Source organism: Pongo pygmaeus, chromosome 12, assembly GCF_028885625.2.
Source record: "Pongo pygmaeus isolate AG05252 chromosome 12, NHGRI_mPonPyg2-v2.0_pri, whole genome shotgun sequence".
NCBI lineage: Eukaryota > Metazoa > Chordata > Mammalia > Primates > Hominidae > Pongo > Pongo pygmaeus.
This window is the reverse complement of record NC_072385.2, coordinates 35,923,061-35,981,980: the sequence shown is the minus strand read 5'-3', so window position 1 is coordinate 35,981,980 and position 58,920 is coordinate 35,923,061. Positions and strand designations below refer to the sequence as shown.

At 43.6% G+C, this 58,920-nt stretch overlaps 1 long non-coding RNA gene across 2 annotated transcripts; it reads left to right on the top strand.

Annotated features, from left to right (window-relative positions):
- Window positions 1-3,559: 3,559 nt before the first annotated feature.
- Window positions 3,560-49,465, top strand: LOC134737774 (uncharacterized). Of its 2 annotated transcripts, none has more exons than XR_010123024.1 (4): window positions 3,560-3,784; window positions 44,230-44,333; window positions 44,424-44,609; window positions 49,194-49,465. It is a non-coding gene; the product is annotated as an uncharacterized LOC134737774 (long non-coding RNA). The 2 variants fall into 2 exon arrangements; XR_010123023.1 differs by having other exon boundaries at window positions 44,187-44,333.
- The last annotated feature ends 9,455 nt before the right edge of the window (window positions 49,466-58,920 follow it).

Below are 58,920 nucleotides of genomic sequence, written 5' to 3'. Positions count from 1 at the left end.
CGGGGCTCGCCGGGCGGGGCGGGGACCTGCACTCGGGGCGCTCTCCCGGGACGCGCGGGCTCCCGCTCCTCCTCCTGTCCTCGGGCGAGCCCGGACTCTGCCCGGCCGCGGGGCTCCGTCCACCTGCTAAGTGAAGGTTTCACGGGAGGTAACAAAGAAAGAAGCTGCTCCTTTCTTCCTTAGCCAAATTACGGATGACCTGTAACCGGCCCGCTCCTTCTCTTGTCCGCTCTCTCCTCTCCTCCTCAGGAACACATTTCACTCGTTTTCCCTTAGAGTAGTAAAACTTTTTCGTCCTTGAAGGCGTGGTGCTGCTGGCTGTTCGCGAGTGCGGAGAGGGGAGGCTGGCTCCTGCTCTCCCCCTCTGGTCCTCTCGTTTCAAGTTTTGTTCTGTCCTAGGAAAACTTCTTGCGATGGTGCATTTCTCTGAAGTTGCTATTGCCGGAGCTCTTGGTTGCCTCTGAAACAAGAGTCCTTTTTCATTCTCCTCGCAACAGTCACAGTCTGATGCGACATCTTTCCTTTTGGGCAGAAATTAGGAAACAAATATAACAAGGAAAAAATTGAACAGGAAAAAAATGATGTCGAATCGCTCTGTTACCTTGTTGCTGACGGTTGGGGTTGGTGTTTTATTTTTTTCCCAGCAGTTGTCTGGAGAAGGAGGAGGAAGAAGAGTGCATTGGTGGAGGTGGAGGTGTGTGTGTGCATATAGGGGATCGATCCTTGATACACAACAACTCCAGTGGGCACGTTGCACGGCTCGTAGAGTGCACCGACGGCGGGCGCTGGCGCTGGCCGTGCTGGAGCAGAGTTGCAGCAGGAGCTCGCTCTGCGCCCTCGTTCGCGCTCTCTTTCCCTCTCTCACTTTCCCTCTCCCTCCCTCTCTCTCTCTCCCTCTCTCGGGCGCCCGCTCTCGCTCCGATCTGACAGTTCGCTCTCTGTCCCTCCCTCTCAGAGCGGGGACTGTCGAATGTTTACCCTCCGCTGCGAGCGCGCACCCACCACCACACTTTCCCAAATACAAGGAAGTCGAGCACCAGGGCCCCCGCTGATTGGCTACCCGCTGGGTGATTGGCAGGCTCGGAATGACTGGCTCAGGACGCGAGGCCCCCCTTCCGGCCGTTCCGATTGGTTGCTTTTTAATTTAGGCAGAGCGTCGTAGAAGCTGGAAATCTGTCGTCCCCCAGCCGCCCTCCCCCTCACCACTTTCCCCTCCCCGCCCCTCCCCCGCCGCCCCCTCCGCCACATCTTAACTCTTAGTGTCCGGCCCAGACGTTGGCGTTCCCTCGGCGGCTCTGGGCGTTCGCAATAGGTCTGGGCGGGGGGAAGAAAGGGGAGATAAAAGGGAGGCAGGGACGAGAGGGGGGAAGAGAATCAGAAGGAAAACGAAGAGGGAAACATGAAAAATAGCAACCTGCCCACCCCACCTAGTACGCGTGGGGTTGCTCACCCCCTTACCCCGCCCCGCCAGAGATTTGTAAAGCGCGCGGCACGGATGTACCATTCAAGCTAATACCTATAGACAGATGTGTCCCCAGTGGTTTCAAAGTTTCCTCTTCCCTTCACCAGCCGGCCCCCATCTCTGATCGGCTGGGGTGGGAAGCGGGGGCTCGCATCGCCAAGAGCTCTGGTCGTGGCCGCGCTCCTTGGAAATCCGCCACCGCAACTTTCCGCAGCCGCTGCGCGCCGGCGGTAGCCCCCTTTGTTTAAGTTCTCGGATGCCATCATCTGGGAAACCTGCAGCCCAGGACCAGCGCGGTGCCCGCGCGTGCGAGACGGACCGCTCGCTGCCACCGCTCTCTCGCTCCTCCACCCCCTCTCTCCCTCCTTCGCTCTCCCTCCTTTCCTCCCTCCTCCCTCCTCTGGGATTCGTGCAAGTAGCGTGCGTGCCCTTGTGAGTTTGGAGGGTGCCGGTCAGCGGAGCCTTGCGATGTATTTGAAAAGCAATCAGTCCGACCTTCCCCCATAGATTCATCGTAAGTGTATTCGACCCCAATGGCTTTAGGAATTCCCGTGGCAGCAGGAGCCGAGCGAAAGAACCGGGATCGGCTAGCCGCGCCCTTCTCTGCTCCACCGCTTCCTCGTGTGTGTGTGTGTGTGTGTGTGTGTGTGTGTGTGTGTGTGTGTGTTATTAGCGGTGGTGGGGGGGATAGCTCGCTGTCTATTCTTAGGCATGGTGGTGCTTTTTTTTCTTTCTTTTCTGTCTCAGATGGATTTGCGTGGTGGATGGGGCTGGCGGCGACAAATGCTTTCTCAGCTCTAACCCAGCTGAAAGAGTTAAGGGGGACGGGAGGGGGAGTGCACCCGGTAGGCGAGAGAAGGGGGGTGGGGTGGGGTGGGGTGGGGGGACGCGGCCAAGCGGAAACGCTGCACAGAGGAACCTCAGCGAACCAAGAAAAAAGAGAAAGTGGCAACGAAAACAAGGGCAAATTGAGCCCTCCTCGGGGATTTCCAGTGAACGAACCCAACTCGGACATTCAATAAATACATGGCTCTTAATGAGCGTGCGTGTGCGTGCACCCCGCACCCCTAGCTGCGGGTGCGCCCGCCTTGCGCCCGCCGCCCCCAGCCAGCGACTGCATCTGGCAGTCCCGAGCCCGAGCGGCAGCCCAGGACGCAGACGAGGAGCGGCCGCCGGTGCGCTCCGATTAAAATGTGAACGGGCCTGCCCTTCTCTCCCGCTGTATCGTGCCTCTGCCGAGAGCAGTTAAGTGAACTCAGTGAAAGCAGGAGTTCTCCTGCCCAGCCGCAGCCAGGCAGCCCCTGCGTGATCTCAAGATTAACACTAGACGCGTAGAATTTATGTAGGCTCTCGTCCAGCTCCTGCTTGCCGGGTGAGATACCATCGTAGGTAGGTTTTAGCAAAGCCATTATTGCCAAGGTATAGATACCAAAGGCGGTGGTAACCAAACCCCAAACAGAACGGATTTTTTTCCTCTGCGGCCCCCAAAGGTTGCTTTTTATATTTACGTATGCGTATATGTATATATAAAAGATGGAACACAGATTTCATTGAATAAATCTGAGATCTCCAGGTGCAGACGTTTGAATAGTCGGTGCCAGCACCCCGTGTTTTCCTTTCCTGCCGATTTTGCTTGGATCCGGCTCAAAAACCGAGAGAGTCTCGTGGTTTTGTTTACACTGAATGGGGAGGATAGGAACAGAGCCATGGGGCCGCCTTTCATTAATATACAGTGAGGATTTTGTCTAAATTACTGCTATGAATTTCACAGTACACGCTTTCAAAAGCAGTCTCAGGTGGCCTGATGAAACGCGATAGCGCCTCTGCAAACAGATCCACTTTCTTTCTTTTCAAGAGGGTGTGTGTGCGCGTTTGGGAAGCCCCCCAAAACGTTGTGCTCCTCGATAACAGAAATACACTTCTGTTCCGAGGTCTGTCCCCTTCTTCCTCCCCCCTTTCGTCGTACTTAATTCTCGAATCGCTCCCCGGCCTCTCTCCCCCCTCCACGCTGCCCCACCCCATCCGCCCCCTCCCTTTGCGAGTGTGATTGTTTTGTCTGGAAAAAAAAATCCAAAGTATATAACAAGGGGAGAACAGTTAGTGCTGATTTTCATTTGCATACATTTTCATATATTTTGGTGAAAATAATAGACTAGTGGAGAGCTGGGCTTCGAGGCGTCAGTGTGAAGGGAAGGCTAAGGACGCATCGGTGCTGGAGAGTTGAGAATATGCCTTCCCCTCCACCCCCAACCCAGTCACCTTATTTGAAAAAAAATTAAAAAACACCTTTTATTTAAAAACCTAACCCTGGAAGTTTGCTCGGTAAGTGTTTTTTCATTTTCTTTCCGTGCTTTCCTCTTCTTTTTCCCCTCCTTTTTGGCTTATTTATTTATGTTCTTGTAGGTTTGGGAGCTTATTTTCATTGCTTGGGACAAGAGAGGGTTCACAGAGCAACTGTTTGAAGGAAGGAAGGAAGGGAAGATGTGTTGGGGGGGGAGTTAAAAAAATCCAACCCTGCTAAAATATTACATAAAAAGATGGACTCAGTCCAAAGCCCCACACAGCAAAAGCCACTTTACTTTGGAGGGGTGGGGGGAAAATGCTATTCATTGTAATTGTTGATCGTGAAGGTGGGGTGGGAGGAGGGGGAAGAAGAAACCCTGGAAAAGAAGTGATTATTAAGCATGCAATATATAAATATTTCTTGATTGGGATTTTTTATTTTTCCCAGCGAATCAGGACTAGAGGGGAAGAAACCCTATTTCTGTAGCCAGTGGTGATGTCCTGAATTGTGTGTGCCTGCCTGGATTGGGGTGGGGGGACGCATGCTGGGAGCAGGAGGATGGAGTGAGGAGGGGGACTTGGCAAAGGGAAGGCGGAGAGCTGGAGGAGGAGGAAGCGAGGCAGGAAGTCAGGGCACCCCTGGTTAATGCTGTGTCTGGGGAGCAGGCGGGGAGCTGCAGCCTCCCAGCTCGGTAGCGAAAGCCCATCAGAAAGAGGGTGATCAATCAAAACTAACCAGGACATCCCTACACTTCATTCCCAAAGGAGGCTGGAGCTTTAGCATCGCAGACTCAATTTCACTTTGTTTTCTATTTTTGACAGCCTCACTTGTCCCCTCCTTGCCACTGTTCCTGGGTTTTGTAAAAATTAAGGGTGCAGTTACTTGCTAGGTGCAGTTAATTAGATAAACATGGCCGGAGGACATAGCTAGGCCAAGTCCAGGCCCATTTGAGCGCCTTGCCTTAGTGAAATAGGCCGGAGAAAATTTTAAAAGCTTCTTGGTTTTGTTCTTTTAAGAGAAGCTGCGTCTGTGATGATGAGGGGGGAGAATCCAATGGCTGGAATTTTATTGCACTTTTTTACACAGAACACCTTGCAATTTAGAATTGGTAATTTATTTGGAAACAGTTGATGCCAAATCAATGAAACGGTTTGTGGCGAGGGAGGAAGAGGTTTCAGTTGGGGAGGGGGCTCAGAATCGCCAGTTTTCCACTCCTTGTTTACGTGCTTGGCAGCGTTGCTTTTGACTGGGGTTAACTCTGTGTGCTCCATTGGACCAGATGCCATATAGAGCTGCTCCCTGAAGATCATTTGTTTCCTTGATGGGGAACATTTCTGAGCAGAGCATATTGGTTGCCATAGAGAAAGAAATAAAAGGAAGAACACTAGTCACATTAAGCTATATGTTTGTGCACTGGGCTTTAGATAAAAGGACCTTGGTTCAGCCAAAGAGAAGAAGCCAAACTAGAGATTTCTAGTGCCACTAAAACTAGCTTTATTTTGTTTTGGACTTTTACAGTTGAAACATATAAGCTAATTTTATTGGCTGTTGTTAATTTTATATGACACGGTTTACTGAACAAAATAAACTTTGCTCAGGAGTAGCACTATTGACTTGTCAGCAGGGGGCGCACTGACTCGTCTTAGCGAGTGCTGAGTAAAATGTAGCTGTTTCAAAAGCAAATCTGCTCTTCCAAACTTGCCAAAGGAACAAATACCGCTACCTTTCTATGCATATTCACAATAAGGAGTGAATTCATTGCATAACGCAGGGTTTTAAAATATAAAGACAATGACTGCCCCATCCCCCACCCGCCCATGTCTGTGAAATGGCCCAGAAAGAAATACAGTTCAAAAACTATTCCTCCATTTCAGTGAAGTGTATTCTGGGCTGGAAAACAGAAATGAGATGTGAAAGCAAGAATAGTTTTTGAAGATTATTATTAAGGGGATTTTTAATAGGCTACTTAAGAAGCTACTTTCAGGGTTTGTTGTTGTTGTTGTTGTTGTTTTAACAGTCAAGAAAATGAAATGCATCCTAGGGTATGATCTGTTTAAATAATGAAAGTTCTTCAACCTGATACATGCTTTGACTTCTAAATGCATCTCTGGGTCCTAGAGATTTAGTCCGTTGGCCCAGGATCGCTTTTACTCCATTTGATATTTAGTGGCTACTTTCATTCTTGTTACCACTTATGGTTTTAGAAAGATTTTGGATTTATCCTTGAAAGGCTTGGCAGAGAAAAGAAAATACAAAATAGCCACGGGTTAGAGATAACTGTGGGCTTGAAACTTTTTAGTGCATTACTTAACCCAGTTGAAGAAAAGTTTGAATAGAGCCACAAGGTTTCTGCCTCAAAGATATTTACATACTGCCAATGAAGACTAAACTTTATTGTGGTAAAGGACGAAAAAGATATGTGGAAAACTTCCTAAAGCAGTGAAGGGCAGATCCTGACTGGTTCAGAATTAGTCAGTTTGTCACTAACAATTTTCCCAAGGAGATTCAGAGAGTGTGACTAGGAAAGGGAAGCGCGGAGTGACTGGAAGTGAGAAGCTGGCTTCCACGGTTCAGTAGCCGAACACACCTGTGGATGTGTCACAGAGACTGTTAGTAAGGGCCACATTACGTGATGGCTCTCATGTTCCTGTGCAAGAGAGGAAAAGACACCTTATTCTTTCTAACCCAGCTCCAAGTCAACCAGGTTCCAACCAGGAGAAGTTTTTCTTTGACACTAACTTTAGTAAGTCAGAGTTTGGATTTAAGTGGTGTGTTTTCTAGGAGGGTCAAGAGATTCTGGGAACAGTATAAGCAAAAGGGGCACACTCAAACACATTTTAATCTGTGATTTTCACCCCGAGCTCTCACATTTAGAGTCAGGAAAGGTACTCTCAGGTTCGCACTAATAAAACAGGGAGAATTGAGAAAATTGTAACTTGAGCCCAAACATTGCTTTCTCTTTGGCTTTTGGGACATGTCAGACAAAAGACTTCTGGGGCAGATCCACATGAAGTGGACGAATGTCTTAAAGCTCTAGCTTACTTTGCATGCCCAGGGCTGCTGAATGCATTTAAAAATTATTAAGGAGAAAGGAAACTTTTCAAATCAGCCTGACGTTCTGCAAAAAACATTGGTGAGGCAATCATTATATATATTTAGAGCATAATTTTTGTGTGCCACTTTTCATAAGATCTGTGATTGTTACTGTCTTGCTGCTACTTACTTTCCTTTTTTTGAAAATGTAATTAAACAATAAACAGAAAAGATAAAATGCTTGCCCCTCATGATATCTATAGTCCTAGGTTCATTAATGTAAAAGAAACAGAAAATAAGAAATCTGGGTAGAGCAACAAGTTAATTTGACAAGAACTGACATATTATAGAGATGGCTCTAGCATTTTATAATGATTTGGGGGTGGAAGCGATCAAGCTGGGTATGAATTAAGATTCAAAGTGCTGGGCAAAGCTACAGACTTTTAATTGTTGGGGATGGCGAAATTGCTTTTGCCAAACGAGAGAATGAAGAACATTACCTGGGTCAAATGTACAAAACACAAAGTGGGTATTTACTCATTTGTTTTCCGTTTGAGAATGATAAGGTGCTCCGGTATTGCTGCAGTTCAGGAGCACATTTGCCATTAGCATTTACAAATTAAAATGTTAAGCATACTCTCAACCCATACTCTGTGTTGTATACAAAGGGGACGGCTCTTCCATGGTAGCTTTTGGGTGGAAAAAACTATTTGTCGTCTTGGCAGTGGATGAGTTGTTTCTTGGTCTTGCTAAGTTTTTTGAAGTGTTTCTTTCCCTAATTGTTTGTATCATTTTGATAACTGATTTGTCTGATCTGCAGGAAAGGAGCAAGTACATAGGTTTTTAGATGGTTTCAAAGAGTAATACATTCAAAGACATTATGATTTCTCACCCGAAAGCAAGAAGCTTTCTTTCTGATACTTATAGGACAGCTTTAAACTACAGGGCATTTCAGATTGTGGGAAATAAACTAAGAAAGCACAGTAAGTTGGTAATCGAGTGAATGCTTTTAAAACAACCCATTTCCAACAGTTTGCCCATTCAAGCTGCACCTGACAAGTCTGGTAATGAAAGCTACCAATTGCCAGGGAAGCTGGAGCTGACACAGTGTGATGGACTGTTGCTGCCTGCCCCCTCACCACCCTCCCTGCCTCCCCACTGAGTGCAATGCTCTTCTTCAAATTTAAATTCATAGGGCTAGGTAACATAGAGCCGGGCTGATTGACCAGAGATGATGATGATGATGATGATGATGATGATGATGATGATGATGATGATGATTCATTAACAAAATTTGGTCATTTCTTAGATAGAAAAATATTCCAAGGTCAGCTTGGTGGGTTTTGTGTGTATTTGTACATGTGTAAAAACAATGCCCAGAAATATTAATTCAGCTTTACCAGAAAAATGGTTTGATTCTTTGAGGTTGTAGTGGTCCTAACAGAATTGAACAGCTCTCTCTGACTCCTTACGCCAAACATTCCTCATACATTATTATACAGCATCGCCTTTCTGGGTCAGAACAGGGTAGTCTGGAGGTGGATAAGAGATTCATGTGGCATACATCCTAGAAAACAATTCTTGCAGTTTGGCGCCTCTGTTTTTATTATTATTATTATTAGATTTTTTTGACATTTGAACTTAGCTATTGTCTGAGAAGCTGGGTGCAGATGCAGCACCTCAGGCTGACGGCTGCTCTTTTCGGCATTCCCCTCAAACTGTGCTTCTGTGGTCTCTTCTCTCTAGTGAATGCTGAAACACCCAGTTCACTATATCGCTCCTTCCCCCCGGCCCTAAGACACCCCAGTGCCTGCCGTGGATGGCCAGCCTCAGGGGTGTTTTCAAGAAAGTGTGTTTATTGTTGTTCACTTTAAAAATACGGTGCCGAATGTATTCGCTGATATTTGATACTACAAATACCATGGTTTACAGTGATACACTTTCAGCACAAACGTATCTGGTAGACGCTTTGGTGGTGGAGCTAAGTGACCTTGCTCACTGTAGCTTCAGGCAGCTTGGAGTTTGTTAGTCTCAAGTTAAAAGTTACTTATCTGATGTTGCTTTGAACGCTCACCTCTCTCCCCAAATTTTCGGTAGGGTGCCTGGCTACTCAATGAAGCCCAAGGGAAGGAGCTCAGGCTTACAGTGCCATTTAATACACGTCAAATGTTAATTTAGTATTAAATCAGGGTGCAAAGAGCCTCTAGAAGTCAAGGCATATATTGTTCAAATGGCTGCATTCCCTTCATTTTTAATTCACATCACAAAAACAAACAAGTAAAACTTCACTTGGAAAAACACTAACTATTAAAGTATCCTAAATTCGAAAATACTATGATTATATTGGAGGGGTCTGGCAAGCAATTCCTTTTCAGGGTTAGAAAGTAAGATGAGAACTTTTCCCAGAAAGGTTTGCTTTGGAGTCTCCAGCGCTGAGGTCCCCATTCCATAGCGGCGGGGTCCTCCTCTCACCCCCTACCCCATTCCTGTGATTTGTGGGCACGAGAAGCGACTTCTCCAGAATCCCCGGCGATTTTGGGGGCCCCAGAGCTAAGCTCGGCTTCCTTAGATCGCATTCTAACGGCGTTTTATTTTATTTAGAGCACAGTTTGCATAATAAAATGAAAAGGATCCCATTACTCCCCTTTTCTCCCTGAGCACTGCCCAGCAAGGTCTTTCAGACTGTTATTTGAACATCTAGAGCGGCCTTCAGAAGTCGAATTAGCATTGCTTTTCTCTGGGAAAGAAAAAGGGAAAGAGGTAAATAGGGCAAAGTGAGAAGCGGGTAAGGTACAAGGAGTGAGGTGGATTAAAAAATGCAGGGAGCGGTGAAGGAGACTGGGGACAGAAAAGGACAAGAGAGGAGATGGGGCAGCAGGGAGGCGAAGAGATAAACGCTGAGTCACCCTAACAGGTCATTGGGTACACAGGAGCGAGATGCCGCAGCCCAGGAAAATCCGGGTGCAAATCGCACCCCATCTTCTGGGCCTCCTTCCCGCCAAGCCGTAGGAGCGCCGGCTTGGAGCTCGGCGCCGCCCGCTTGCCTTTGTCACTGATTCGGTGCGCGGCCGCGGGCTCCTGCGGCGGGCTTTGTTCCGGCGGAGCAGGGCAGGACCCCTCGCACCGCCGCGTCCCCGCCCTCTTCGAGCTGGGGACGGTGGGGGTGGGGACTGCACTACAGGGACCGGGAACAGAGGAGCAACGGTGGGCGCCTCTGAGCCTGGGATTTCGTTCCTTGGCTCCTGTTCGTAATTGAGCTGTTCTCCCTTCGGGGAGGGGGCCGGGGCTGCGCGGGAGGAGGAAGAGCTGGAAGGGGGGTACCCGCTCTCAGCCCGCAGCAAGGGCGAGGCGCAGCTCTCTGTGCCGGCGTCCCGGGATTTGTATTGCATGCATGTACGCATGCAGGGATGGATGGATCCATGTATGGACGAGGAAAACTGATGAATTGGGTCCCATGTTCTAGGTTTCCGGTCGAGCTTTTGGCAGCAGCAGGGCGCCTCAGGTCGGTGCCTGGTTAACCCCTAAGATCTGCTCTCGAGGTGTTTGGGGGCCGCGGGTGGGCGCTGTGGACGCGCCCCGGGTCGAGGGCTGCCCACCGGCCGCGCGCAGATCCCACCGTGGAGGCCAGCGGCGGGGGACAAAGGCGGACACCCCGAGCAAGCAAAGGGCGGGCGCACACAGGCACCCACGCACCCACGCGCGCTCTCGCCCGGGCCCCTCCCGGTGAGCCCCCGCGCCTGGGAGTCAGGGCTCTGCGCTTGAAAAGTTCGCTTCATGTAGACCCTGCTCCCTCCTCTCGCCACTGCATTTAGCAAGCGGTGTGTGAACGTGTATCACCCTCTCCCCAGCCACCCACAAAGGTGTGGGCAGATTGCAAGAGTTACTGCTCTGTTATTGTTTGTCAAATAGGGTCCTTCTCTTGGGAGAGGGTCGAAGGGCATGTGGCGGATCCCGGGCCAGGATTACATTAATCAAAGCATTATTTCCCCAGAGAAGCGGAGCACAAATGAGAGTAAATCCTAATAAAATTGGATCGCGGAGAAATGGAACGCTTTGAGTAATCTGTGCTGCCTGATAAAAATCTCACATTTACAAGATGTGGGTCTTAAAAAAATCCGCACACCTCTGGCCTCGGCTTGGCTGGGGGGTCCAGGTCAGGGTGAGGGACAGACACTACACGAAGCTCAGTTGAACTTCTGAAGTGAGAAAGGAAGGTGGACACCCATTCGGAGTTTCACAAGCTCAGGTCTGCTCAGGAGGCATCTTCGGCCCTGGGAACCCCTCTGGAGTATTTGCGGAACCCGTGGGTCCGACGGAGTCCCCATTAGTGCCCTGAGAGGTCTGGAACTCTGTTCCTCTGGGAACGTGGCCCCCACTTTCCCCTTCGAACTCTGCTGCGGAACTGGCAACTCCCATGGGTGAGGGCGCAAAGCCCCACTGAGTGGGAAGGCGGACGCGGCCTACCGGCTGGGCAGGGACCAGACACCCCAACGCTACGCCCGCAGCAGATTCGCGAGTACCCCACAACCCCGCCCGGGTCTCCACCCTAGGGCCCGCCAGGTCCGCGGGGCCGTTTCCTAGGCAACCTGGGGTTCCTTCGGCCAGGGGAAGGGTGTGCGTTTGGGATGATTGCCGGGGAAGCCGAGGGCGCTGCTCGCCAGCGAGACTTCTGGTACATTCCACCATCCCAGCAGGGAAGCAAGGCTCTCGATCCATCCACCTTCGTCCCTCGAGTGGTAGGAAACTTTCCGACGCCTCCCGCGGCTCTGCCAGGAGAGAAGAGACAAACTCCCCCTCCCAACCCCTTAGTAATGACTGAGTCTAGCGAAGCCAGCCCGCCGGGAGGCAAACTCCCCCTGCCGCCCCGAGGCCTCCTCCAGCCGCGGAGACTGGAAAGCGGACTTGCGACGCCACGCCGGCCGTCGTTGGTGACAAGTGTGACAACACCGTCCCGGTCCTACGGGTGAGCACCAGCCTGAGGGCCCCGCCGACCCTCCAGAGGGGCGCGAAGGGAACCTGCTCCCGTCCGGGTCCTCCCTCCGACCCTTCCGCGGTGGGCGAAGGCGGGGCGGCGGAGACCCCGCGGGGCGCGAGCGCGCCGGCGCCCCCTGCAGGCCGGCACTTGGAGGGCCCGCCGGGGCGCTACCGCCGCGCCGAGGTCCTCGCGCTGGCTGCGTCCGAGGCCACCGGCGCGCACACGCACAGCTGCCCGCCTGCTCCGTGGCGCCCGCGGGCTCTCGGTGCCTTTTCCAAACGCGAGTTCCACACCGGCGGGGAGCGGCACGGTGGGAGGGGAAGAAGGGAGAGAGGGCCACAGAGGGAGGCGCGGGTCGGGGTGGGCAGCCGGCGTCACCCCCTCCCCACCCCTTCGCTCCCCTTCTCCAGTCCGCGCTGGGCAGTCCCCGCATGTGCCAGCGGCCGCGCGCCTCGTTCCGGGCCCGCGCGCTCCGGAGCCCCGAAGGCCGCGCTGCCTCCCCACAGGGGCAGCGACCAGCGCTGGGTACCAGGCTGGGCTGGGCCGTGCTGGGTCGCCTCACCTCCGGTGAGCGCGCCCCAGAGGAGCAGTTTCCCTTGCAGTCTAGAGGGTAGAGCGGCGGGGAACAGTGTGCGTGTGTGCGCGTGCGAGGACCGGGTGTACGTGTGAGTGAGGTGCGCGCGCAGGGCAGGGCAGGGCAGGACAGGAGGCGCTACAGGATGCTCTGGTGGAAGCATATCCTTTTCAGCCTTGAGATCTAAATCTGCAACCTTAGAGCTGATTATTCTCTCCCAGCCCCCCTCTTCGGTTCTCTACACAGGCATCTCCCTCTTTCGCTTGAGTCTTCCCAATCTGATTCCCAAAGAGATCCCTCTTGTGGTCCGGGGATTTTCATGGACACCCTGACCCACGTGAGCCAGGCTGAAAGGGACAATGTTAGCCAAGGGCATGTCCATCATCCAGCCTGCTCGTTAGGCTGGATTTCACGCACCAGGAAGCTACGTTTGGGGACTTGGGTATCTGCTTTCTCTCTGTCTTGGCCTTAAAAATTGCTGCGCAGAGGCTGTTTTTAGTTTTGGAGGGATAGGAGGAAGGTAGGAACCAATTGCAAATCACTTTTGGGGCTTCTCTTTATTTACCTGACCAGTTGTAGCCCTCCTATGCACCTTTCCAACTTCCTGGCTTCTTTCCAGTGATGGGAAATTTGGGGGGAGGGGGTTCGAGTAAAGACACTCATACCTTTTCAATTCTGAAATAATGACTCCCCTTTCCCAGTCTGTGATTTCCATAATTTCATACAAAACAAGGGCTGTCAAGGATCTCTGTATAAGAGAAAAGGCAACTAGCAGAAGAAAACTTGGGCCAAATTAAATTCCTCCTTCTTAAAACATTAACCAGGGCCTCCCTCCCTCCCTGGTCCCACCAAGTTTGTTCTACTCTTAAGGGGAAACAGGACAGAAAAATTCAGAAAAAGGTTAAACATTCCTCTCCCTCACTGAGACCATGAACCCAGTTGCCAAAATGTATTTTTGATAACCTGAGATTCAGAGGGATTCTAAGAAGAAAAGGAGCACATGCTTTTAGTTGTCCCCTTGTTACCCTACTGTTTGCATGTAATGATTTTCACGAATTTGGAAATACCTGTGATATATATTTTTTCTGTCTTGGATTTATTAATATTAGATGGTTTCACTGTTAGCCATAATTCTTTATAGGACCTGTTGTCCTAGAGGAAGGTTCTAAGTAACATTTAGACACACTCACTAGCTTCTGCCAAAGGCCCTCCCCAGCTAGTGTCTTGATACAATTTCAATCACTGTTTTTCAAAAGATAATTTATAGGCAGGTAAATTTTAACAAAGAATGTTAATGGTAAAATGTGAGTGTTTAACTCGATGAGCTTTTGTTTTTAGAATCAAGGTTTAGCTTTTCTTTGAATTATTTATCAAGCTGTTTGCCCATAGGCCTTCCTAAAAGAAGGGAAAGGTGAAGAGGAAGGGATCACTTTTATTTATTTAAAGCATATGTTGACATAAAATTTTAAAACTAGCCTTTTGGAAAACAGCGAATTACTAAACTATGTCTGTAAACACCCACCTTTGGGACTGTGAAAAGCAAAAAACAAAAAACAACCTAATTACTTTCACAAGAAACAGTACTCAGTTAACTAAAATATTGTATGGCAATCCTTGGAAGCTCCTCCTCCTCCTTAAGTATAGTACAGTTTGGTAATATACTACACATATTTATACATGATGTAAATATACATATGCACAAGGGTAGATGTTTATGTACATAACATAACAAAATATATACATACCCCAACTGAATACATTTGCATATAACATGCCCATGTGTAATATAGCAAACTTCTATGATTAACAATACATTCTATAACAGATAGTCTTAAAATAAGAAGTGAGTGAATTTTATTCATATTGAAAAAAATTCAAAATTTGTTTTGAAATCTGAATTGTGCTAACTGTAGATGGCAACACAGAAATCAGTAAATAATAGGTTCGTAGTATTAATATTTTATGCACACCCCCTCTAAAATATGAACTTAAATAACTCATTTTACATAAAATAAAATGGACAGCATATTTAAAATGTAAAAATTCCATCTAAAGCCGAGTACCTATTTTTTGTCTTTTTTTTTCACACATTACATACTGTTGTCTTAGAACACAAATTAAATTTTAGAGGCAATGAAAGAGATCAGTAGTTTTATTTTCTACTCTATTGTAAAGAAAACATTTTTAACTAGTTGATCTTATGGTCCTCTATATGCATTAAAAGACATTCAGTAATCTAGTGATAATTCAAAATGTAAAAGCAAATTTGAGGCATATATTATATTTGATTTGTATAATATGGGATGCCATGTTACTTATTTGCTTCCTTGAAATGGTATTTTGAATCTTTGGATTTTCAGAGGCCTTTTCTGGTTAAAATAAGAACTACAGTTAAAATGAATAGATTGGCATTCATTGGCAAGAGTCCAGATGCTCATTTGTGTTAAGAAAATGGAAGGAAATGACATACCAGAATTTTATACTTTAAGTGTTATTTGTCCTAGTTGATAAAGGAATCAAAATGATGAAATTTTGAAGTTTTAGGCAAGACCATGATAAAAGGAGCTCTCTCATGTAATGAGAGTTATTTGTACTGAATTATAAAATATTTTGTTTGTTTATTCACGTTCATGTAAATGTATATTTCTTTACAAAAAACATATATGATGTTTATGGTGACATTTATTCCTACATTTGATTTATTGCTTATTGATTTCAGAGTATTTAAAAGACTAATGACTCATTGGTGGTGTCTAAATATTAGTGATGAACTTGTGAAAATAGAAATCAGGTTAGCCTAACTACTTTTTGAGGTTTGTTTCTTAATCTCCTAAAAAGTTTGAGGTTAAATTGATAGAAATACCGCAAGTGAAAATTTAAAAAAAAACAAAACCAACAACTATTACTTGGAAAGAGGTAAAAATATGTTACTCTAGTTGAGGTTTCAGATCAACTGCAAAAGTTAGTCTTTTATGTTAGAAAGTTTTATATCTGATGGCGTGAAGTGATTTGAGGAGGCATAGGCTATAAAATAACATAAAAATGCACAACGTTGATTCAAAAATTTGGATGAAGAGTCAGTTGCTACAAAATTGTAAAATAATCTTTTCTGTCAACTTAATTAATGAAGTGGGTAAAGGACTATTTTAGTAGACTCCAATTACATATGTAGAAAGATTTGTAAGAATAAATACTTTGGCATTCTGTGGCCTAAAAGCAGACAGAACTATAATATAGCAAATAAAACTCCCCAGAATGTAGGCATCCAAGATTCAATTTCATTAAAAAATTTGGCAGTTAGAGAAAAGAAGGAAAAATGCTTATTAAATCAGGGCAACTATAAAATGTTGACAGATCTCAAGTTTCATATCCAACTAGGCTCTTAGAAAACTGCTGGGATATTGGTGGAGTATAAGTTATTCTGTCAAACCATTTTTCGTAGTTAATTATTTTTTTCAATACCCTCAAATTTAAACTCCAGCTTCATGACTAACCATTTTCTTTTTCTTTCTCTCTTTCTTTCTCTTTCTCTTGTTCTTTCTTTCTCTCCATGTCTCTCCCTCCCTCCTTCCCCTCTTTCTTTCCTTCCCCCCATCAGGCTATTTAGAAAGGCTTGGAGAGACACCCTAGGGGGATTGAAGGTCCTCAGCCTCAGTGGTTAGACATGATCAATGACACACATCGAGTGTACTGAGGTATATTGGTGCTCTCTTAAAACACATTTATTTCCTTTCCTCAGGCAACTACCAGTGTCTTTTAAAAAGAGAGGCAGACGATGTCTACTGAAGGCAAAATAGAGAATTGAATTAATCATTTGGATAATCCAGGCCTTGTTGCTCTCCCTTCTAGCTGCTAAGAAAAAAAAAAAAAAAGTGAAATTTGAACAATTTGGACTAGCTATCTATCTGTGATTAAATTTGTAAGATATCAACTAATTCTATAAGCTGTTGCTTGACTCTTCATTCTACCGATGTTAACAAAGATGGAAGCGCACACCTGAATGGACCTCCAGTGGAGGTCGTTATATGGGTTAAGACATTTACCCCAAATCTAAATAAAGGGAGTTGAGGGGCATGACTTGCCAGGTTTTGCTGAGTACATTGATAGAAGTTATTAGGTAATTTTTCACCTTTCTACTTTGCCCCACGAGAGGAGACAATGCTATATTATAAAATACTTTAAATTAATGTTAAATAGTCCAACTGGGATCACTAAACTTTATTTACATTTAGCAATGGATTAAAATGTTAGCATTATACATTTATTGAATTAGGATCTTATTATCCTTGTGTGCTCTGACTTGGAAACATTTGCTGAACAAATCTCCAAGAGTTTTTTAGGTAGGACAATTTTCTCAGTGTAATTTGGTGGCTTGAAAGGTGCAGTCTCTTTACTTTCTGTGGCGGGCAAAAGAGAAGAAGAAAGGACAAGGTTAAAAATTGTAGGTAGTAATTAGGCCCGTTGACTATTTTAAAGTGGTTTTTGGTAGAGCAAGATAAGATTGAACATCATTTGGATTTAATCTAAAGGACAATAGTAAACAATAATTACAGGTCATTTAAAAATATACCTAGTTGCAAATATGACTTTCGAAAGAGCACCTAGACTTTATATTAATAAACTTTCTTCTTTTCTTGAAAATCTCTGGAAATTTATGTCACTTCATTTTATATTCCTCTAATTAAATAAGCTAAAGTATTGTTCTAACACATAAAGCATGAGTATTCCAAGAATAAGTAAAAATGTGTGCTAGACTAAAAAAAATTTTTGATTTCATTTTTGCTATAATTTCAAGAGACAGTAGCTAAGTGAAACCTATGGGTTAGTAATAGTTTTTATTTATTTAAAAAGTTGTTTTATTATATTAACAGAAATTGTATTTCCAGATTAACCTTAGAAAAAGTGTGCTAATTATTTGAAATTTTTAATGATTCCTATTTCTAGATGCACATAAAAATAGAAAACTACTTAATAGCTTTAATGTTTGTATAGAAATTAAACATATACAAAGATATTAGTGAATAAGTGAATAAAGAGTGTTAAACAACTAGGCATTTAGGCCTAAGATTGCATTTTGCTGGTTACAACTATTAGTCATCCTATACCATTTTTTTTTCATTGAGCCTTAAAAAACTTATACAGTGTGAAATTGTTCCAGAATCACTAATTATTCTTCACCCCAGACCCTTTTCAATAAAGCGATGCCATCCATGGGAGATTTAAGGCAAAACAGAATAATAGACTTATTATCAGGAATTTCTCTTGGCATAAGTATTTACAAGATTTTCTAAAAAAATAATACCTATAGGGATATTTATTTTGCTTTTTTCCTTTCTTATTTTAGAGGTAGGGTCTAATTCTCCATGTTGGCCGTTGATCTTGATGGCGGTTGTTGAGAGGTAGCCATGTAATTTCTTTATCTTTCACCTGCAAATTACACACATTATTTTGCAGCTCAAAATAAGCATTCCCAATGAGTTGCATTCAGTAAATGTCTTTTCACAGCATTAGTACAGAACTGAGGTACAAAAGAATATTAATCTAATACATTCCAAAATTCAAATACTTGTGATTAATAAGCATTATTATCTATAAATAAGGCCCTAATGATACTTTGGCAGTGTTGTAAACACAAGAATCAGAGGCAATTATTGTCATTATTGTTCGGCAAGTACTTCCCATGAATACCAAATGAGTATTGCTGTCCAGCTACTTGGCAAGTAAGGTTCCTCTAAAGAAACAGATGTTGGCCAATCAGGACTGGCTACTATTAACTGCCCTTAGCTCAAAACTCAGTCTTTAAAGAAAAAAAAAAAAAAAAAAAAAACACAAGACATCCAAAACAGTTGTGATGTGATCTTAAGAAATGCCCTTTATTATAAATATAAAAGCATCTTGAAAATAATGCTCTTTTCCAATACTGACTTTGGTGAATTGGGCACATGAACAACCATGCATCAGTCAGAAGCAAAGGTCCCACTTGTGAGGCTCTTAGACCCGGTGTGATGGGACACTTTTGTAGTAAAATCAGTGGACAAGGAGAAATAAGTTGCAGCCACATGAAAACCCCTTCAGAGAGTTTGGGTGTGACCAGGTCTCCATCTTTTTCCCCTTTCCCAGGCCCTACAGAGCTCCCTCCTCGGTTAAGCACATTAAACATAACCCTCCCACCAGGCCCAGCTCCAGCTCCTTATGTGGGAGGGGGGAAGCCGCTGTACAAGTTAAGGAAAGTTCCTCACTCAGAGAGAGCTCCACACAGGCCCCTGGTAGCACATTTGCTTGCACTCTGGGCGCAGGGCCAGTGTGCCAATGAACTGATTTTAGCTTACTGTCTTAGGAAGGTCAACGGCATTGGGTAACAGCCAAATTGGCTTTTGTGGAGAGGAGAAAAAAAAAAGTTTTGTATATATTTTCTTAAGGGATAGGTGCATTAACCATTGAAGATAAATTTGTTTTCTCTTTTTAAATTTCCTGAGCCAAGCCTTATGCTTTAAGGATGTTACAGTTTTGTACAACGGGGGTTGAGAAAGGAAGGAACGGGTTTCAGGCATTGGAAAAACTTAGCGAAGACAAGGACTGAGTTGGTGGGGTTGGTGGTGATATTTCAAAGAAACAACTGCATTACTAACCATGGTCACTGGCCATCAGTTTCAGCATGGGTGTGTTCTTTGTGGAGAATAGGGGTGGAATGCGAAGCTACCCCCTGGAGAGGAATGAGATTGGACTGATTCTACCCCTTTCCCCACCAGAAAACTCTTTATCATCACTTTAGCAGGAACTGAAACATAAGTGATTCCCCTATCTTCACAATAAACCAGAAGGGGAACCAGTGGGAGCATTTTCACAGGATATTTTCACTCAGCTCCCTGTGAAAATGTTGTTGATACCCCCCACCTCCCCCACACCCTGCCTAGATTTGTCAGCAGGGTGCCAAACCCATGGAGGGGCCCAGGTGGCTGGACTCCAAATGGGTTAGAGCTTGGGTCCTGGGCACTCTCTCCTGTTTTCCATTTTGAACTTCCCTGAATGGGATGGAGGGAGAATTGCCCACCTGAATTCAGCAGCATGTGCTCACTCTCTGAGCGTAGGGAGAAGAGAAAAAGTGAGTTCTTCTAAGCAAATCTTTTCTCATTTCCAAGCGTAATAACTCAAAGGAGAATTTCCATAACAACAATGATTATGGCAAAAGTAATAATGATAAAATTGTACTAAAGACTTAGCATGTACCAGGTATTGAAACATGCCCCTCAGGTTTTGTATTACCCTATTTAAGCTCCCAAAAGCCCTCTGAAGGATCATTTGTATCTAGGTTGATGAGCTCGCTGAGGCCTGTGGGGCTGAGTCACCTGCCCCAGGTCACATGAGGGTGGCACTGGGTTTTGAACTTGAGTCTTGTCTGTTAAACTCTGGACCTGCTGCCTTTCTACCTTTCTGGGAATCCCCTAAACATTGCCCCTTTAGGGCCTAGTCTGGGCTAGCTTGCAAAGCAGTTCTGTGACATTTGGTGAATGCATCCCCCGCCCTCTCCCCAACCCCGTCTCCGGTGAAAACAAAGATGGCCAAGGCTCCTAAGGCCTCTTCACATCCCATGACTGCACTTTTTGCCACATCTCCCAGCACTTCCTGAGGATGAGAACAGAATAAGGCTGGACATAGTAACCTGAAATGATGATTACAATTTGGTTTGGATGCTCCATTTACAATGAAGCACAGCGTGTTATGAGAGGGGACTCAGAACGTGCATGTGTGTGTATCTTTAAACTCTCTTGTGCTAAATATACGTATAGGAGTATGTCTGTTTCTCTGTATATGAACACCCTGGGGAAGAAAACAACTATTAATCAGAAGCAATGTTCTAACCACGACGTTGACTATTGACTCGGGAACTTATCCCTGATTCCTAGGCTGTGAGGGACACCCAGTCAGTGCTGTGGGAAAAGCCCAGAGGGCTGGTTTGGTTTTTTGCTCGTCGGTGTGTTCAGCTCACGCACACCTTAGAAGGGGACCGTGTGGATGCCTCACTGAACACAGGCAGGGCCACCATCCAAACGTTCTCATTGGCGTTGGCATTGTTGGAGAAACAATGAAGCTGTTTCAGGCACACCAAGCATCAATCAGGGAGGCTGGACTCTGAGCCAGGCCCTGCCCCTTGAGGGAGATCTGGGACTCTGGTGACTGCTGCTCTGCACATTGACCAGAAAGCAAGCAGAACATGTGAAAGCTGGTTCTTGGCAAGAGAAAAAATTTGTGCTTTTGCTTTGGGCCTAGGAGGACATATAATCAGCTAGGGAACTCTGAGACACGGGTACTTGACTCATGGCAACAGTGACACAAAGTTTGAAAAAAATTCAATAATGATTTTATTTTAAATGAAATCTTCATTGCTACCGCCGGACCCCAAAGGGCAGTGTTATTTGCAAAGGTTGAAGTGAAAAAGTTACTCGGCTTTTAGAAAATGACTTTCACCTAATTAATTAATTAATATTCTGCCTCATTCCAAGGAAGAATGTGAGGCAGTTTATAAAAATGCATGTTGGTAAGAAATGAAGTTGGGAAAAGGGAGCCAGCGTAAAGTGAGCATCCATTACTGTATGTCCGTAAGGGCCTAAGTGCTTAGAGATGTTCCAAAGCCACAGAAAATGATATGAGATCAAGTGTTGTTTACTCCAAAAAAAAAAAAAAAAAAAAAGAAGAAAGAAAAAATTTTAAAAAGCTTAACAATAAGCGATTAATCTATTTTAAGTTCTATCTAAAAAAAGAAAAAAGACACTGTTTTCAGGTGGACTATCAATTACGTGTTACTTGAAAATATTTCCTAAACATCTTTGATATCCTTAACCCCAAAGAAAAATGTTCATAGGAGAATTTGCTACATCTTTTGTATTCACAATAAAAAAGCCAATCTTGTAGTCTGTTGGAATTTTACATTGGATTAAGGGCTTTATGATATTCTTTGACAACCTTTAATGCTAGCAATTGGCATTTTACTTTCTATACTTACTTTGATACTTTGCAAAATGTAGGTCATGTTCTGCTTCTTTCCAGTAAATCCCAGGAAATCAACAAATGATATATGTTTTACTGCCTCCTCTATTTTTTGTTTAGGTAGTCAAGAAGCAGATAATATGAAGAGCTCAGAAACGTTCCTTATATTTAGGGGTATAAAAATTCATGTGTCCTCTGCCACAACCAGCCTAGTAACTTGGTGGCCTCCCATAACCCTCTTGGTTTCAGTTTTCTCATCTGTAAAATAAGAGTGTGGGATTTAGTTGATCTTTAAGTTGCCTTCTGGTCACAAAATTCTGTGTTTTGAATTTTCTGTCATCTAGAGAATCCATTAATGTAAGCATGATTTTTTATAGCTAGTTATATTTCAATTGTTATAGAACTTGCATGTAAAGAAGAATACAGGGCATTCCATTATGCAGTGTAAATCAATAAAATGAAAATGTATCCATTGACAACATTTGTATTTTCACCTATTACAGAGCTGTGCCATCTCTTTGAATACAATACCCTTTTATGCCCCATTAAAGCATGCTTGACATAGCTTTCAACTACTTGCAAATGCTGAGAAGTTGAAAAACATAACATTTACAAAAGATACATCTGGTGCATATTTATATGACTTGGAATAAGGAATCATTTAAATACTGCTGAGCCATCTCCATATTAGGAGAAAAGATATTCCATGTCCATATGTGAAATTGGTAATAAAATACATGTAGGTTTAAATTTCTCTTGCACATTTTTTTCCTTGACACATGTTTAAAATATGGAAATATTGATTAGGGATTAAATCATCTATTTGAGTTGTGGGAATTTCTTTTCCTTTGAATTCTATAGATTACTTCATTAAATCTAAGTTTATATGCTAAAGGTGGTAAGTTTTCAAAGGGATTAAAAGTAGCACTTCATATTTAGAAAAGCTGCTTATTCAGGTGCAAGAGTTCTTAACCTGGAGATCAGAGACTCCTTAAACATCCAAAGGTGTTTAAGGGGTTCTATGAGCCCCCTGAGTTTACATGCTAGCATTGTATGTATATGTGTATATGACTTTTTTTTCCTGGAACATATCTAACTTACATCAGTATCTCAAAGTGGTTTATGGCCCTAAAACTTGGAGTTATAAGAAATACCTGGGGTTACTCCTGATGTGTTGTTTCACCCTGAAGTACGTAAGCCACCAACCTTCTGTAAGCCTCATCTCTAAACTTCAGTAGATTACCAGTATTAAAAACTGATCATCTCAGTGTGATTCCCAGCTTTAGTATTCTGGAGCTCTGAGTCAGAAATTTACCTTCATCTACCTAAATCCTTAACCCACCAGTGCCCTCAGCATTTGTTCTTTGGGACTGCATTTATTTTAAAATTGTTATTGTGGAGGTCCTGGGTGGAGTATGGGAGAGGTTATGCCGAATAGTTGTAGGACTACGTATGTATCAAGTTGGGAAAAAAAGCACACCTAAAAATCATACAGCTCTTCTAGAATGCCATGTGGTACGGCATATGAAATATAACTTCTACCCTCCAGCTCACACACACTTTAATTAATGTTATGGGCTGTGCTTTAAACTGAGAGAAGTGAGAAAATCAAGGTTAAGGACGCTCTGTTCTTTACCATGGAGAAGAAAAAAAGAGACAGCTATGTAAATTAAGGATTTTGTACCTCCTTGTCAATTTCTTATCTGTCAATTTCTTATCTGAATGATTTCTAAATCAGAAGAATGCTGAAGATCTGTTTTCCCATCAGCTCTGAGCCTGAGGAATTTGAAGCTGGAGTTCTGAGCCAGGAAACAGTCCTGTTTTGAATTCAGAGGCTCTACTGCTGAGCACAGATGCCAGGCTTATGATACATTCCAAAAGGTTCAGCTTGATATTTCAACCCCAGAGGTTAGAGAGAATTCCTCAGAGGGGCAAATGAAGAATAGCAAAGGTGGCCAGGGAATCTCCAGTTATCCTACTGGGAGTGTCAGCACCTCAACAGGCTTTGGTAATGTGGCCAGCCAGGAGGCATCCACCTTTAACAAGTAGAGTATTGTTCTGGTGGGCCCTGCAGGCCTCAGGCTATGAGATACTTCTACATTGTCATATATTTGACATGATGTAGCTCCAACATCTAGAAGGCTTTTTAAGTTTTTCACTTTAGTTATTAGGGTGCAATATAGACCCAACCTCCAATGCTGATATGATCTATTGTGCAACAGTTCTTAACTTGAGAGATATTAATTGAAAAGATTCTCACCCTTACAATCCTTCATGTCTGTGTGGTAGTTGTGCGTGTGGACTAACTTCACATGCATGTTACAAACTCGATTCTAACTTCAGAGGCAGGCTCCCACCCCAACTTTCTGTCCTTTTCCCTTTCCCCAGGTATCTAATTATATTGCAGATTTATCAGAACCCTTTCAGTATAACAAGGGGTGGTACCGTTTTGAGTTCAAACCCCCAGAGAGACTATTTTTCAGAAAGAACTGTCTGAAAGGGTCCCATAGGGCTAACATGTTTGCAGTCGTGAACTTTCTATGAAGTCCAACTTAAATCACATATTTTATAATTTATACTGATGAACCTTGGGAGCCTGGGGATGCTGAGTTTTTTAAATTATTAATCTATTTATTTATTACCAATTCATATTTCTAACGCTTGACAAAACTTCATGACCAATTGAAATGATAAAAAATATGATTAAGGATTGGAATATCACAAACCAAATTTCAGTGAGGAAGGAAACAGAATAAAGAGCTAATATGAGGCTGGGTATGGTGGCTCATGCCTGTAATCCCAGCACTTTGGGAGGCCAAGACGTGTGGATCACCTGAGGTCAGGAGTTCGAGACCAGCCTGGCCAACATAGTGAAACCCGATCTCTACTAAAAATACAGAAATTAGCCAGGTGTGGTGGCACTCACCTGTAGTCCCAGCTACTCAGGAGGCTGAAGCAGGAAAATCACTTGAACCTGGGAGGCAGAGGTTGCAGTGAGACGAGATCATGCCACTGTACTCCAGACTGGGTGACAGAGTGAGACTGTCACAAAAAACAAAACAAAACAAAACAAAAAAAACCCAGAGCTTATATGTACCTTTTTCTTTTTCTTTCTTTCTTTCTTTTTTTTTTTTGAGACGGAGTCTGTCCCTATCACCAGGCTGGAGTGCAGTGGCGCAATCTCGGCTGACTGCAACCTACGCCTCCCAGGTTCAAGGGATTCTCTTGCCTCAGCCTCCCGGGACTGCAGGAGAATGCCTCCATGTGCAGCTAATTTTTGTATTTTTAGTAGAGACGGGGTTTCACCGTGTTAGCCAGGATGGCCTCAATCTCTTGACCTTGTGATCCACCCGCCTCGGCCTCCCAAAGTGCTGGGATTACAGGCGTGAGCCACCACGCCCAGCCAGTATGTACCTTTTTTTCCCTAAAGGACGGTGTTTCTAATGAGCCAAAGCCTTGTCAAAACCAGAAATACATCCTGCCCTGAATTTTTCCTTAAGCAATTCAGTTACCAATCTGCCTTACATTATTGACCTTGATGGAAAGATACATTGACTCAACCTGAGGAGGTGGAAGTTCAGAGTAAATTTGGCTAATGATACTGTGTTTTCATCTTTGGTAGAAGAGGCAATAAAAGAATGCTGACTTTTGATGCCATTTTGTCTCCATTAGGAGAGATGTGAAATGACCTGTCCCGTGAGAGCTCTAGGTCCTGTTCCTCTTTGTTTCTCTCCAGCCACCCCAGCAGAGTTTCTTCTGTTTGGCAGTCAACACGTGTGCAGCTCATCTGTTGTTGGGTAAACTACACTCCAGCTTTCTACCTAGGAATGTTCTTTGGTTGGGAAGCTTTTTGAGCATATCATTGATAAAACATCCATAATAAAGTGGAATGGCATGCCATCAATAATGTTAGCTGGCTTAGGTTTAACCATGACCCCGTCAGTCAACAATATATCTCTTTATCCACATGCATATATACGAGGGTAATAGCATTTGATTTCAGCAGCATAAAGACTTTGGGAGAAGAAATGAAATAAGTTTATCAAAAGCTCCTTAGAAAAGACTGCTTTATAAGTCAAAACTATTGTTACTTTCACAGTGACTCAGTGTTGCTGTGCCACAGCTGGAGATCATAAGACATCCCATGAAATGGAAGGTGATATAGAAATAAACAAACAAAAGAAGATCTCCGACACACTCTTTTGCCACGCACCTTATTCAAATTTTCCAAGTCCCTTTGCTAAGGCCCTGGTATTCCCTGCTGCACTAAATTATTTTATTTTATTTTATTCTGTTTATTTATCTTTTGAGACAGAGTCTCGCTCTGTCACCCAGGCTGGAGTGCAGTGGCGCGATCTCAGCTCTCTGCAAGCTCCGCCTCCTGGGTTCACGCCATTCTCCTGCCTCAGCCTCCCGAGTAGCTGGGACTACAGGCGCCCGCCACCATGCTCGGCTAATTTTTTTTGTATTTTTAGTAGAGATGGGGTTTCACTGTGTTAGCCAGGTTGGTCTCGATCTCCTGACCTCATGATCTGCCCGCCTCGGCCTCCCAAAATGCTGGGATTACAGGCGTGAGCCACCGCGCCCAGCCACAACTAAATTATTTTAATGTGGAAATTCCATTTGTATATCGTGATTTTTTTTTTTGGTTGAATATTATGATTCAGAACTGGGGATGGAACTTTACCTTGGCGAGGTTATGTATTTGCATAGGTGAGAATTGAGAGCCATAAACTCAGATTTCTACTTTGGGATATGCCCAGAGAATACCTTCTTATGTCTCATGAACTTTGAGAGTTATTTCATTAATTCATTATGTACGTGAATTCCAGGGCAGTTTTGCTAAATATGAAGTAAATATGAAACATCCGGTCTGAATGAAAAAAAAATTAAATGTTCTGTCACCTTACTCCTCTCTAGCAAAAACTCTGAGACCAGAACTCTAAATGATTCTTCTACAGATGCTATTTAGAAAATATGACCCACAGCATTACAAAAATGAGCCAATACAGTTTCAGTAAACTGTATTTTTGTTTGGGGCTGGAAAATGTTATCATTTTAAATTGTAGGAACAATTCCTTTTTTTTCACTAGTTGTTCTAAGAGTACTATACACAGTCTCAAATTTCCTGTTTTCATCATATTATCAATAGGAAGATTTTGCTGATGGAAATAATTACTGAAGGAGATCAGGAAATGTTCTGTTAAAGGTATAATTCTCCATAAGAAAATACATGAGCTACAAAATTATCCCTCTAACTTTGGGAATTTATGGGTTGGTGAGTGCAATAATGAATGTTCATATTGTAGATCCAGATCTTAAGAAAAGCCATTTTGCCAATAATCCGCTGTGAGGAAGCAGTGCAAATTAATTAATATTGAAGAAAGCACATTATGTGTCTGTATGCTTAAATGGCTGGCCCATTTGGACTGAAATGAATGATATATTCAGCTATAAATTCCAGTTAAGTTGGTGAACCAGTTAACTCAGTAAACGAATTAAGTAGTTCTAAATTTTAAAAAATGAATTGGATCGTTTGAGTAGATAGATCAAAATCAAAGATTGCTATAAAGGAATATGGACATAGCCCCTGAAATGAAGAATTTCTTGTGAGGCCATTTGCAAAGATGTCACAGAACATCTTTTGTAATTATTTGAGATGAATATGTAACTTTTTTTGGAATATAAAGTAGGAGAATAAATGGAGAAAAAGACTTCAGTAAAAATCTGGAGGCTTACAACAAAAATATGTTTTAGAAACCTACATGTGTTTTGAATAATGAAAGGCTTTCCTTTCTTTTATTTTGGTTACACTTTTTTAAGTAGCTAATAAATTTATCAGCATTCGTAACCTGAGTCAGATGAGCTGGTCCTTTATGGTTCTTCTGGTGCCTCTGATGCGAATTTCAACTTGTTTTCTAAGGAGATTGTATTTATTTACTTTTTGCAGAAATAATGTTGACTCCTTCCAGTCTCTCAGTTTTGATTTATTGCTTTTTGCTCCTTGGATTTTCTTCCCTTTTGTCCTTTTTTCCTCTTCGCATTTAAAACTAATCTCCCATTTCCATGCTTTTTCTTCTGCTTCACTCTTTGGTTCCCTTCCTTCCAGTGATACTGCTGGAATTTCTTCTTGACCTCACATCTACTTTCCTTCTCCATATTTCTTGATTTTTTTTTTTTTTTTTGAGTTGGAGTCTTGCTCTGTCGCCCAGGCTGGAGTGCAGTGGCACGATCTTGGCTCACTGACACCTCCACTTCCCAGGTTCAAGCAATTCTCCTGCCTTAGCCTACAGAGTAGCTGGGATTAAAGTCACACGCCCCACGCCCAGCTAATTTTTTTTAATTAATTAATTATTTTTAGTAGAGACAGGGTTTCACCATGTTGGCCAGGCTGATCTCGAACTCCTGATCTTGTGATCCGCCCTCCTCGGCCTCCCAAAGTGCTAGGATTACAGGTGTGAGCCACCGCACCCGGTCCCCTTCTCCCTATTTCTTAAGCTTCTACTGATTGTCCTTTGTCCATGTCACCCTAGTGTCTCCCTGTTCTCTTTGCTTCTGTAGCTATCGTACTTTGTGCTCTTCCTATAGAGATTTCTATAGGAAGCTCCTGGAAATTTCAAACTGATGTTGATGAACAACACTTTTTTAATACAGTTTTCATTATCTTACTAATTGGAGTTGATCCTGAATTTCTTTTCCACGGTTGCTCAGTCTTGCCTTGTCTTCCTAAGCAGAGGTCATCTGTTCTTCCTCACTTGCATATTTTGCTCTTTCTTTGTAAGGTAGGATTTGGTGACATCTAAGAAAGTCTAGCTTGAGAGTCCTGCCTCACCAACTGAACCTGGGAGCTTAGTACATTCTCAGTAACCAAATAGGTGGCACCTTCACAGCCATTCTTTTTGGAACAGACAGTCTGGGAGCAATAAGACTGCTTAGATGGGAGGTTGGCATCGTGTGTGTTGGCATCGTGTGTGTCTCTGGGCACTCAGACAGTGATCAAACAGGGGCTCTCCACTTACCACTGTTTGTGTCACCCTGGGTAAACCACTTAATTCTCTGCACCTCTCTGCATTCCTGGACTCACTAGTGCTCACCTCATAGGGTTTTGCAGAATTTTGCACTTAGAGCCAGTGACTGTTAATCCTCTATGTTCTTACCTGGGTAGAGACCCCAGAAAACCTAAAACTGTATGAGTTAGACCCAGTAGACACAGTAGATGCAGCAGAAGCTAGGAATGGTAGAAATAATACCATGAACATAACACTTAAAGCACACTCATATCATCCATTTTATTTTATCTTCACAACAACCCTGAGGATGTGTGAGGGCCACAGGCTTCTCAGTAGGGAGGTGGGGCATCTCTTTGGGCCACTGCTGCCACGCGATTCATTTGGGAGGACAGAAATGCCCACTAAAAAGCCACTGGGATATTATGAAGGTAATGACCAGTAAGAGCTCATCCTGAGTGTGGAGAATTGGAGCCATTCAGCCTTGCAGGAAAGAGGAGTTTTATGTTTCATTCCCAAGTCCGGAGAAAAGAAAACCTTTCCTTTTCTTTCCTCTTTGTTGTTTTTGGCAAGACTCTGTAAGGCTGCAACTCACATATAAGACACACTGGGCCAAATTTTCAAAGAGCCTCTGTACTTTGCATGTGTTAGATTTTTCATGCCCAGCTACAGCTCTGGGTGGTGGTAGAGTTTGTGGGGTGGAGGGGAGGGTGGGCACAGATGGGCTTTTCACATTTGCTGCCCCACTTTGAATGTGGAAATATACTAACTTTTATGAGATTTGGTTTTCTTAAAAGTAGAGTTCTTTAAGGAGGCTTATACCTTCAGCAGTGCAGTTTTGAAATGAACAGTTCTGAAAATGATAAGGAGATCTGTGCTGTCTGCCTAGATAATGGTAAGAAGGTGGTTTATTGTCTGAAATAGAACTCGGCCAAAAGAAGATCTCCAAATCATTGCAGAGCTTGTGTGGGTGAGTGACTTTCAGTTCTTTGCAGGTCATGGAAAACCTTTTTCCTAGGCACTTTTTGTCCAGAATTGACCTTCACTGCAGAACGATTAAATGTCTTGGAACTTGTGATTGGGTAACAAGAAGCCTTGAGGGTTTGGTTTATTAGGGGAGATATGTAGATTCCTTTTTCCCCAGTGTGACCACAGGTGACTTCTAACTTCCTTGTTTTGGCTCTTTGCCATCTGTATCTATTAGGATAGGGTAGGTTATGATGTGGTAGGAAAGAACCACCAAAATCGCAGTGGCTTAAAACAACAGGAGTTTATTTTTTGCTCTCATTGCATGTCCATTATGGGTTGGGAGGGGGTTTGCCTGTCATAGACACTTAGAAACCTAGGGTGATAGAGGCCCCCTCTCCACCTGCTTCCACATTCATCATAACAGGAGGAAGGCAACATGGTGAGGCTCACCCTGGCTCCTAAAGCCTCTGTCCAGCAGTCACACCTGTCCCTTCTACTCACATTTTATTGGCCAAAGAAAGTCACTTGACCATGCCTAACTGCAAAGCAGTTGGGAAACTGTCCTATGTCCCACCATCTGTTACACATAACTGCACAGGGAAGGGGTTTCTCTGTGTTTATAATAATTAATGCTGCGAGTATGAATTTTTCTGCCCCAGACATTTCTACATTGGTAGAAAAAAGTGTTGTCATCTAGCTTCACAATAGTCTCCATGAATTGAAATTCCTATATCCTTGGAATTTTATAATACAGCAGCCTAAAGGACTATTGATACTTTGAAATCCTTTCTGTGACAAGGACTGTGATGAAAATAATAATAAAGACTTAAAAACTCACCCATGGAGAGAAATACATCCCTCAAGCAGTTGCTTTAACTTCACTTCTTTTACTTTCTTTCAAATGTGCTTTCAAGTTTTAATCAAAAAACAACATCATTGTAATCAGATTAATCAACATTTGAGGGATAGGAATTAAGACTCAGAGAAGACAGGTAGAGTAGATTTCTTAAGTATCTAACATACCAGTTAAAGTCTAATTCATATTTTGGGATTTGAGTGCAATCGCCATTACCATCACCATCATTACCAACAACACCACCACCATCAACATCATCATCACCTTCACCATCACCACCACTGTCACCATCACAACCATCACCACCATGACTGCCATCACCACCATTATCCCCATCACCACCACCAACATCACCACTACCATTGCTACCACCATCATTGTCAGTGTCACCACCACCATCACCACCATCACCACCACCAACATCACCACCACCACCATCACCACCACCACCATCACCACCATCACCATCACCACCACCACCACTACCACCACCATCACCACCATCACCACCACCACCACCATCACCATCACCACCATCGCCACCACTGTCACCATCATGACCATCACCACCATGACTGCCATCACCACCATTATCCCCACCACCACCATCATCACCACTACTGTTATCACTGTCATCATCACTGTCACCATCAACCACCACCACCACCATCACCACCACCTTCACCACCACCACCACCATCACCACCACCACCATCACCACCACCACCACCATCACCATCACCATCACCACCACCATCACCACCATCACCATCACCACCATCACCGCCATCTTCACCACCACCACCGTCGCCACCACTGTCACCATCATGACCATCACCACCATGACTGCCATCACCACCATTATCCCCACCACCACCATCATCACCACTACCATTATCACCACTATCATCATCACTGTCACTATCACTGTCACCACCACCATCACCACCATCACCATCATCACCACCACCATCACCACCACCAACATCACCACCACCACCACAATCACCACCATCACCACCATCACCATCACCACCACCACCACTACCACCACCATCACCACCACCATCACCACTATCACCACCACCACCACCATCACCAGCACCACCACCAGCACCATCACCACCACCAGCACCACCACCAGCACCACCACCACCATCACCACCACCAGCACCACCACCACCATCAACACCACCACCAGCACCACCACCAGCACCATCACCACCACCAGCACCACCACCACCATCACCATCACCAGCACCACCACCACCATCAACACCACCAGCACCACCACCAGCACCATCACCACCACCAGCACCACCACCACCATCACCACCACCAGCACCACCACCACCATCAACACCACCACCAGCACCACCACCAGCACCATCACCACCACCAGCACCACCACCACCATCACCATCACCAGCACCACCACCACCATCAACACCACCAGCACCACCACCAGCACCATCACCACCACCAGCACCACCACCACCATCACCACCACCAGCACCACCACCACCATCAACACCACCACCAGCACCACCACCAGCACCATCACCACCACCACCATCACCACCAGCATCACCACCACCACCATCACCACCACCACCACCACCATCACCACCATCACCACCACCACCACCACCATCACCACCACCACCACCATCACCACCGCCATCACCACTATCACCACCACCACCACCACCATCACCAGCACCACCACCAGCACCATCACCACCACCAGCACCACCACCAGCACCATCACCACCACCAGCACCACCACCACCATCACCACCACCACCAGCACCACCACCAGCACCATCACCACCACCAGCACCACCACCACCATCACCACCACCACCAGCACCACCACCAGCACCACCACCAGCACCACCACCACCACCAGCACCACCACCACCATCACCACCACCAGCACCACCACCACCATCAACACCACCACCAGCACCACCACCACCATCAACACCACCACCAGCACCACCACCAGCACCATCACCACCACCAGCACCACCACCACCATCACCACCACCAGCACCACCACCACCATCAACACCACCACCACCATCACCACCACCACCATCACCACCACCACCACCATCACCACCACCACCACCACCACCACCATCACCACCATCACCACCACCATCACCACCACCACCATCACCACCACCACCACCACCATCACCACCACCATCACCATCACCACCACCACCATCACCACCACCATCACCACCACCACCACCACCATCACCACCACCACCATCACCACCACCATCACCATCACCACCACCACCATCACCACCACCACCACCACCATCACCACCACCAGCACCATCACCACCACCACCACCACCATCACCACCACCAGCACCACCACCACCACCACCACTGCCACCATCACCACCACCACCACCACCATCACCACCACCATCACCACCACCACCATCACCACCACCACCACCAGCACCATCACCATCACCACCACTACCAGCATATCACTACTGTCACTGCTACCCCCACTACTGCCACCATCACCATCACCATCACCACTAATACCACCATCTATCACACAGTTGTGTGACCCATATAATGTTTCTTTTCAGACGCCCATGGAGACCATAAAATTAGGTAAGATTGTTAGCAATTAAATTTGTTTTTTCTACACATTTCATAATCCAAGAATTAAAAAGGTTTACGGCAGAAAATTGGCAATTCAGAGCTGTCTTGGGGACTGGGTTTGGACTAAACTTGTCTTTCTCCTTCTTTGTCTTTTTCATTTTTTTTTTTTGAGATGGAGTCTTGCTCTGTTGTCCAGGCTGGAGTGCAGTGGCATGATCTCATCTCACTGCAACCTCCACCTCCCAGGTTCAAGTGATTCTTCTGCCTCAGCTTCCCAAGTAGCTGGGACTACAGGCTCATGCTACCACACCCGGCTAATTTTTTTTTGTATTTTTAGTAGAGACAGGGTTTCACCATATTGGACAGGCTGCTCTAGAACTCCTGACCTCATGATCTGCCCACCTCAGCCTCCCAAAGTGCAGGGATTACAGGCGTGAGCCACCACGCCCATCCTCTTTTTCGTTTTTCAATATCCTTCTCTCCTCCTTTAAACTTGAAAGAGAAACAAAGCTCAAAAATGCTACACTTCATAACGTGCAGTCCTAGAAAGGGGCTGTGTGTTACTACAGCACTGACTTCTAAGCCCTTTCCTATCTATACCACTTGGGGGTGTCCCTTTGTAGTGCACAGATGTGGCCAGGATTTCCAAAGGAAGGGCTTTTTTTTTTTTTTTCCTGCCAAACTCTGCCAATCAGCAAGGGGAAGCTAGAAGGACCAGTTGAAAGTAGAGTGACGCATTTACCAAATTGGCATGATTTGGCAGAATCATCTTTGGCAGATGTCACTTCATGAACTCACCTGTCTGCTCTGATTTGGGTCTGATGCTCCAGGTCTCTGGGAACAGTGTTCAGAGTAGGCTTGTAGGTTATTCGCGTTGCCCGTTGAGCTGCAGAGGTTAAGGTTGTGTTATTTCCTTTGGCTTATGTGAGGAGCGATGGCATCTTGGACCCCTGCTTATGGCCTGTGCATTTTTAACAACTCTTAGCAAGGCTCCCAGGCATTTGCATCTTTAACATCCATGCAGGCTGAGGTAGCGGTGGAGAGGTGAAGAATAGGGAGATTCTGGCCCATGCCTAAAAGCCCAAGAGCTTTACCCTTACCCCTTCAAATATTAATGAGACAAGGATGCTATTAAATTACCAATCCTGGCTCCAGTTGAATATTTGCCAAGAATCACATGCTCCTACCTCACATAATACATTTATTTTTCTTTTGGGGATTTGTTTTCTGAATCAGTTTACTTCTCTGTGGTTCAATAATCACCAAATGGAATTTGCTCCATCTTTCATCCTTCATCATTAGGGGAAAATACAGTATCATTTTCTGGCAAGGAATAAATATCTCAAAATGAAAGACAATATTTAGTGACCAAAAAAGCCCCCCAAACCCTCAAGAGGACAACTTTTCTGATGAATCAGAACTGGAAGTGATTAAGGGCTCAGTGCATTAAAACAATGAGCACTCACGTCCATTTCTCCATTTCATAGGAAAATCAAACATTGTCTTTTAAGTAAGTGGAGGCTGCTTAACCAAACTCTTTAAGTGAGCCATAGATAAGTGCATTGGCATGGTTTGAGGAAATGCATAGAGGAAATTAAAAATATTTATTTTATTGAACTAATAGCTGTCCCTGCTGGAGACTGAAGTAGTAATTGAGCCTGTAACTACAAGATAGGTAACTATTCAGAAGTTTAGTTTCTATTTATCTAGCTCCTAACTGTCAACTTCAACTTGAATAGAAGTTCAACATTGTAGCTTACTAAATGCTATGAGTGTTTCTTGGTTATAAAATGGAGTTGCCTCAGATTGTATTTTTAGATAAAAATGTACTTGGTTTTATTATTTGAATTAGTGGAGATTTTTTTTTAATCCATTCAGAATTTGAAATTCCTGTGAATCTAGGTTGGCTAAATATTTGTTGTGTTGTAGAGCATAGTGATTTTAAGATCATATATTTTGGTCATGCGAGTTTGGAAAGTTCCTTATGCCATTTTACAATGCATTTCATAAGAAAACATTTTTAGAGGAATTATTTAGAAATCAGGGCTAGCTAGCTATTTTCATTTTAGGTTGCTCCCTCTTAGCTACTCCTATCAGTGCATACTATTAAAGCTTGCTTGTGTTCAGCTTATGGTTAGAAACTTCTTTGTGGTACCTGTTTAATTTTCATTTTGGATTTATAAAGAAAGGGATATTTGGAATGCAACCCATTACACTGAGATGCCTCTGTTTTTCGCAGGAGGCAGAGAGTAGCAACAGAAATAGTTAAGTTTTAATGAGTGCTTTGTAAGTGCTATGTTCCAGGCAATAAGCTAAAGGATTTCATGTCCATTATTTTGTGTGGAGACAGCAACTCTATTTTGTAGTAACTACAATTACCATCATTTTGCAGGTGAGGAAATTGACAGCTCAGAGAGGATACCTAGCTTTCCCACAGGACCCTAACCGGCAGTGGCAGAATGGTATACTCCTGACGTGCGTGGCTGGGTCTTGCCACCAAATGTAGGGGACCTCTCCATCAACAGGCAGCAGCGTGGGTATTTCATTGTGGTCTTAAAGCTCCTGGGATGAAAGGTGACAAATGCAAGGCTACATTCCCATTCTGCTCCACTTGGTAGAAATGCTCCTGCAAAACAACCATGCATTTCAAGCAGGCTTTCCATGGAAAAGCTAGTGTGGGCACACACTCAATTCAATTCCCAGGGTGCTTTCTCACAGAGGTTCTTCCACAAGATTACAAAGACTGGGAACCTAGCCCATTATTATTAACATTTTTACAAAGTTATTCTGGCTTCTTTCAGGGCCATATCAGTTTCAAAGATCGCTGTTGGGGTGGGAGCAACTGAAGTTGAAACAGTCTGAATGTTAAATGTAGCCTTGGAGCAGAAACTTTTCTTTGGAGTTGAAAAGTCGGTGGAATATTCATACAAACGTAATATGAACACAAGATACCAAGTCAGTGTCAAAACTTTGTTCCAAACCATATTTGCTGTTTGTAAAACTGGCTCCTCAGGGACTGGCCGGGGGATAAGGTAAGAAGGCGAGTGGGTTGGGTTCCTGCATGCCTTGAGAAAGGTCTGGAGGTCGGGGCTCCCCTTCCCCATGGAGGGGGACCTTTCATCCACAGGACTTACAATTTTGAGGGGTGGTGGTAATGGGGTCCAGCCCTTCCTGCTCTGGGAGGACCATCTCTGACTCAGATATGAATCTCATTTCTTTATTTTGCCACCTGTGTTGTGCATGAGAAATAGAAACTGTAGAGGTATCTATCGAAAATCATCGTGTGGTGTTTTAAGAGTGCAGAAGTGACACGGTTTGCATTTTCTTTGAAAGTCTCCTGACCAAGATATTGATTTTAAAAAAATCATGGGGCATAGACCCCGATGGACATCATCTTAGGATTCTGGAACTGTATCATAAAACTAACCAAAGGGATCAAAAACTGATGACCTAAATTTCCTTTCAAGAATGAACAAATCTCTCTCATTTTTTCCCCCTAGGAACTCTACTCATCTGTAGTTAATCTAAGAATTAACATTTAGCAAATTACTGCCTCAGTGTCTTAAATGAGGTATGTGCCTGGTGGCTCTGTTGATTAGAACCTTGTGCTAATGAGGTCAGGGGTTCAGTCCCCAAGAGGGCTGCTTCATTCATTGTGGTCCCCCTCCAAGCCCCAGTCAGGTCTCCAAATGGCCACTGGTCACAAATGGCCTTTTGGGAAAGAATCAACAAAATTTTTCACCATTTATGGGAAAAACAACTCAAAGCAGATGACTTGAGTTAATTTGGAATATGACAACGATTCTATGGGGTAACAAAATGGTACCCTAGAGGCTGTAAGGACTTCTTGCAGACTGTGCCAAGTGCCACACTTCCTGGGGGTGGCTTCCTTGCTGGGAAAATTGATTGACGTGTGTGGGAGGTTCCAATCCTACCAGTTAAAGGGGAGTGCCAACTAATAACAGTAGGAGGCTGAATGCTTATTCAAAATGCAGACTCAGAGGGACACTTTAGTAGAATTTTGTTGAATTTTTGCTAGTCACTTATCTAAAATAGGAATCATTTTGGGCCTTCTGATTAACATCTGAAGTTATGCAACCCATGGGACCATTTCTGCCACTGCCAGGCCACTCCAACCATTTGTCTCAAGCCGCCGGAAGACCCAGTAGCTGGGAGCACTCAGAGTGAGGGTGATTCTTGTTCTCATGTATTCTCTCCATTTTCCACTCCCAGCCCTCTCTCAGAAACCACTTTTTCAGGTCCAGTTCCAATGCCAAGTCTCACTCAAGCATGACTGGATGCACTGATATCCTCTGAGGCCATTTCTTGGATTTAGGGAAGAGTAATGCCTAATGAGTTCCACTGGCTTTCTCCCAGTTACCAAGAACCCCTTCTCCAGGGCAGACACCAGTTCTTTTTGTAAAATTTTTAAAAAATTTTGATTACTATATCCCTTTCATCTAGCAGAGTGCTTTGTGTATAGTAGGAGTTAAAAAAATATTTGTTGAATGAATGAGTGAGTGGATTAAAGAACCAAATGTAGAACTGGTTCCATTTAAACAAGGATAATTTTTTAATGTTATAATTTTCTTGTTTTTCTTTTTACAAAAGCATATGTGATTATTGAAAATAATTTAGAAAGTAGAGAAGAACAAAATTTAGAAAATAAAAATCACCTGTAACATCATCTCTTAGAGATAACCTTCCTTGCTGTTTTGGAGTGCTTAATATCGATATCCATATATATATATATCTGTCATATATATATGGAACTCTTGACAGTATGTATCATTGTATAATGTTTTTATTCATTATATCAAAATACTTTACATGATATTATATATTCTTCCACGTTATCGTTAAAACATTTTTTAGAGCATTTCATTGCATGACTGGACTTCAACTTAATCAGTTGCATGTTAAAATATACTTGTAGATAAAATATTCTACATAGCTTTGTTTATTTCCTTTGGATAAATTTCTATAAGAGGAATTGCCTGGCTCCATGGGTTTCTAATTTAATATGTGTTGGCAAGGTATTAATCAAAGAGGTGCCACCAATTTTCACCCTATTTGCAAAAATCTAGTGTACCACCACTATCCTCCTTTGCCAAACAGTGAGTATTATCATTCTTTTAAATATTTGCTAATTTCATAGGCAAAAAGTATATCAGTGTTCTTATACTTTGTATTTCTTTCACTAATAGTGAAACTGAGTTTTTAAAAAGTCTGGTCATTTTAATGTCTTCTTTGCAAATTGTCAGTTAATGTCCTTTAAGACCTGTATATTTGGGGAGGCAATATACTTACCCCTTTCCATTTCATAGGGCTGTTGTAAGAATTTGTTGAAGTAATCTATTTGAATGTGTTTGAAATCGACAAAGCAATACACAAGTGTATTGATCAAATGTGTGACCTGGGAGGGGAAGGGTCAGGAAGAATGGTCTCTACTGACAAATGAGCTGAGTACTGGGTGAAGGCTTGGGTAAGATTTGTTTGAGGAGGGATAGGGAGAGGCACCTGTATAGAAAGGGAAAGGAGCCTTTTGTCAAGAGATTTGTGACTTTGGGAAGGTCTCTGGAAATAGACAAGGTCAGAAGCAATGCAGGAGCTGGCAGCTGGAAATGAGAGCCAATTAGAAACAGCAGGGAACAAGACAGGCCAGAGGAACTGCAGAAAATAAAAGAGACTGAGTGGGAGTAGGAGACATCTCAGATGTCCCAAAACCACCAACGGAGAAAAGAAAAAAACGGCAGTGTCACTTCTCTGAAGACTCACCAGTAGGCCAGTGTAACCAAGGCAGCAGGAGTGTTCAAGAACAAACAGAGAAACAGTGCCACTGAAGACAGGTGTGGTCCCATGGCCACAGGACGTCCGCGATTTCCAATGAGTCCCTGGAGGAACTACACCTGCAAAAGGCACGCAAAATAGATAATTAAATAAAGACAAAATACGGCACTAAAATTCCCCCAGCATGTATATGATCCCACTTATGTAAAATGATATATTAGGTATGTGTAGTATATATAATATATGTGCTATATATTAGATATATATTTTATTTTATTTTTTTTAATTTTTTTGAGGTGGAGTCTCGCTCTGTCACCCAGGCTGGAGTGCAAGGGCATGATCTCAACTCACTGCAACCTCTGCCTCCCAGATACAAGCGATTTTCTCTTCAGCCTCCGGAGTAGCTGGGATTACAGGCACGCGCGCCACCACGCCCGGCTAATTATATTTTTAGTAGAGACGGGGTTTCACCATGTTGGCCAGGCTGGTCTCAAACTCCTGACTTCAGGTGATCCACTCGCCTTGGCCTCCCAAAGTGCTGGGATTGCAGGCATGAGCCACCGTGCCTGGCTTATTCTTTATATACTATACATGGATATAGGCATATGCACGCATGCCCTTGGTATTCTTGAGATAGTGGTAATGAAGTGGGATAGGAAGAAATAATTATATTTGCTTTTATTCACCTTTTTAAGTATTGTTTTGCTTGTTACAGTAAGTACGTATTACTTCTCTAGTTTGAAAATAAAGAAAAATTAAGCGAATATAAACTATGCTGTGAGTGTTGCTTGCCATCATCCACTCTGCAGCACACAGGGTGGGGAATTCACGAGGTAATGGGAGCTAAATTCCTGGGCCATCACTGGAGCCCAGGCTAACTCTGGCAGGGGAGTCCTAGGGGGACCATCTGACAGTCACACCTGCGCCTCTCAGGGCACCAGGCTTATCACCATCTTACATTTAGATAAGGGGACACTTAGGTGACAAGGGGAAGCCGTACCTCCTTGGCAGGAAGGACCCTGACCAACAGGTGGGACATTTCTGTGGGCTGGGAGCAAACACAGGTCTTCCTGCCAGATCAGGTGAGGGTGGCCACCTCGCAGGGAGGAGGCACAGATTAATTGCAGGGGAAAGAATTTGAGCTTGAGACCAGGCGCAGTGGCTCACGACTGTAATCCCAGCACTTTGGGAGGCTGAGGCTGATGGATCACCTGAGGTCAGGAGTTTGAGACCAGCCTGGCCAACATGGCGAAACCCTACCTCTACTAAAAATACAAAAATCAGCTGGGCTTGGCGGTTTGTGCCTATAATCCCAGCTCGTTTGGAGGCTGAGGCAGGAGAATCATTTGAACCCAGGAGGCAGAGGTTGCAATGAGCCAAGATTGCGCCACTGCACTCCAGCCTGGGTGACAGAGTGAGACTATGTTTCAAAAAAAAAAAAAAAAAAAAAAAAATTTGAGCTTGGTAGAGGAGAGAAAAACTTTTCTTCTCCTTCAGTTCAAGGGCTGCCATTGCAGCAGGTGAAACAAAGCCCTGACTGCGTGCGGTTTTGTGTTGCTTTATATTAGGTGAGCTGCTTTGAGGCAAAACCCTGTTTCCTGTGTCCTTCATGGGCCAGGCACTGTGCTGGGGCTTGAAGTGCAGAAACAAGGCTGAGGTGACCTCTGCTCTTCTGAAGGTCACAGTCAAGCTGGGGAGACAGATGGTACAGGAGATCCCAGACCAGCAGAGTGTCACCACACGTGGCAATGATGGCTCTGCAGGAAACCCACTAGGCATGAGGGTGAAGATCAGGGCTAGGACCGCTTTGGACTGGAGGTGCTCTCTGGCAGGTCTTTCTGAGCAGAGGACATTTCAGGCAAGTCGAGGATGAAGCAGAGAGGCTGACAGTGAATAGCGGGATGAAGGAGGCCCAGGAGGTGGGCCTGGCGCGTGTCCTGTTCATCTGCAGAGCCATGAGCTGGGCTGCTGGGTCAGGGTGGGGTATGAGAGGGTGGCTTCCTGTTCAGGAGTTGGACTTTCTCCCAAGTGCAAAGGCTAAGTAGTGTGCTCAGAAATCCAGTGATGGAGCGCCTCTGCCTCCACTCAGCACCTAATACAAATGTGCTGAATGAGCAAAAAACAAATACAGTAGATGGATGTTGCATGCTCAGAAACATTCCATTTTATTTTATTTTTAAACTTTGGTTGCGATTTCTATTATATAAAAAGTCACTTCCATTTAGATTTGTTTTCACTGCAAGACCAAGCTACAGTGGGGAGAATGGGGTCTGGTGTTTAGCCACGTGCGTGCAGCTATTGGGAAGCAGCTTGAGATGCCCTCCCACTGCCTGGACCTCATGAAGTGCTTTCACGAACCAGTCCATCCCCTTTGTTATCACCAGACACGCTAGACTGAGCAGGTATTCATAGCAGGTATTCGTATTGTCTCCACTTTGAAAATAAAGATGCGGAGCCTGGGAGAATGGAAAAGACTTGGCAAGGTCTCTGGAACATGTGCCTGTGTTCTGGTGAGCTTTCTGTGAGCCCAAGGCAAATGGTGGCTACATTCAGAATTGCTTGGGCTTCTACCAGTGGCCTCAGAGGCCTCTGCTGGAGGAGTCTGTGGTGAGCGGGAAGGAGCTTAGGGGTGGCCCTGACAGACCATCCCCACTCCTCTTACCACTTCCACACAGTCAAGCCCTTGGTTGGTGTCTGCTCATCAGGTGAACGGGAGACTCCACCTCCCTAATCCCACTCTGTGCCCATTGGGTGTCCACATCCTAAACTTCATTAGGACTCCGAAGTCCTGAGGTTGGGGCAGGGACCAAAAAGATCATTGGAAGTTCTGGCTGTCTCCCCTGTCCCTACACTTAAATATTTGTGGTTGTAATGATTCTGGATATGCTACCTGTCTACCAATGAGCATCTTGGTCCTCTGCCATCCTGAAGCCCTGGCCCAGCCTCCTCCTTGGACTTGTTTCCAAGGGAGTCTACTGTGATCACTAGGATCACCCCTTATCATGTGAGACTCATTTAGGTGTGTCAGCATTTGGGGACACGTGTGACATTCAGAATAGCTAGTGTAGATCTTCAGCCAGCTTCCATTCTATGTTTCCTGACAGGATTCCACTGGTAATTCTTTGGAGCAAAACGATGCTTTTGCAACTTAATCATCAGCATTTGGAATACAGTATCTCTTGTCTGAGCTTGAATGGAAAGAACCCACAGTCTGTGAGTTCTAGCCATTTAGAAAAATGGCAGTTGCTGTAAGATGTGAACTTGGCATTTGAAATCAGACAACGAGGAGTTAGTGTGATGTAAAGAGACAAACATGGGATTTGGAGATGGGGAGGGCTGGGTTCCACATGCTTTTCACTTGCTGTCATGGGACTTTGGAGTGGACAGTTTTCATCATCTCACTAAAGCCCATTTTTATCACCTTTTAAATGGGGGATAATACCATCTACCTCATAATATATTGGTAAGGATTAAAAGAGAGGAATTAAAATACCTGGCACATAAGAAACACTCAAGAAATATTAGTTTCTCTGCCCCTTTACTCTTAATAATTCAATTAATCACTCCAAAAATAGAACATTCTTCAGAATAGATTCCTACCCATTTGTTGTTGATGGGACATCCAAAGGGATGTGCAGTTATTTTGTTTGGTGTATAGTAAGTTGACTTTGCACTTTAAAAGGGGAAAAAGGAAACCTCTGGTGCCTCAAACAATGACCCTTTTAAAGTCTGCACTGGACACCATTCTCAAAGAATATTCTTATTAACATACTTTCTTATAAATGGAGCTCCACTCATCAAATATGTATATGTTAGTAGCCTGCAGAGTCAGAGCAGTGCTTGGCAAGCCTGAGGATGTTTCTCACATGTGCTGTGGGATGGCATAGGCAGGGGAGACCCTTTAATTTTGTGACATGGTTTTGAGGGGGGGCTCCAATGTGAGGTACTCTTGGCATGGTTTCTTCCAGCTCTGGGCCTGTTCTGGGGCCTGTCAGGGCTCCCACATATCCCATCTTTGCAGGCAACTCTCTTTGAACTCCATGGGAACTCTTTGAATGGAAAACATACACAACAGGGTGTTGATGCCAATGAGAATCAGGCCTGATGTATGCGAGGAATAAAGGTGCTTCTCACCCCAAATATTAGCTCTTTAGTCCAGAAACTGTGGTTTGATCATTAAATAAAAGAGCACTCCCCTCCCCTCAAAAAACTCACAATCCACCACGAAAGCTCCACCACCACCGTCCATTTGCTCTGGAGATGATAAACCTGCTAATTGCTGGAGAGTTTTAATTAAGCAACAGATATAGACAGTGTAGGGCTGTGTTTTTACTTTAAACATATCAATAGAATAAACATTCTCAATTCCAGGGCAACTTGCTAAATGAAAAAAAAATAAACATTACTTTCTTTTGAAATATCACTCATCGGGTGTGATAATTTAGAAAAATATCTCTATTAGAGATAGTTAGAGACCTTTTTTCTTTTTTCTTTTTTTTTTTGGTTGAAAATGCAATCGCCGATGGAGTGCAAAGCTGCAATTTGTAGACAGGTTAAGTAAATTAAATCACTCACTGTCTTTTTTTTTTTTTCCAATGGCTTTAAAAGTTAAAGGTAATTTGCAAAGAAAATGCTCAGTTTGAATTGGTTTGTAATATCTGTTAATGATCTTTAAAAAAATCCACTTATTCACAATTCTGTCCCTGGGGGAATTCCAATGTGCTATCAGAAAAAATTTCTAAAGTCTGAAATGTCATTAGCTAGTGATTTCTTTGAAGTAAAAAGCCCCGAAAAAAATAAATTATATAAGGTATACAAGTGCACAGGACAATCACTTTGATGAATAATATCTCTTTTTTTCATAATGTTTCATACCTAAAAATGCAACAATTGAAATGCAAGCTGGTAAATTATAGAGCCATCTTTTGAATTACCTCAATGCAGGCATGCCTTCTGTTTATTTCTCACATATATTGAGTTCTTCCATATATTTATAGATTGTTGATATAAAAACAGTAGTGTTAGGAACAATTTTGATTATATTCATTGTGTTTACTTTTTGGAAACACAAGGTGTTGCCTAAATACAGGCATACAGGTGTTGCCATCCGGGGATTAAAACAATAGCCTATTTCAATATCCCGTCCTGGATCCCAGAGCCAGGTGCCGTGAATGGAGGTGCAAATGCTACTCAGCCCGGGAGAGTTGTTCAATATTAGATAACCGAGCCATGAAATACTACACCAAAGGGAAAATTTTCTTCCTGACCCCAGCTGGTGAACAGTTTTTGCCTGGAAGCAGGGGAGTCTTTGTAATACAATACTTGTCAATGTTGCTGGTTTGGCTGCTATAAATAGCTATTTTTTTTGGAGGATGGGAGGAGTTGGATTTTACTAAACCATTGGCTACAGGTTAATTATACATTTCATAAAAAAGCATTTCTCGTAGCCAGTCTAAATTTGTTATGTTTTAATCCCATTTTATATAAGGCTAGAAATATATGAGCCTCCAGCAGGCCCGTTATTATTGTCATTATTTTATACATTGGACCTTCAGCTCTCTCTCTCTCTTTTTTTCTTTTTCCTCTCTATGCATTACTCACCTCTTAGCTAAATTGCAGAGGGTCCCAGTTTCATTCATTCTCCCTCACAGGGAAGGCATTCTCTTCCTCTTCCTCCAGCTGCCTGAAAATCATATGCGTGGTTTTTCCTGTTTCCTGCTCTGTAGCTGACATCAGGGGAGCAAAGTGAACACAGGTAAGAGCCAGCTTGGTTAGCAAATTAAAATTGATTGATTTCAATGAAGATATTCTATAATATTTTCTTATTCCCTTTATTTGCTTCAAGGAAAATGGAAATCAACATTTGAAACTTTTAAATGGAAGCTTTATTGGGGTTCCACATATGGAAAACTGCAAATAGCAGAAGTATGTGACTCAATACATTATTCTGGAGTGACCACATCCTCTAACTACCTCCTAGGACAAGAAGGAGAATGTGAACAATGCTCCTGAAGGCCCCTTTCCCTCAAAGGTAACCACTGGCCTGACTTCTGACACCATACATTTGTTTTGCTTTTTTGAACTTCATGTAAATGGAATCATATGGTAGGTATTCTTTTTTAAATTTCATCTTTATTGTGATAAGAACATTAAGCATGGATAGGTGTTCTTTTGTCTGTCTTCATTCTCTCAACATTATTTTTGTGTCTATGTAGTTGGGTATACTAATAGTATGTTTTCTTTGTTATATTTTCTTCCCTTGTATCCTTGTATGAGTAATATAGCACAATTTATCATTTTTTTTTTTTTGAGACAGGGTCTCCCTCTGTCACCTAGGCTGGAGTGCAGTGGCATGATCTTGGCTCACTGCAGCCTTGACCTCCTGGGCTCAGGTGATCCTCAGACCCAGAGTAGCTGGAACTACAGGCTCATGCCACCATGTCTGGCTGATTTTTGTATTTTTGTATTTTTTTTTTTGTAGAGACAGGGTTTCGCCATGTTGCCCAGGCTAGTTTCAAACTCCTGGACTCAAGTGATCTGCCCGCTTTGGCCTCCCAAAGTGCTAGGATTACAGGAGTGCACCACCATGCCCGGCAGTTTATCCATTTTACCCTTGATGAACATTTGAGTTGTTTTGAGTTTTAGGCTATTTTCAGAGAGTGCAGCTGGAAACTTTCTTGTGCATGTCTTCAATGCTTGTATATATGCATCATGTTTAGTCTATATATAGACTAAAGGGGAAGTTACCAAATTGTAGAACATGACATGCTGAACTTTAATAAATAATGCCAAACAGTTTTCCAAAGAGATTGTGTCAGTTTCCACTCTTACCAGCAGTGGGTGATGCTCTACATCCCTGCTAGCACTTGGCATTCTCAGTCTTCTTGATTTTGGTCATTCTGGTGGTATGTATAGAGTCTCACTGTGGTTTTAATTCCATTTTCTTGGATTATTAGTATATTGAGCATCTTTTTCATGTATAGTGGCTATTTGGATATTCTGTTTTGTAAGTGGTCATATTAAGTCCATTTTTCTGTTGGACTTTTCATCTTTTCTTATTGATTTGTAGGAGATACATATTCTGCATATAGCTTTTTGGTTATATATGTTAAAAATATGTACCACCCTGAGCTTGACTTTTCATTCTCTTTGTGGTGTCTTTGGATGAATAGAAAATCTTAACTTTTTTCTTTTGTTTTGTTTTGCTTTTTGAGATAGGAGTCTTGCACTGTTGCTCAGGCTAGAGTGCAGTGGCTTGATCATGGCTCACTGCAGCCTCAACCCCCAGGGCTCAAGTGATTCTCTCACCTCAGCCTCCTGAGTAGCTGGGACTACAGGCATGCGCCACCATGCCTATCTAATTTTTGTATTTTTGTTGTTGTTGTTGTAGATACAGGGTTCTGCCATGTTGCCCAGGCTGGTTTTGAGCTCCTGGACTCAAGTAATCCTCCTAACTCAGCCTCCCAAAGTGCTAGGATTACAAGCATGAGCCACTGTGCCCAGCTGATTTTAATGTTAATGTTAATATAGTCTATTTTCCTTTGTGGTTAATGTTTTCTGTGTCCTATTTAGGAGAACTTTGCTTATTTCAAGGCCATAATAATATCCTTTCGTGTTATCTTTTGTAAGTTGTGTTGTTTCACCTTTCACAATTGGATCTACAATCCACATGGCATTGATTTTTGTATATGGTGTGAGGTTGGGATCAAGTTTGGTTCTTTATTCCATGATATCTACTTACCCTTCATGATGAATGGAAAAGACTTCCTTTCTCCAATGCTCTGCAGGGACACTTTTGTCATAAATTAAGCACCCACTTCTTTATAGAATGATCATATTACTTTTTTCCTTTATTCTGTTAGCATGGTGAGTTATTCAATGGGTTTTTGAATGTTAAACCAATCTTGCATTTCTGGATTAAACTCAACTTGGGTGTGATGTAATATTTGTCTTACATATTGCTGCATGTACTTTGGTCATATTTTTAAAAATATTTTAATAGAAATGTTTATGAATGAAATTTACCTGTAACTTTCTTTTATTGTAATGTCTTTCTCAAATGTGTTATCAACATTCTACTGGCTCATAAAACAAGTTGAGAAGTATATAGTCTTTTAGAAATTAAAACATAAATGAGTCTAATCTCATATAGTAATTAAACATGTATGTAGTTTATCCTGAGAAGGACTCACTTCAGTTTTCTGTCTTTCTATGTTTCTGCGTGTTTTAACTTAGATTTTTAGCAGGAAGCTGGTTTTGTGTGAGTTTTGTATGGGAAAGTAAGTAGGAATTAGACTATCTTCTAGGAGTTTCCATATGGCACTCAGCAGTATGTTCATGTGCCCAAGGCTGAAATTTATTACTGCATCTCAATTCTGGAACCCATAATCAAGGCTCATCAGTTGAGAAACCTTTTTGGACATATGACAAGTGTTCAGATAAAATATCTGATCCCTGCCAGGAATCTTCTAGGCCAATTTAGTCTCTGACTTTTCACCTTATCCATCACTGCTCCAAAGACTTTTTAATTTTTATTTTTAAAATATCCTTTAGTAGCATGCATATCATTCCTCATCCCAGCTCTCCTTTCCTACTTGGTATTGTCCCAGTTCAAGGCCTTGTCACCTCTTGCCTGGGCAATGGCGTCTATGGGATACTATTCTCCATTTATCTTCTTCTCAGCCATGCAGTTGCTGACTCTGAAATAGAAAGCTAACCACATTAGTCCTTTGCTGAAAACCAGGTGATTTCTCTATTGCTCTGCAAGATGAAGTCCAGGCTTATCAATGTGGTGCAGGTTCTTGCATGATCTGGTGTCTTAGTCCATTCAGGTTGCTTAACAAAATATCTTAGACTGAGTAATTTATAAACAATAGAAATATATCGCTGGTAGTTCTGGAAGATGGGGAGTCCGAGATCCAGGCATCAGCAGATTTGGTGTCCAGTAGGGCTTCATAGATGGCACCTTGTTGCTGCATTCTTACATGGTGGAAGGGGCAAGGAAGCCCCCTGAATCTTCTTTTATAAGGGCACCAGTCCTACTCATGATGGTGGAGCTCCCATGACTGAATCACTTCCCAAAGGCCCTACCTCTTAATACGATCCCATCAGGTATTTCTTTCCAACTTGAGTTTTGGAAGGATACCAGCATTCAGACCACAGTACCAGGCTCTTGCTCACCTCTTCAGTCTGCTCTCCTGTCTCACTCTAGTCTTTGGCTTTACATTCCTGCAGCTCTATCTTCTGGTTCCAACTGTATGTGCTCCCTGTGATTCTCTGTGCCTGTGCCTTTGCCTGTGCTGACCTTTCTCCCTGGAATAGACTATCCATATCCTTCTGGATAATCCATTCTTTAACAGCCAGCTCAGGCTAGGTAACCTTGCCCTCCACCCAGCTGGGCTGCTTTGCTCTCCTTTCTGCCCATGTGTCTGTCTGTCAGACTGGACTGTAAGCTCTTTGCAGGCAAGGTCTGGGCTTTAGTCCCCTATGTACACCCATAACTTCCTGTTTGCTGGTAGATAACAGGTGCACAATAAACAATGATAGATCCAAACAGAAAGAAGAATGGTGACTAGTTGACTATTTTGAGTTTCATTTCATTTCTTTATGGAAGCCTGAGATGGAATAAAATGGTCAAAATGCCATGACCAGAAGGGAGGCAGGAAGGAAGCAGGAAGGCAAAGGCTCAGGAAGATCTGTAGATACAATTTCTTCCTGTACAACTGAGTTCAGTCTAGCTGATTAAAATCCTCTTATGGTGGAATCCGCTTTTTATAGAATGGATTAGCAACAAGGATTTGCTGTGAAGATAGATTTTTCCAGAGAAGCAAATTTGAACAACTTAAGAATGTAAATGAAAAAAAAATCCTGCCCAAAAAACCAAATTGACCAATATCCTTCCCCCATCTCTTATTAATAAAAGAGTTTACACAGACTCTTTTTAGGAAATCATGTGAGAGATTCACAAGGATCATTAAATCTCTGCTAGACATTCACTTTCACTTTGTAAAATTGGCTATACCCTCAAAATGGTATCACGTAGAAATGGACTTTCTGGGGCTCTTATCTATGAATGGGTTCTAGCTGCACAGTGATGCCATTCATTTTATTTGGCCCATTTATTGCAAGTACATTCTAAATTTGGCCTTAATTATTTTTCCTTTCACAAAAATATTTTGTGGGATCTTTTTGAACCCTGACTACTTCCTTCTTGCCCCTTAAAACAGAAGCCAGGAGCATTATTTTTGTTCTCTTCTAATTAAAATAATTGCTTGGCTCCTTTTAACTAGATTCATGCAGTTATTAGCCTAATACATGGATGGGTGCCATGGAGTGCTTGAGAAACAAAATGAAAAGTGATCATGTAGCTTCACATGAAAAAGATTCTGTGGTGCCAAGGAGCATTATTTCCTTTCAGCCAGTATTTTATAAGGGCTTTCGTAAACCTGGCCCCCATACCCTCACTAAAAGACTATTAAGTGAAAGAATAGTTCTATTTTCTTTATTAAGGTATACAGCTAGCTCAGTACAATTTGAAGAGGGGCACTTGATATGCCGAGCATGGCACAAAGACCTCGGGTCTGGTTTTAATCTCTGCCCCGGCTTTGTCTTTCAGAATCACTGCAATTGAAGGAAAAATGCTCCATGTCCCCTCTGCCAGTTGGTGTTTATCAAAGGACAACGGAGGAAGAGAGACAAAGTGCCTGGATGTGTGTGTTAATCAAGAGTTGTCAGGACCCTGCCTCTAAAAGAAAGCGCTAAAATGATGCTTTTGACAAGACTTTTCTCAAAATGGATGCAGTCTAAGGGTTGGAAAACAAGGCCCAATCAGGCTAGGTCTGACTTGTCGCCTGCTTTTGTAAATAAAGTTTTATTGGCTCACAGACACACTCATTTGTTTCTGTATTATCTATGGCTGCTTTTGCGCCACAACATGAAGTAGTTGTGGAAGAGACCATATGGCTGACAAAGCCTGAGATATTTACTCTCTGGCTCTTGACAGGAAAAGTTTGCCAATTCCTGATGTTCTCCATCCAGTTCATTGTTCATTTACTTAGTATCTACTCCATACTGAGAAATAAATTTGTAGGTATTTTTATGTAGTACTCATTTGAAGAAATGCTCAGGGCCTTTGGCTGTGAGTTAATTTTATGAGTATTCAGAGCAGGTATATGGATGGCAGGCAGCAAGAATGATTTAAGGTAAGAAGTCCTGGTTAGAGATAAGGTTCTGCCATTATTGTCTCAGGGGTAAGTCACCGATTATAGCCGTTTTTTTCTCTGCCTGCTCTCTGGAGAAGAAGCTGTACACATATCTGGAACTCCTAGCTTGGAGTGCACCTTTATTAACTACATCAAGGCATTATGGCCAACATTGTGGACTTCTGCTTCCAGGATGAATGATGAACATCCTTTCTCACCATTTGGTGGTTGGGAGGATCAAGTGAGAGAATGTGAATCCAATTGTTTTCTAAACCATATAGGTACTATATTTGTGGTATAGATGCTATCTATAAAACTTTAGAATAAATTATCATCCCTATTTGGCATGCGAGGAAATGAGATTTAGGTAGCATGCCCAAGATCATATAGTAAGCCAGTAGAACAGCTGGCAGTTACTTCTCCTGGCTTTAAGTCACTACTCTTTCCGGTATACCATAATGCTTCTTTACATCATGTGTCTTTCTATAGTTTTGGAAATGTTCAGTCCTTTAGTTCATTGGTTCACTCATTCATCTGCTATTTAACATAATTTAAGAGCCCTGTATGAGCTAGAAAAAGAGCTGAAATTTTCCAGGGAGTGATGACTGTATAAAGATGAGCTGTAACTCTTCAGTTGTTTTGTTCTTAGACTCCTGTGGCTGGAATCCTCCAGAAGTCCGTAGATTCTTCTTCTGTTTTATTCTGTGCTGTCCAAGGAGTTGGCTTTTATTTGTGCTATGGAGAAAGAGAAAGTAGATGAACTTGGAGAGGGAGAGTAATCCTGTTGTTCTACAAAATGTTGCCTGACACCTTGTTTTACATTGTGTGCATGTGCATGTCTCTTGAGTGCACATACCATGAAAGGAAAGAGAAAGAGCGATACTGAAATGTTGATAGCAGATTGTACTAGCAACTAAAAGATGAAAATGATTGAGGCTTGGGAGATGCAAAAGCTAAGATTTTGTACATAAAGTCCAAGTGAATCCATATCAAAGAAATTTCAAATATGAATTACCCAGCTAAGTGACATATTTTAAACATGGGTGTGCCAGATATAGGCTTATTTTACCATGCTGTTCAATACAGCTCTTCATTCAGATTGTATTTATTCAATGATGTGTCTTGTAATTTTTGAGATGAGATGATGCCTAGAGGAAACAGCTTCTGCCAAAATATTGGATTGTCACAGTAAGAGAAGTACTTAAAAGTTTCTGATTTTGATATTTGCCCTTTTAGTAGGGGAAGTTTGCCAATATTTTCCTTACATTCAGTGTCACTGGATACTTGTTGTATGAGTTCGTTCTTACGCTGCTATGAAGAGATACTTGAGATTTCATAATTTATAAAAAAAGAGGTTTAATTGACTCACAGTTCTGCATGGCTGGGGACACCTCAGGAAACTCACAATCATGATGGAAAATGAAACAGGTATGTCCTTCTTCACATGGTGGCAGGAGAGACAAGTGCTGAGCAAAGGCTGGAAAAACCCCTTATAAAACCATCAGATCTCATGAGAACTCACTCACTATCATGAGAACAGCATGAGGGTAACTGCTCCCATGATTCAGTTGCCTCCCACCATGTGTCCCTCCTATGAAACATGGGAATTATGGGAACTACAATGGGCTATGGTGGGGACGTAGCTAAACCATACTACTTGTTCTCATCAGATTTGTTGGTGAACCTAAAAGTCATATGATTCTCTAAAACAAAGGTGCCAACGAAGCTGCCTAATGAAAAAAAATCTTCCAGAATCTTCCATTATACAGTTGTCACCTGCAAAGACCTCCGAGAGGTGCAGTAGAAAGTTCTGCCTTACTCTCCTTGTTTCCCCCACAAAAGGCAGTCACAGCCTTGCTGACTGAATTTGGAGGTGATAGTATCAGTTCTGTGATTCATCCATGAAGTATGCTACTTCTCAGATATTCCTAGGACCCAGTACACTGCTGTTTTAAGAAACATAATTTGTTTCATCATACAAAAGACATATTCATAGAAGGACTTAATGCTGCTACAGATAAGACATTTTGTCAGTAAGGAAGTTGTCAACATTAATGTATTTAACTTCTTCTAACAGAGTGAATTTTCTTCCATTTGCTGTGGAATACACTTCTTTTTCTAATTCTATTCACTTAGCAGGTATTCTACTGAAAAAATTGTCACCACGATGGCAATGTTTTGTAGAGGGGAAATAGATTTTTCAACAAAGTGTAAAATTCCACTGCAATAGGAGGCCTCCATTCTCTCACTGTGTAAGTCTGTTTTTTAATGATTAAGCAATACTGTGGAAGAAAGTTAAACCTCTTTGAAAACTACACTGTATTACCACTATTACTGTGACTATCATTACTGTGTGCACTGTTCTTAATGGCTTAAGTGTATTACCCTGGGTTTCCCAGAAAGTAGAGCTTGAGGAAAGTCTCCCGTGCTGCCTCTTTCTTGGAGAGTTCCATCCCAGAGTAGTAGGAGTTTGGAAGAAAGGGTAGTGTGGCTGAAATGCAAGGAGCAAATACAAGCGTGTGTTATTGATGTATTTGATGACACGTAGCCGTCATCAAATGACACATAGCTAACTGATCCATCACCTGGGGCTGTGGTAAGCTAAACATTGGCTCCCAAAGAAATATCCACATCCTAATCCCTGGAACCTGTGAATGTTACGTTATATGGCAAAGACTTTGCAGATGCCATTTAGGATCTTGAGATGCAAGATTACCCTAAGTTTTCTGGGTGAATGGTACAGCCCAACACAAATGTCCTTGCAAGAAGGACGCAAAGGCAAGTTTCATACACAGAAGAGGAGAGGGCAGTGTGATCAAGGAGACAGAGATCTGAGTGATGTGGTCATAAGCCAAGCCACAGCCACCAGAGGCCAGAGTAGGCAAGGAAGGAATTCTCCCCTGGAGCCTCTGGAGGGAGCACACCCCCGCCAATGCCTTGCTGTGAGCCCAGTGATACTGATATCACACTTCTAGCCTCCAGAACCATAAGATAATACATTTCTATTGTTTTTAACCACCAACTTAGTGGTAATTTGTTACAGCAGCTACAGGAAACTAATACAGGGACCATCCTCCCAGAGCATGAGTGACTAAGTCTCAGGACAGACTGATTGGGTGGAGGGAGAGTGAGGAAGGGAAAAGAATTTGTTTGCCAGCTTCAGCCTCTGATTGATTGGTAAGTGGCTTTTGCCATGGGTTATTAATCCTCCTTTATTTCCTCCTCTTACCTCTGGGCTGAGCATGGTTGTGCACTGAGTTTTGCTGGGATATCTCATGCTTCAGGGGCAACAGAGAAGCCCCGGGGTGGGAGGAGAGAAGCCAGGCAAGGTACCCAAGGAGAGGCTCCGCTGGATCTTGTGCTCTACAGTCTATTGCAAGGCAGCTCTGGTCAACAATTAGTCAATGACCCTGGGCAGTGTGGCTGAGTTGGCACCTGAGAGGTAGCTGGCAAGGGGGTCTGAGACAACGGTCTCCTTAGTTGGCACCACAACTCCACAAGGCAGTGGGATATGATGTCTTCAACAGGCTCTCATCCTAAAGTCGTGAATACTGCTAGCTTGTGGATCCTGCTGCCCCTCAGGGCTGCACTTCCGTCTCCCACTGGAGTAAAAACCTGTCTTCTTGTAGCTCTATGATTGACACTTTTTTTTTTTTTTTTTGAGATAGAGTCTTGCTCTGTTGCCCATGCTGGAGTGCAGTGGTGTGATCTCGGCTCACTGCAAACTCTGCTTCCCAGGCTCAAGTGATTCTCCTGCCTCAGCCTCCCTAGTAGCTGGGATTACAGGCGCACACTACCACGCCCAGCCAATTTTTGTATTTTTAGTAGAGACGGGGTTTCACCATGTTTGCCAGGCTGGTCACGATCTCCTGACCTCAAGTGATCTGCCCACCTTGGCCTCCCATAGTGCTGGGATTACAGGTGTAGCTTTCCTTCTTGATGTACATAAAATAAGGCTCATTCTTATATGTGAAAGCTCTCTCCAAATATTTGAAGATTGTCTTTATCTGTTTTTTTTGTTTTTTTTTCCAGGCAAAACAGTCCTATTTTTTTCAACTTGGCTTTGTGGAGGAGTTTTCTTTTTGTGGCTAGTGGCCACACCAGCCCCCTCCTCTGGACAGGCTGTAGTTTGCCTTCCTCTCACCTTACAAGGCAGCTCATATAATGCACCAGAACTTCAGGTATGGTCTGCTCAAACACAGAGGACTTTGACTTCACGAATGTTGCCAGAGATGGACTTTATTTTATTTTATTTATTTTTGGCAAACACATCATTTTTAGTTGCTCTATGCTGAGTGTTGATTGAAAATGCTCTTTTATACTTGGGTATAGATGCTTATATAGAAGCACATAGTCTTAAAGATACTCAAAGAGCCTAAAAGGGTCAATCTATTTGCAAATGCTATCATTGTAGGTAAAAGATGAAAATGCCACCCCACATCAGGGCACATCAACATCCACAGTTTTATGCTGAATTGAGGTCAGTAGGTGATTCCCATAGTTTGGTACCAATCAGCCATGCCAGCCTGGGGAGCATTCTCAGCCAGCCCTGCCTACCACCAACCCTTCCCCATAAAAAACCAACTTCTGGAGCAGCTTCTGGAGGTAGATTTACCCAGGTGGGAATGTTCCCTTTCACATTTCTAGCAGTCAGCACTGATTTGGATTCTGTTCTTTGTCCAGTCCAAGTCCCCAGGGTCTTCTGTGAGAAGAGCTAATACTGCAGACTAAAAAGGCCTGGGTGGGCAGGCATGCATCATCTCTCATCTTCACACAGCCCTGTGAGGTAGGCATTATTGTCTTCATTTTACGCATAAGGAGATGGGCTCAGCAGGTCAGACTTTCTGCCACACCAGGTAGCAGCCAGAATGAACATGGAGCTCAAGGGGTTGGAGGGCACCTTGGATCTCTGCAGTTGAACCAAGCCTGGAACTGACCCTTCTGGAGCCCCTTAAGGAGCTGAGTAGCACACAGATTTACAGAATGGCTGGTCCTCTGTGGTTCTGCTCGGCGACTAGGCCTCCTGGAGTCATTTATGTCAGGGAAGCAAGGCCCTGCAGTGTTCTGGCCCACTCTCTTCCATTCACAAACATGGGAGCTTCATTGGCTTGGCATGTATTCACCAAGTGCCTTTTGGGTCTCTTAGGCCAAGCCAGGGTCGGAATGGAAAAATAGAGGCCCTTGGTGTAGGTCATGCTGCCCATGAGTGAGTGGCAGGGGTTGGAATCGGAGGTCTTGGTGTCTTACTCCCAGTCTGGTTCTGTGGTGGACCCACACACAGCTTGTGAGCTCTCTCTGGGCCACCTACCCAGACCGTGTTCTTCAACCCATGAGGTGGGATAATATTGTATGAGCATTATCCACCTTTTTACCACTCAGTATTTCTTCCCACCTCTTCTTCATTCAAGCAACTGGCCACTGCCTGCTCGGGGCTTCGGGGAGGGAAACGATGCAGAAAACGAGTCTTCTGCTGAGTGTGACAGATTCTTTAGGTTGACTCCCTCAATCCCCTCTGCAATCCCCATTCTAACTGGCATTTAGATATCCCCACTCTAACTAGCCTCCTGCTGTGGAGGCTGGAAAGCCAAAAGCTTCCTTTCCCAACTGCCCTACAAATTGGGGTGCTCAGATGCCTACAATAGTACACCCCATGAGCTGCAGGCCACAGTCCATCATGGCTGCTCTTCCAGGTCCAGCTCCTTCTTGCTCCCGAGGCAGGCAACGGTCAGGGCACAGTTGACCTGATTGAAAGATGGAAAGAGCCTGGCTCCTTACTTGTGTCTTTGAGCACTGTATCAGATATTTTTATGTCCTGTAATAAATGTTATTGGTCAAGCCATTGTTGTTGGGATTTCTGATATAGTCATCCATAGGCAAGCCTTACCCAAGACATTGTTTTGTTTTGTAACAGCCCCAGTCCTTAGGGGAGCAAAGAGGCCTCAGAGCCCAGCTAAGCACTTGAGAGCACACACCCAGGGCAGTAGGCAAGTCTGCAGGGAAGTGATGGTTATGATGGTGGGGTCTCAAGAGAGAAAGAGCCTTGTCCTTGTTCTCCAGACACCAGGGCAAGGGCCACATGGGTGGAACAAGAGGGTGTCCAAGGCAGTTTGGGAGAACCAATGCCTGAGGACTGGGTGATGGGGTGTAGCTGCTGGTTCCAGGGTCTTGGCTGACCTCCATTCCTGGCCCCCATTCTCTCAGCAATCTATGAGGCATGTGTCAGTCCTGGGACTGGTTTTATCATGCAGGTAGATTCTGGAGGTGTGGTGGTAGAAAGGGATTCTGGAAGGCAGGGCAGGGAGAGGACACTTGTCTGTCGGTGGCACCCATGGAAATGTTGCTGAACACTGCTGAGATGGAGGGGGAGCTGGGCAAATTAGTTTTTATTTTGGAGATGATTACAACTAAGCCAAATCATTTCCTGTCTTCTTTTCAGCCCACCACTTCTCTGATTTTTCATTCAAATAATTCAATTCCTTTGAGCAGCTACATAGTGGTTACCTGGTACTCTGAGTACTGGCTGTGTGGCTTTGAATGTGTCTTTAAAACCCAATAACCCATTTCATGTCTCTCTGCATTGTCTGGAAAATGGAGGGAATGACTTGACCTGCCTCACAGGGTCACAAGGTCATGTGAGGGGTAAAGCCCTCAACAGGGCTGGCTCATAGCAGGCAGTCAACAAATGCATGGGCATTCACATGGGCCACTGTGTGCTGGCGCCCTCAGGTTGCCTCACCAACCCTATCGTTCCCTGTGAGACAGTGGCCATCAGCCTTACTCTGACTGAGCTACAGAGCCAGACACAAATCTAACATTTTTTTTTTTTTTTTTGCACAAGAGTAGCAAGCAACAAGTGCATTCTATAGCTTTACCTAGGTTGCCTTGTAATTGAATAACCTCACTCTTTGCATTTGGCTTGAGAGGAGGATGTTTCCTCCAATTCACTCCCTTTACACTTCCTTGAAAGGTAGTTTCTCTTCACTGACTCCCCACAGAAGGGAACCCTTGCTCTACCCTAGTGGGGGCTTCCAAAAGTTGGCAAGTTGTGTTGCAATGCTAAATTCTCCATTAGGGCATTGCATAAAGTTGGAATAAACCTTTTAACATAAAATCCCAAATTGCATCATTTATTTTCTTTGTTCAAGTCTAGTAGTTTAGCTATTGATGATGATGATGATGATCACAGCAGCAGATCCTGCTCCAGCTCCCACCACAGGAAAGGATGCTCGATGACAGTTGGTTTCACTTTATTGCTCAGAAGAGACATATTCTGATGAGCTCCCACCCTTCATTCATTATACTGCAATCATATTGCTAGCGGACAAAGATGAATGCTGTGTACTTATCTGATTAAACTGCCTGTTGTTTTAAATCTATTTTCACAGAGAATTTTTCCTCTGATAGACATCCAATGACATAACACATTAAAAATTATATCTGTGTCAGTGACTTCCTCTATTGTATTTATGTGGTGTGTATGTGTGTGTACATGCGTGCTCTTTTGTGCTAACCTACTGGTTCCTGGTTATGATCAATATATATTCAAAATTATGAAATAATTGCAGCTTTTAAAAAGGCAAGGTTGGATATATGAATTTTATTGATCAGCTAAAAAAAACCCAGGCACAATTATGTAAATCACCAAATACACAAATTACATTAAAATGAAAAAGTACAAGAAAACACTGTATCCAGCTGGGCACGGTGGCGCATGCCTGTAATCCCAGCACTTTCAGAGGCTGAGGCGGGTGGATCACCTGCAGTCAGAAGTTCACAACCAGCCTGACTAACATGGTGAAACTCCGTCTCTACTAAATACAAAAAAATTAGCTGGGCGTGGTGGTGCATGCCTGTAATCCAAGCTACTTGGGACGCTGAGACAGGAGAATCACTTGTACCTGGGAGGCAGAAGTTGCAGTGAGCCTAGATCGTGCCATTGCACTCCAGCCTGGGCAACGAAAGCAAAACTCCATCTCAAAAAACAAAAACAAAAACAAAAACAAAAAAGAGAGAGAGAGAGTGAAAGAAAGAAAACACTGTATCCACTGAACACAGAAGGCTTTCCACCTGAATGACAGACATTGTCGTGGGCTATTCACAGGCCTCACTTCCAGGCCATTTTCCTCCGAGTTTTACTTCTGCTTTTCAGCAGGGCCTGGGGGACAGGATTGCAAATGTCTCAGTCCTTGCCCACTGCTGTCATTAGAACCTTCATTAATCTTTGAGTTCTTTGCCCCCACTTTGCCAAAAGAATAATGCCTCCCCCAGAATTACACAAAAATCAATGGCAAAGTTAATTGAGATCTGGATCTCTTAATGTTTTTCTCTTTCTTAAGTGATTGCTTGGTTTCTGAAAAGTGAGGCTGAACTCAAAGGACGGCTGTAATTGAGGGTGAGTGAATTGGTAAGAGAGAGAAAGGAGAGGTAGATAATTTTCCAAGTGACTGAAAGATAGTGTTTACATTTAGGATTTCATTTCCTTTCAAGCTTTACACCAGGGGCTGAAGGAATGTAAGTAGACAGGAAGAATGACCAGGGCATTTCCACAGCACAGCTCCATGCCCTATTGTCTCCTTAAAGGGCTGGAAAGGCTTTGAAGGAGCTGGACCTCATCCCTCTCCTCCCAGGAGGCCAGAGTCAACAAGAAGGAAGAGGGGACAACATGGCAGAGGAACTGACCTTTAGAAGGTAGCCAGCTTCTTAACTGGAATAGTTTCCTATCTTTTTGGTGATTGAGGGACTCATAATGTAGGCACTTAGGCCTTTACTTTGGCTTAAGACTCACAGTATGTTTTCTATTTAGTGAGTTTTATAGTATGGAAAGTAAACTACATTTCACCAGATTCTTATATCCATGTGTTGAGGCAAATGGGAAAGATATTTTTCTCTCTACTTGTAGAGGAAGAAACGGAGCCTCTTGCGGATTGTAGTTAGTTCAAGGCAACCCAACCAGATATATGGGTGCGGAGGTACAGGTCTTCAGGCTTTTAGGGGGAGAGAAATGGGGCCAGGAATATACCTTGATGGAACTCCTGACAACGGAGTGGGCAGGACTCATCTTCAGCCAGTAGGGACCCACGCAGAGTCACTGTAGTGCAGTCCCCTCGCTGACTGCTAATCAGGCCACGGAATGCTGCAATT